Genomic DNA, 72,089 nt, shown 5'->3' on the forward strand with positions numbered 1-72,089 from the left:
CTATAAAAGAATTTAATGAAGAGGTGTTGCATTATTTCATCACTAGAGAATATATATATAAAGTGATACATGGAAAAAATAAGACACAAAACAAAAAGACACCTGAGAAGGTATGGAGTGGTGGTTCCAAACCTTGGTTGAAACACTTCAATATTCAACTTTTAAGTCATATATACATATGACTATGTGAATAATAAACTTAGTTAGAGTGTACTTAAAAAATAATGGACGAACTTAAAAAAATAATAAAAATTTTATGAATAAAATAAGTGGATAAAAGTATGTTTTTTTTTATGAATTAAAAAAATATAATTAATTTATTTAAAATATTTTAAGAAATTAAAAAATTTTGTCACATTTTTACCGTAAAAAAAACTAAATTTGTACTTAGATTCGTTTTGTATATACCTAACCAAATAAAGTGAAAAAATTGGATGATAAAGAATCAATCATAAATGTGTATTACTTACTCTAAGCAAATAGTCCAACATCTATATATCTCTATATATATAAAATCGTATTTCTAAAAAGTGATAGCAAGTAGATATGTAGTATTTGAAAAAGAATGTTGTTGGAATTGGAAAGAAGATGGGGCTAACAAAAGTCAAGAAATGAAATGTAAAGATTGTCTTGTCTAAGTGATGATAGTGGAAATAAGAAGAAACCACAATTCTAGACACTCCACATTTAGATGCATCAATACCAAACTAGCAAGAGAACGAAGAATTTAATGAATCATCTAACATCATCATCACTCTAGTAGTTAGAAGAACTAGAAGACTGAATTGAATGGTTCCTAATTGGTTGAGAGATTATACAATCACTAACATTGAAATAAATGAAGACGAGGAAGAGTATTGAACCTGTCTCGAGTAGGTAAAAGTATTGGATTTGAGAAGATTTGTAAAGGTAATGAACATGGTGACATTGAAAGTTCAATACTAGACTTGTGGTGAAAGGACATTCTCAACAATATAACAATATAGTATTGATTAGTAAAGTATTTTTTACTATAACCAGATATGACATAATTAGGATGATAATAACACTAACAACACAAAACATTTGAAAGAATTTTCAAATGGATGTTGTACGACCTAAAAATAGGTCTATACCAGACTTCAATGTTTTTTTATTGGGTTACGTTTATAAGTCGCCATCAAATTTGACTCCTTAAGAAATTCGGAAAAAAAAATTATGTCTAAGGATTTTGCTTTTCGGTTTTTATTTTTATTTTTTATAGATTATTTTTTGGTTTGGTGCTTAGTTACGTACGTGAAAATGTATCGGTGCTATGGCCTGTTTGAATGGACAATTTTACCTTTGAAGTTGCTAGTTCTTAGACATAACCACCTTTGTATCAATTTGATTTAAAGAAACCTATACCTTGAAATAAAATCAATTCATAATCTAACTCAAAGGTTTATACCTAATTCATTCTTAAATCATGCTTCTACAGTTCCTAGTACATGATAAAAAAATCATTTAAAAGCATACCTCTTAATATAAGAGGATTAAAATGACAAATCGGAAAAAATCCCAAAAATTAAAATGAGTGCACAAAAAATCATAAATAATTCAAAAATTATCTGAGAATTTTTCTCATATTACTATTTTCAGTTGGGATAGTGTTACCACAGAGCCATTGTGTCCCAGTCAAATGTAAATTTAAATTTGGTAGCTTCTAAAATTATAAATATATTTTTTTATAGAAAAATTGAAAAAGAAATAAAAAAGTTATATATATATATATATAATATTTATAAATTTCTTAATTATTTGATTTGTATAGTATGCTCGCACATAACTTATACATAATGGTTTTGTATGTCTTGATACGTATCATGAATGTATCTTTGATCAACTTATGTGAAGCATAATTAGGGTTTTAGATACAAATTATGTGTTTATAATTACTAAATATTGTGAAATTTGACCTGGTTGGTATTGATAGAATGATTCTGTATTTCGTTAATACTATTTCAGATAGTAATCACGATTTGCATCTTATGATAGTTCACATGTTGCAAGCCAATGAGTTTAACACAATTAAAGGTGAAACTTATTGACAAAAAGAACCTTAACTTGTTGAAACTTGATTTGAAAAAACTTTGTTAAATCATGATAGGTCTAGTACATTTTATTGATTAATTATTTCTTCTCTTTATTTTTGCCGAAATTATTTGATTTCTCTCTAATCTCTTAATAAGAGTTAAAAGTAATTTGTTCTTGTTCTAATAATAATAATACTGTTGTTTTTATTTCAGTATCATGGGGCCACAACTTAATAAAAACTTAAGGGGATCAGATTACTACCTCATAATTTGACTTCCTTAGTCGCACAATTAAAGAAGAACAGTACGACTACACAAATTACTTGTCCATTTGAACTCGAGCCTGACCTCCTCATATTACATTTGTCGAGGATAAGACAACTCCGGTTGCACCACAAATTAATCCTATCAAAGATTTTACAAACGAGGAAGTTATGACCACTACACCGACACGTCTAACGGATACTTTTGAATTAACAACTGAATTATTTATGTCAATACAAGTTAATTACAAGTTGTGATCATTTTTATTTGTTAATGATTTTGTATGTACATTATTTAGGATGATTTTGTAGATGGGATTATTAACTAGTTTTGTTTATAATCACAAAATATTGTTGAATTATTGACTGGATGATGTTGAAATAGTTTAGTTTAAAGGTTGAAATTTCATTTTTAAATACGCAGTCTTTATTATTTATGAATTGTTAATTAGCATTTTTTTTTTTAATCTTTTTAATTCTAACCCTATCTGCGATTAAAAAGAACAATTGCTCTTAGGCCGGTTTCTATTACGAAAAAATAATTGCTCTTAAGCCGGTTTTTGTTGAGGAAATGCATGGTCCAGGCCAGATTCCCGATCAATTATCGATGGGCTTACTCCTGTAAACTCTGATTGCTGACTTGGGCTTAGGTCCATTATATTTCTCATAATTTATGTGAAATAAAATCACATTAATATAAAAAAAAAAAAAAAAGTTACTGTATATGGCCTTGGTCAAGGCGGTCAAAATCGAGAGTTTACTTAAAATTTTTATATCATTATAAACTCGTAAAATCTAGAATTTACATGAAATTGTAAAAATTTAATTTGAAAAAATAATACTTGTATATATTATATATATATATATATATATATATATTATATATATATATATATATATATATATATATATATATATATATAATTCAATATTTTATACTTAGTCAATTTTAAAAAATTATATATTTTAATATAAAATTAATTAAAAAAATCATAAATAAATAACACTATAAAAAATTATACTTACAAAATTAAAATTATATTAATTAATTAATTTAAATAAATAATAAATTTAAATTTTAAATATAAATATTTAAGAAAATAAAATAGTATAGAATGGTAAGTATAAAATCGTAAAATCGAAATTATTTATAAACTCATAAAATTTTATTATCTTAAATTTAAAATTGTAGGAGTTTATTTAAAATCATACTCGTTAACCTAATGTGAAATTAAAAATCGTAAAATTTTAAGAGTCAAACTCGAGATTTTAACAACTTTAGTTTGGTCAATGTGCAAATGTTGAATTAATTCGAAAACCGGTTAGAATTAACTATTTCATTATAATTTCGATTTAGAAAGTTGTTTTATGAAAATCATATTGACTTATAATTATTAAAAATTGTAAATTAGAATGTCAAAATTGAGTGTCTCCATAGATCTATATACGTCACTGGCTCATATGGTCTGGGCTTTAGTTGATGGAGGGGGACTGGGGTCTCAGGTTCGAATTATGCTGCGAGGCTAAGGGCAGTGGGTGAGGGATACATTGACTAAGTTTAGAAGTTAATTTTTTTTTTTATCTTGAATTAGTATATATATATATATATATATATATATATATATATATATATATATATATTTATTTATTTGAATTAGGGAGAAATAGCATAGATCTGAGTAAATGATACACTGACTAAGTTTAGAAGTTAAATTTCCTTTTTTACCTTGAATTATATATATATATATATATATATATATATATATATATATATATATATATATATATATATATATATATTTGAATTAATGAGAAATAACATAATATTCATTCACTGTAATTCACTCCAATTCAAAGTATTTTATAAAATTATAAATATAAATAATTGTGATTTATTATAGAAGTTTTCAACCAGATATAAATAAAAATTTAATAGAGAGAATTTTTATTGTATATATGCGAAGATAATAAGGAGTATAAGTGTAATATACATATTCCGAACTAAGAATAGTGTGAGAAATTGAAATGAAAAAAATAAAAAATTATACATATTAGAGGATAAAAAATTGGTTGGTTTAATTAATACTTAATTGATATATATAACAATATTATTTGTCTTTTTTTTAATTGTAGTAATATGAAGTAACGTTTATAAGAAAACTTCAATGTATAAAGTTATCTTTAATTGGATATTGCTTATTAGATAATTAAATGACTATTTGTGTAAATATGAATTATTTTAATACATTTTTGTTATAAGAAGATATTGAAGGATATAGTTAATCCAAATAATAAATTTGTGCCTTCATTCTTACTAACCAAGAAGGTTAATTAGTTATCAACCAATTTTTTATTTTTAAACAATTATTTATTTATGATATTATAAGATGCATATGAAATTCTTTACAGTAATTCCTTCAAAACGAGCTTGCATTATCAAGATAATTTTAAGAAGATATATTAAAAATAATTTTGAGATTTTGAGATTTTATATTTTAAATGTTCTCTAGATTTCAATTGTCTGATTTTTACAAATCTAAAATTATTGAATCAACTAAAATAAAATGCTAGATTTTTTTTTTTTATTGGATACTAACACCTTTCAACTTAAATGTTCTAAATATGAACTAAAATGTTCTAAGTATGAACTAAATTCGTAACTTGAAATTTCTTAAAAATTATTTTTACTATATATATAGTACAATTAAATTCAAATATATAGTTTGAAAGAAACGTGGGTCCAATAAACAATCAATCAATCACTTATTTCCTATTTATTGTAAATGTAAATATTAAATCCTATCCATCAATTCTACCTACTCATAAATCTCCACCGTTCAACTATCTGCATCCAAATATTATATATATATATTATATCATAAAGTGTATTTCATCATTTCATTTTAGCAATTGCCAACCCCCAAAATGTAGTAGGAGAGAAATAAATAAAAATAAATATTTACATAATTATACACCAACCACCGGCGCCGCTCCTTTCCCAGGTCAGTCAAACCAATAATTTTTTTTTCTATTTTTTTTTTTACTTTTAAATTGTTGGGCAAAACAAATAAGTCCAACCCCCTCGTGACAACCCCCTACTTACCATTTTTCTTAGTTTTATTTACATCTCTTATTAATATTCTAAAAGCATTAAAACATCTAATTTGTTTCATAATAACAACTTGTTAATTAATATAACTATATAATGCAATAGTTTACATCTTTCTCATGGTCATTAGAAATATAATTAATTTATTAATATGAAGATAGATTCATATGGATTTGAGTTATTTAATTAATTTAATTTAATTTTTCTAATTAATGAATAATATAGGAATTACATTGATTGTGATGAAAAAAAAAAACAAAAGAAAAGACAATTAATAATAAGAGAAATGATATATATAACACATTTATACAGAGAAAAATATTTTATCATTTTATCAAATGAGTTAGGTGTTGTATGAATGTTTGTATGAATGTGTGAAGGTGCTGTATGTATCATTTCTCTAATAATAAATTTAAGTTTATAATGACTTTTTATAATTACTATGTGAATATGTTATTGGGTTTGATTTTTTTTATTCAATTTTATAGGAATTATAATCATTTTAAAAATCAAATTATATATTTTTTTAATTAAATTATTTTTATTTTATTAAAATATAGTAAAATACTAAGAATTAGATTAGAACAAATATAATAAATAAATAAATAACAAGGTCATCCATCGAATGGCTATGTTAACAACAGAAAGAAAGCTTGAAGAATATAATAAATTAAACGTATGAATTGTGAAGCTATTATTATTATTTTTATTCATAAAACTATATTTTTATTTATTAATTTTTATTTATTTTTTTTTAAAAAAAAATTAAGGGTTTAAACAGTCCAGTTTGGTTGAAAGATTATACCATTAAAGATATCGACGAGGTAGATGGAGTTGTTCTCACTCAAGTATACGAGGAGATGGTTGAAATGAATTCAAATCCAATTGTTCTTAACTTGATAAACACCAACAACGATCAAAATAAAAATTAAGGTATGAATTTACATTCTGGTAATTCTTTTGTTGATGTTGGCTTTACTAGTGAAGCTATAATACTATAAAAAAAATATTAATGAGACAATTTCTTCTAATGAACCAAGACGGTCCATTCGAGAGAAACGTCCTTTAGTTAGATACCCAATGAATGAGTATGTATTTTTTTTTATTAATTGAGGAGAACTTGAGAGTTTTCAAGAAGCATTGAAAAATGAAAATAAAAATAAAAATAAAAAGGAATTGATGGATGACATTGAAGATGAGATTCAATATCTTCGTATGAATAACATTTTTGAGCTAACAAAGCTGCCTAAGGGCAATAAAGTTTTGAAAAATCGATGGTTTTATCGGTTGAAGCAATATGAGCATAATTCACAACCTAAATATAAGGCTCGGTGGGTTGTAAAAGACTTTTTGCAAAGAAAATATATATAATAATGAATCAAATATGATGACAAATGTGTTGTCACGAAACAATTTTGAGTTTTGTCATTCAGTTGCCGGGTTGAAATTGCCCTCCAACTAGTCGGTCGGGGGAGTTTTTGTCCTCCTAGTTGAAGAGATCCAACTTGATGTGAGCTTTATTTAGGCCCAGAGTATATAATGTGAAATAACATTATTTTTCATTGAGAAAGCAGAGCAAAAATAGATATAGGAGTTTGAGGTAACAGTTGGAGAAGATTTTCGTTTGTCGAAGTTTTACACACCGTTTGATTGACTTCAAACGTTCTGATGGTGAATTGTTAAGCAATTGCATATATATAGGTCCCGCGAAAGAAGTTTTTCTACGCTAAAACTTATATTGTATTATCGATTCAATTTCATTATGTTTTTACTAATCTCCTATATTCAATTAATTAGAAAATGTTATATCTTTTGAAAATACATTTTTCCATTCTACATCATTATATATTATATCTATCATAAAGAGTATTTCATCATTTCATTTCATCGATCCAACCCCCATAATGTAGGAGATAAATAAATAAATAAATAAATAAATAAATAAATAAATAAATAAATAAATAAATAATATTTACATAATTACACACGCCAACCATTCCTCCCACACCAGCCACGAGCGCCGCTCCGGTCAACGGTGGGTATATCCCTCACCAGTCCAGGTCAGTCAAACCAATAATTTATTTATTTTTATTTTTAATTTGTTGGCCAAGATAAACAAGTCCCCCTCGTGACAACCCCCTTGCTTACCATTTTACTTAGTTTTATTTATGTCTAAAAGCTTTAGAATCCATCTAATTTGTTTCATATTAATTAGCTTGTTAATTGATATACTATATCATTAGAAATATAATTACTTTGTTAATTAATATGTAGCTTGTTTTGAATTTGATTTTTTTTTTTCTAATTATAATGAATAAAAAAGACAATTAATAATAAATCTAAGTATATAATACTTTTTATAACTATTATGTGAATATGTTAACGAGTATGATTTTTTTTTTAATTTTATTCATTATTTTAAAAAATATATCTATCATATTATTATCGTTCTAATAATTAAATTACATATTTTATCAATTAAATATTAAATTAATTTTATTTTATTAAAACTAAATTTTAAGTATAGTAAAAATACTAAAAATTAAATTAGAACAAATATAATAAATAAATAAATAAATAAGGTCATCATCGAATGACTATATATGTCAACAATAAAAAAAAAGGGTGAAGGATAAAAGAAATGAAACGGATGAATTGTGAAGCTCTTTATTATTATTTTTATTTAATAAATTATATTTTTGATTATTATTCTTTTTTAAAGATTAAAGGCTTAAGCGATTTAATTTTGTCGGTTTTTACCGAAATATACATCTAAATAGTTGACGTCGGTTCACTAATTTTTAAATTGTTGGTTTTTGGGTTTGATAGATTCGGTTTGAACGGTTATTAAATTGATTTGGTCGACTTTATTAAAGTATATTAATTATATATCAATAACTGTCTATACATATTTTTATTTATATAAAAAAATATAATATTAAAAATAAATTTCAGTTATATATATATATATATAATGCTTAATTTTTAAAGTATCCGGATTGCTGGGTCGAAAGTTGTGGTTAATTTGGATATTTATGTGAGAGTAAATGGATATTTGGGTCGGATTGTGGGTTGACCCGCTCATAAACTTAAAACGGTTAAAAATAAATTTAAAAATGTTATTTGTAGGTTTCGAACTTGCAACCTAACAAAACAAGTACACCTTTAACCAAATGTGATTGAGATGTGGTTTGTCGATGGATAATAGACTGGTATCATTTGAAAGTGGTTAAAGAAATATGAATCAAATATTTAATTGACCAAAGTGTGAGGTCACGATGCTAATTATTAAAAAATATGAATCAAATATTTGATTGACAAAGTGAAAGTGTAAAGTCACGAAATGAGAGATTCATTCGAAAAAAATATGTGATGAAATATGTGAGAAAATAAATTGTTTTATCGAAGTGAATAAAATGTGAAATGAGAGCGTTATATTAAAATGTGAAATGAGAGCGTTATATTTTTCATTTTAATAATTTTAAACATTGAATAAATATTATTATAATTTTTTAAATTTATTTTATTTTTATCCTTATCCGTGTGTTCATCGCACGAAAATTTTCCTAGTATAATTAATAGATATCTTGTATAATTTTCAAAATACAGATATATTATACTATGAATTATTTTTGAAGACGTTACATAAAAATGAATTAACAAATTTAAAATTAAATTTATCTACAACTAATAATATTTAATATCTTTGATAATCTAATAACAAAACTTGATGTTCATGATATTCTCTAATTATTATTACTTTAAAATTTGTTATTACCTAATATTTATAATACATTTTTTAAAAAAGGTTCATATATATTAAAAATGATAAAAATCATTTGAATACAACGACAAAAGCATAACATGAAAATAAAATAAATAAAAATAAAAAACGTTTACTCAATAGGTAATGACAAGGGCGGAGCCAGGATTTGAAATCTATCCAAGCTAATTTTTTATCAAAAAATTTATCCGGTGTAGTTTGATAATAATAATATCAAGTAAACAAACAAAATAAACCAAGTTTACTGTCACCAGTACCTTTTAGCGACGGGAAATCGTCAATAACGACAATGATTGTGCATATAAGTAATGAATATTTAGTAAACCAAGTTGTTCGCTAAAATATTTTGGACTACCCGAGCTACATCCCGGACAATCTTGTACTTGGATCTGCCCCTGGTTATTGAGCATATAAGTCGTCGAAAAGAATGATTAACTCCCCGATGAACTCTATCAATTTTTCGTAATGAATCTCAGAAAATATCATAATAATAACATTATGAATGATACGCATCGGACGACTATGATCAGTGAAATTTTGACAATTTCTATCCAACCAGATAGTACACCAAAAAATATTTGGATGGTAACCATTTATGTAGGTCTGTCATATTAGTTGCATCAATTAAAATTTGCTAACAACTACCCAAAGACTGGGACATCACCTAATAAATCTCAGGTTTTCAGTGATACTCCACAAAAGACTCTAGATACTAGCCACCACTCAACAATGCAAAAGTAAGTGAGTTGTCGATTCAACCTCCTCGTGACACATACGACTAATCATAATACAACATTTTTTCTTGCACGTATCATTCGTAATAATTTCACCGTGAATAACGCTCCATCCAAAGAACGATATCTTAGATGAAATCTTTAACTCCTAAAGTTTCTTTCGGTAAAAATTATATGAACTCATCTTAGCGAACAATTTGTAGTAATACCCCACATGGAAACTATTCATGTTGGGCCAATGCATAACGTCTTGTTTAGACGGGGATACTTTTTTGCGCCCTACTAAAAGTAAAACTCTATTATAGGACGAACTCTCAATAATATTTAATCTTTTTCTATATCTAATTCGGTTAGCGAAACCACTAGATTGAGGATCAAACATGTCCTTAATTGTGGCATTTCTACATATATCAATGGAAGTAAACTCAAGATACGTCACAGCTAGACTTTTGACACTATAACAATTGTCATCCCAAAAATTAATCGAAGAACCATCCCTCACAATGAATCTAGATTGCTCACGAAAACTTTTTCACATATAATAAATTCTCCTCCAAATGTTATACCTCACTAGATAATTAGACATTTTTGTGAACTAACCAGACCAATCGTAACCATACTTACATTTGATCATCGTTGTCCAAAGACTATTCAGTTTCATTGCAAATCTATAACATCATTTTGATAGAAGACCTTATTAAAGAAAATAAGCTCTCGAATATCAAACCTCATTGATCTTTAAAACAATTAACATTATTTCAACTAACCTTATCTTTAAAACTTGGTGTTTCTATCTCTGAATTTTAACCATCTAGCTCTACTTCATCGGTGTGCCCCAATTTCTTCATCCTTACACATATTGAGCAACTTATTAATAATATATATCTGAGAATTATCCTCCTCAATGGAGAGTTCACAAATCTCCTCAACTCCATCAATGACATTAATTTCATTACACAAGTCATTGATTTTAGCACAAAATAAAGCACGATCTCCCACAAACCAACTTTTGAGAAGCTTACGTAAATTCCTTAAGTTCACAAAGAGTTTACTAAACGGAGAACCAACTAATGTCTGACTCACCCACCATGATTGCACACGCGATACAAAGTCTTCCTTGATCAACCATTTATTTTCGAATCTAAATGGTCTACATGTTATATCCAATATATGGCGTTCCATCAAAATCGGTCGGTGATCTGAACAACTTCATGGAATGACCTTTTGAAATATATTACAAACCACTCGAAAAATAGATTCACTAATTAGAAATATATCGATACGAGAATGAACTTGACCCCCATTTTCATTATCTCTCCTAAAGGTGAATTGACCGCCTTTTAAAGGCAAGTCGATAAGTTCAAGATCTACAATTGTCTCTAAGAACTTGTGCATTAAGCTACTAAGCCTATTGGTACTTTTCCTTTTAAATGGGGATCTAACTCCGTTCATGTCACACGCAAAAATAATTGGTAAGTCCTAAAGACTCGCCACGTTCTTCATTTCATTAAAGAACTCTGTTTTAAATTATGATAGAATCATTACATAGACTGCATAAATTACCCATTGAAAATTATCCTCCAGATTTCTTAATTGAACGTTAATCGAGTATCTACCAATATTAACATCTATTTTCTCATACATGTGCTCATTCTTTGCCACACGAATTTCATTTGATGCTCCTATAGAATCAGGAGCCTCCCAACCACACAACCTTCAATTACATTATCATTAACGATCTATTGATCCATCTTCCGAATTTAGTCTCACTAAAACATTATATGTCACAAACCAAGAGTTCTCATTAGCGACTTAATGATATCTCTCTTCACACCATCATTTAATCCATAAAAATTTTAAGCAATAATTTTTCCAATCATTGATAATATCTAAAAAGAATAACCATTTTCTCAGCTTCGAGACACACTTTCCTACTTGCATATAACCTTGTGGTGTGTCATTTAGCTTCTTCAGCTAGAAATGTTGGTAGTTTTTCGATGAAGAATTACTTGGATGAAAAATATGGGGCACACTTCAGTCTATAATTAAAGTACCTCCTTCATGGGGATTCATTTTCATCCATCGTCATATTATGTGTCGAGAATTTTATTTGGATATTCTCGTTGACATCATAACTGGCCCAGAAACCACCAATTCCTCATCATACATATCATGAATAAAAACTGGCGATTTAAGAATATTAATCTCAAGATAAAAAGATATAATAGGATTGGTCATGATTATATCTTTTACAGGTGACCATAACTTATTTTATACCTCGTTAATAGTTTTTTTCTTGGACATCAAATCTGAAATAGGACGATGAGTTATTGAACTCAGCTTTTGATATACCATCATCTGTCTACTCTCCCTTTTTTCGACATACGAGGAGACATCACAATTCGAGGGGTGTAAATACGGATACTCTATCTCATTCTCACGAGAATTTATCGGCTCACTTAATCCAGCCTCATCCTACTCAATCACCCTCCCGATCATATCAAATCCCCCGAATTGGTCATCTCAATAACTAGTGTTTTAACACTTGCAAGGCTAACCATACAGATTTGATCGACGTAAAATGGGGTTATCACTAACTCTCATGTTAGCCCAAACGAAGTTGACACCTTCGACACATGAAGATTTGATCACGGTGAAGGAGACATGACAATAGGACGTTCATGCGACACCATCACTTTATATACTTGTGTCTCGTTATCAATACAAATAGATTTAGTGTAACGATTGTGAATCAGATTGACGCACCTTAATCCTTTCTCTTATACTGTTTGGGTTTCCTCGTCAAGTTTAATAAATCTCCAAGATCATTACTAGTCTTACTAAGAAGATCACGATTCCACATATTTGTTATCATTCCAAACAATCGAATTCATGTACCCTCCCTATCTAAGGGCGGTCTTATGTTGTGTGCGGGCACTTTATCATGTTGGTTTTCAATATTAACTAATCGACTAAGAGTCTAATACATTTATCAATTGGCATGATAAATGTTGTTTTAAATTCTTTTCATAAAGCAATATATCTTCCATGACAATTGAATTCATACTAAAAGATGTCATCATTAGATCTGAGCCCCAAATGCCCTCGGTTTCAAGTCGACGTATGAAGGGCCCAACATAACAACTTTAATTGAATCAAATCAACCACAATTACTCTTTTTTCCCGTTCTTAATTTCCAAAATAGCCACAACTCTAAGATGTGTCTCCAAACTTTGAAATTCAAATGATTTAGTTCTGACATGAATCGTCTTAGTTCAGTTAACCAAACAATCTGTTTCTTATCGCCTATCATTGCTGCATAGGTCTGAGCTTCAGCCTTACGAGGATCTGGTTGTACCGCTCCAAACTTAGTTTGCTGCATATGTTGAATTCTAATTGGAGACATCTTCTTTCTTTTATTGTGGACTCGGAGTCTAGTCGATTACCGACCATTTCTAGGACCCTCCCTCTACCACCTATGCCATTCATGTTACAATGCATAGCCTCCCCAAACACAAATGCCCGATGCATCTTTAGAGGTGGTTGGGAAGCCGATTGAAAACCGATATCTAATTTGACCTTTAGATTTCTCTTGACCCTTTCACTATGTTCTGTGTCAATTTATCTTGAACACTCATATAAGGTTATCAGTCTACCAAGCGACCGCACGACCTCGCCTACTAACCAAGATCTATTCTTCCCGAAAGACATTAGTTATATTGGATATAGGCTTACAATAACTATGGTTATTCATAATAACTTTTTATTTTGGAGTGGGAAAGATAAAAAAACTCCAAAAACCCAGATATCAAGAGCGTTTTATCGCAATCTCGATCGTTTCAGATCATCGATCTAGATTTATACTCGGTCATAATATATTCGGTCTCCTTAACCATCTGTTGAATATATATTATCCAATTTAATATTCATGCTCTCTTTGATTGCTATCAAATTCGAAGGAAACAATGTCCGATAAAAATCCTAAAAAGAAAATAGAGTAATATTTATAATAAATTATTCATTATTATCGGTTTAAAGTTTTATTTTTGTTTCGGTCTTATTTAAATATTATTTTTTAAAGATTTGAACGGTTTTATTAGTGTCGACTGCCGAACCCAGCAAACCGAACCTTTAGAATCAATTTGATAGAAAGTTCATTTTGACCCGTTGGATTTGATGGATTTGATATGGATATATTTTAAACGTTTTTATTCCGTTTAGGATTTAGGGTTTTAGAAAAGCTAGCAATAATAGTGATAGGTGCCCGTAACAATAACGATTAGAAGACTTTATGTCTCATTTCAAAGACACTTTCAAAGGCAAAGAAAGACTAATTACGTGGACAAAACCAGACCACATTCTCGTCCATCTATATATCTTATATATACGTCAAGGATCAAAGATTACAATCCTACCATTACATCATTATAAAATGGACCCGGCGTTTCACGTGGCCGCTCTAGCGTTCCCGTTCGGCACCCACGCCGCTCCCCTCCTATCGCTTGTCCGGCGACTGGCCGAGGCTGCGCCAAACGTGACCTTCTCCTTCCTCAGCACCGCCACTTCAAACGCGACCATATTCTCGGGATCAAAATCGGAACCCAATAACAGAATCAAGCCGTTTGATGTCTCTGATGGAGTACCGAAAGATTACGTTTTTTCCGGGTTCAGACAGGAGGGCATAAACCTGTTCCTTTCCGCGGCCTCCACAAGCTTCTCGGAAGCGATTACGGCTGCGGAAAAAGAAACAGGGATTAAAGTAAGTTGCTTGATAACCGATGCTTTTTTGTGGTTTTCTGCCGATTTAGCGGCGGAAATTGGCGTTCCATGGGTTCCTTATTGGACGGCGGCGGCGTGTGCTCTCTCGACACATTTTCGTACGGATTTGATTAGGGAAAGGATTGGTAAAGAAGTGGGTAATGTTGAAGAACCGTTGAAATTCATCCCTGGAATGTCGAAAGTGAAGATTGATGATTTACAAGAAGGGATTTTATCAGGTGACTTGACCTCTCCGTTTGCAGAATTACTTCGGAAAATGGGTTTGAAGCTCCCTAAAGCAGCCGCAGTCGTTGTGAATTCCTTCGAAGAGTTGGAACCCGATGTCACGCTTGATCTCAAATCCAACCTAAAAAAATTCCTCTGCGTCGGGCCGGCCAACCTCATCCAACCCATCGCCAATTTATCCGACGAGAGTGGATGTCTTCAATGGTTGGACGGTTTTGGGCCGGAGTCAGTCTCCTATGTAGCGTTTGGTTCCGTAGCTATGCTCTCGCCGGAGGAAATACTCGCATTGGCAGAGGCGTTGGAGGAAACCCAATTCCCGTTCCTCTGGTCAATCAAGGACGAAGCGAAAAGGTTGTTACCAAACGGGTTTCTTGAAAGGACAAAAGGGAAAGGAAAGTTAGTTGCTTGGGCGCCGCAAGTGCAAGTTCTCAATCACGCGTCGGTAGGAGCGTTCTTGACTCATTGTGGGTGGAACTCGATAAGTGAGGGGATTGTTGGTGGGGTGCCCTTAATTTGTAGGCCATTCTTTGGGGACCAGAATTTGAACAGCAGGATGGTAGAGAGTGTGTGGGAGATCGGATTGAAGATTCCGACCGGAAAGATTACAAAGGGTGGTGCGGTCGCCGCGTTGAAGAGGGTTTTGTCGTCGGAAGATGGCGTTCAAATGCGAGAGAACGCTCGACGCCTGAGGGAAGAGGCTATTAAGGCTGTTGAGCCAGATGGGAGTTCAATTGCAAATTTCAAAAGTTTGGTGGAGATTATCACTAATAATGATAATTAGAGGACATGTTTGATTAAATCATTATTTCCATAAATGTTGAGTGTGTGGGATCTAAAGTATAATGCTAGTTTGTATTGGCTGCAAATTACTTGAGATGTTTTCTATATGTAATTTTGTTGAAAGAATGTTTTCTATATGTTTAGTGAACTATCATTAACTCCTTATTATCATCTATTGAAATATATATAATTTAAAGATGTGTGAATAAAAAAAACCTTGTAAATATTGTAACTCTATGATAAAATACTTCTAACTAGCTAAAGTCATTTTGTTGTATAGTCTCGAATTTATAATGTTTAAAAATTATGAAAAGGGATTTTGTTGTAATAGAGTGATTTTATATTATAAGAATCTCAAAAGAAAAGGAAAAACATTAATCTTCATAGTTCTTGAAAATAAAGTTTTTATTTTATTAGATCTTATTTTAAATGTTGATTGATTTGATATATGATGCCAATTCGGGAAAAGTTTGGGTTAACGGGTCTGATAGGTTAACGAGGTGAGTGCTATTAATTTGAATCTGACTTGGTTAGTAATTTTGGTAAAATCTAATATGAACATGACTTGTTTATTTGTAATTGATCTAAATCCGACCAGATTGATATGATATACCTAACACAATTCGAACCCAACCCAATTTAGCCCGATATAATTAATTCATATATTTTTATTTCAGTTTAAAATAATATAATTTAAATTACAAATCCGCTTACAAGAAATCATACAAAAGAAAATGTGTGTAGGTAAGAAAGAAAAACACAAAACTCAAAAAATAAAAATTGTTTACGGGTTGACAGATCTACTTTGGGTAATTTCAAGTTGACCCGATTTTAACATGTTTATTAATCAGGTTAAACGGGTCAACCTTATTTTGACCCGAACCCAAAATTACATGACACTTACCTAGGGTTGCAAATGAGTCAAGTTGTTCGTAAGTCGCTCGGTCAAAACTCATCTTGAGTTTAACTTTGACCAAGTTTGAGTTGAGTTCGAGCCGACTCGTTTAATATTCGAGTCGAGCTCAAACTCATATAATACTTGCTCGATGGCTTGTCGAATTTTTTCGAGCCTGATAATAAATAATTTTTATTTTTATTTTTTTTAATATTAAAATCTAAAATTTAAAATAAATATGTTTTCTTTTCAAATATTTGAAATTTTAATTCAAATTTTTCGAGTCGAGCCGAGCTTATAGTCGAGTTCGAGCTCAAATTTATAAACTCGTTTGAGCTCAAGTCGAACTAATAAATACTAGCTTGAGTTCGGCTTGACTCATTTGCCGCTCTACTACCTTAAACTATTTTTTTTATGTTCATTTCAGGTCGTATTTTATGTCGTATTCAAAATTTATGGCCATAGAATTATCAATCATTCTTGATGATAGATAATAGATGTTAATGTAGTCATATATATATATATATAATATTTTTATTTATTATTTTATTTGAATTTAGATAAAAAAAAGTTTTAAGTAAGTTTAATTTATAAATATTTATTTGTCATAAGTCAAAGCAACCTAACTTTTATTTTTTTTCAAATTCATTTTATCCACTTTAATTTAAGATATTTTAATGAGAATCAAATTCGTGATTTTTTATATTTTTTAATTATTCTGGTTAGTTGAGTTAACTTAGTGATTTTTTTAATGATATTCATTTAACAAAAGAAAAAAAAAAGCATACATCATTACAACAAATTAAAAAATGAAAGTATAAGATTATATATATAAATTCAGATATTTTTATCAAAATATTACATGATCGATCTCACCGGAATCGTTTCGAATAGAAGTGGAGACATGAACTTAGGAATATTATACTAGTTCTTCATAATTAAAAAAAATCATACATCATTACAACAAATTAAAAATGAAGGGTATAAGATTATATATATAAATTCAGATATTTTTATCAAAATATCACATGATTGATCCTCACCGGAAGCGTTTCGAATAGAAGTAGGTATATGAAATTAGGAATATGATGATAGTTCTTCATAATTCAAACAAAATAAATAATCAAATATCTAAAATATATGTTCAGATTTAAAGAATATACATAGAACTATAAATGAAGGTACTGCATAGGTGTTGCATTATATAAAATGCCCTAAAGTATTTTATTTGAGTATATTTTTTTTTTCCTGATAAATAAAATTTTAAATTTCTTTTGAATACATCAATAAAAGAACTTATAAAATAATATAATATATGTAACCACAATAATAAAATGTTCAAGGGTAAGAATCGGCTTAAGAGATAAAAATAACACGGGTTCGTTTTCATGTGTAAGCGTTTTGAATTTAAGCGATCAGTCATATAGATGTCATAGTCATATAGATGTCATGCTAGTTCTCTTTCAATTCAAAAAAAATGAAATACTCATAAACTATTTTTTTTCCAGATATATCATAATATATGGTGTTAAACTTTTAATTTTTTTTTTTATTAATTTCAACTATCTAATTAAGTCATCAGCACATTATATAAATCTCGATAAAAATAATTTTGTGTAGATAATAAGAAATATGCAAAAATAACATCTTTCAATAACATTACCCTAGATTATGCAATCAAACACTATTCTTATAATAAAGTAAAGTTGTATGAACTAAAAGACAAGCTGCAAAATTGTAATGATATTTCATTGTCTGTAATAACTTTTTTCGTCTTCATTTTCTTGAATCTGGCACCACATGGGCGGGCCATCCAGACCTCATTGTCATAAACTAGAGTCATCTCCATTGAATGAAAAATACAAATGTACAGTTTGAAAAGTATACGACAGCAATTTGTTTTTCGAGTATTACCGACACCGAATCGATACAAAAATCTCTTCACTTGAAGAGAAACAAGTGACGATTATATTTCCAAAATTGCCTTAATTTCTTCTCTATGTTTATAGAGTTAAAGATACTGAGTCAACTGAAACTATTTAACTAATTTGACTTGTAACAAATTAGCTAGGAAGATTGACACTATTATTAGTTGTTATATATTATAATAATTAGTTATTAATTTTCATAGCCAACAGACTATGTATTATAATCTAATAAAAATAAAAGAAAGTCATTATATTATATTTGCTGAATCAATAAATAAGTTTAGTATCAGAGCTAACAATAAAGTGAAAATCTTCCTGATTATCTGTCTAACTCACTACTTCACTGACCGACTTACTTCCAAGAAAAATAAACACAATCGATTGCACAAATGCATATTCAATTTCATTCAAGAAGAAAGAGAAGAAAATATAGTAGTTGTCCAAAAAGATCTCTAATTTCATTCAAGAATTCTTTAAAAGAATGGAGAATTTTTTTCAGCTTTCTAACCATAGTCAAATTAGATGACAACAACTATGTTACCCGAATAAATCAGGTCGTTCTAATTCTAAAATGTTATGATTTGTGGCATGTAAAAAGTCACTTTTCCCTTAATTATAAAAAATATTTTATTTTTAATATTAATAAAATTGAGTATCGAGTTTGAGTTTCACATACTCCTCATCTCCGAACCCAATCGGGTACCTTCTATTCCTTCTTATGCCCGATTCCGACCGCGAACCTGAACTAAAATATTCTAACATGGCCATCGAGAACCCACGGGTATCGAGTATACGGATACACCTTGGGTCCACCCTAAACTCATTCATAATTTTTTTTATATAGTTAATTTAGAGTGAGGTGTTAGATTGAGTATGTGAGGTGTTAAATTGAATATGTAATTTGAGGTTTTAATTTTTAAGCATTGTTTGGAAGAGATAGAAAGTAAAAAAAAGGTTGAATAGGTTTATTTTATTTTTATTTGATTTGAATGATTATTCAAATTTTTGCTATCTTTTAGAATTTGTTTAATATGATTTTTAATATTTTTATAATTTATGAATATTTTTATTTTTTAAATTTATTTATTTTCTTTATATTCAAATCATATTTTATAATAAATAATTATTTTATTTAAATAATTAATATTTCAAAAATAATAATATTATTATTATTCACATGATAACTGCTTTCACATTTTTTTTATACATGAATTCGACTTTCAATATAAATATATATAAGAATGTATTTTAAATAATCTTATTTGTTTAGACAAATTTTATTATTATTATTTTATTGTTACAAATTAAATTTGAAATATTTTTATTATATTTAATTGTATAAAAACTTAATTAAAATTTATTTTATTAAATTTATTTTGGTTTCATATCATATATTTTTTTAATATTCCCTAAAATTGACTCTCAAGTAGATCTAAGTTTGGGCTAAGAAAAGTTTTAACAAAAATAAATAAAAATTATTGTAGAAAAGGGATAAGGTTCCTTATTTTTTTTCATTTTTATTTACTATTTTCTTTTATAAATCTAAAAAAAAGTTTAAACTCACGTTAATTATTCGCTAAATTTATAGTTTTCTCATTATTTTATTCAATCCCACCCAATTTTTTTTCAAGCACACCCTAAGTATAATTTCTTGTTCTAGGTTTGTCCTTGCATTCACTCATTTTTTTTTATAATTTTTTTTAAAAGTGAATTTATTATAACTTTATTTTTATTTTGTATTGATGTCATTTTAATTTGAAATAGATATGTCAATTAATTATATCGGATTTGGTTCGAGACGAGTCAGGTTCAGATCAAACACAAATAAATAGGTCAGATTTAATGTTTAAAATTTTTGATCGAATTATTAAATAGGTTAGGTTAAACCAACTTGTGAACCTGAAATTTATCTAAATTGTCACCCTTAGAGAAAATAGTATTTTTTCAATTTTTTTTAATAATTTTGTTTGGAGTCCTCAAACTCCAAACCAATTAGATGGGAATGATCACAAGATCATTAAGAACTGAAAGATGATCTTCCAAGATTATCATTCAACCGATTAAGGCTCGAATATAAAACTAAAACATTTTGACAAAAAACTGAGACTTTCCGTTTAAGAGTCCTAATTGACAAACTAGGCTTATCAAAAGTTTCAGTAAAATCAATAGAATCGACTATTTGACTAACACTAATAGTGTGCGGCTATGACTTTTGACCAATTCAATAAATGAAATTTTCAAGTTTTTAAATTTATTTATTTAGTTAGTTTGAATATACATTAAATTAATCAAGATTGGTTTAAAAATACTCTTAAAATCATTTCCAAATGATCTAGAAGCTTTTGCAATTACAGTTGGTGAGTTATTGGCCATTAACATAAACTCGATTTTTTAAGATTTTAAAATCAAATTTGTTTGTTTTTTTATTTAGGTTGGATGATTTAGTTTGGTTTCAATACAAAATTCTTAAATGTTCTTATGATTAAATTCAAATCAAGAAATCAAAGGATTGCATAATATTGAAGAACACATTAATTTATGTATATAAATTTTAATTTTGATTTATAACATTAATTGTAACATTAATGATATCTTATAATGAATTGCAGAACACTTTTAGACTCTCGTTAGAACTTTTAGAAAGTTTAGAATTGGAACTTTTGGCTATGCGCGCAAAAGGTTTTCAAAAAGAAAACTTAAAGCGCGAAATATTTTAACGGCCGAATGATGACTTGGGGTTGGATCCTTTTCATTTGTCTTGGCCCAGAGATCCTATTTATTGGCCTCGTAAGTCAATTATTTCTTGGAGATTATACTATGCAAAATGATCTAGTGTATTATTTATTTCAAATAATTATTTAAATTTTTGTTTAGTTATTTTAGATTTATGAATATAACATTAGTTTAAAATAATTATTTTATTAGAAGAGTCTTTAAATAAAATATTATTTTAAATTTTTAATTTTTTTTTTATAAATTTAGTGAACCAAATTTTAATGTCTATGTTTATTTATATATATTATTTTTTCATCTTATAATTATAAATTAACACATGTGTTAATAAAAATTGTGAGGGTAGTTTAGATGAAACAACAAATTTATGAAAATTTTATCATATGAACTGTTACTTTTTTCTTGTTTCTAAATCTATAATAAAAGGAAGTCACTTTTAACTTTTTATACTATGGCCTTGTGTGATATAGGGGTTATTTGAGAAAATTTGATATAATTTATTAAAAAAAAATATTTATAATTTTGTAAACCAAGTATTTAATAAAAAAAAGTATTCTTTTCAAAACTTACCTTTTCTTATCTTTATTTAATTTATTTTAAACAATTAATTTATTTTATTAATTTAATTTAAATATTAATAAATTGCTTAAATAAAAAAATTATATTAAAAAAAATTATATGAATATTATTTTTTCATGTATTATTTTTTGACTGTCTATTTTTAATTTATTTATTGTTATAAAAAATTTTAAATTTAATCTATTAATCTTTTCTAACCGTTATAAAAAGAAAAAATATAATATTATTAATTTCTTTTTTTTGTTGATACCTCTAAAGTCAACACATATATTTCTATTTTATTCTTGTTAATAATTTTTAATATTTCATATCTTAAAAGTTATAATTTTATTTTATTTATTTTTTAAAAATTTTATACATATTAAAAATGAAAAAAATTGTATAAGAATAAGAACAAAACATTACATTACAATAACAAATAAAAAGTAAAAAAATATTTAAAAAGTTATTCAACTCGTAAATTCTCAAGAAGAACGATTAACTTCCTCGGCAAACTCTATTGATTTTTCTGAACGAATCTCAGAAAGTATCATAATAATAGTATTATGAATGATACACATCGAACGACTACGATCATTGGAAGTTTGACGATTTCTATCCAAACATATATATAGTCTACCAAATAATAATTGGGATGATAACTCAAATATGTTGGTTTGCCATATCATCCGCATCAAGTCAAACTTTTCATCAACTACCTAAAGACTAACGTCTTTTTTCAATTGATTAAATAGACTCTGACCTGTTCTAAAAAAGTCGAGTTATTTCGAATTCTTTGTTGACACAAAGGGCATCACCCAATGAATCTCATTAATACTTTATAAAAAAACTCCAAATAATAGTCACCCATCGACAATGCAAAAGTAAGTGAGTTGTCAATTCAACATTTTTCTTGACAAATACGACAAGGACTAGCCACAATACAAATTTTTTTCATGCACATATCATCTCTGTTAGAATTCTGCCATGAATAACGCTTCATCCAAATAACAAGATTTTGGATGGAATCTTTGACTCCTAAAGTTTTTTCCAATAAAAATTATATGAAATCATTTTAGCGAACAACTTGTAACAATGTCCTACATAAAAATTATCCATATCTTGTCAACGCATAATATCTTGTTGAGGCGGTGACCCTTGTTTGCGTTCTATCAAAAGTAAAACTCTATTATGGGACAAAATCTTCATAATATTTAATCTCCTTTTATATCTAGCTCGGTTATTAAAACCACTACACCGAGGATCAAATATGTCATTAACTGTGACATTTCTACATATAGCAATGGAAACAAGATCATGATATGTCGTAGCTAGACTTTTGACACTACACAAAATGTTGTTCCAAAATCTAATCGAAGATTTATCTTCCACAATGAATATAGACTGCTCACGAACACTTTTCTACATAAATTCCCCTCCAAATATTACACTCCACTGGTTAATTAGATATTTTGGTGAACCAACTAAACAATTATTAACATACTTATATCTTAAAAGTTATAATTAATCATATAATTAATTAGTTTTAAAAATAAATAAAATAATATTATATTATTTTAAAAACAAATATAAATAGGGTAAAGAGATATATATTTAAATTTGTATAGTTAAATAAATTTTTTTGTGTATGAAAATAACGAAAAAAAGATATACATGTTTAAATTTATATTTTTTTATTATAATAATTTTATATAATTAATTAAAATTATATAAAAAAAAAAGAAATAATAAAAAATTGAAATGAGGAAATTAAAAAAAATGAATAAAAAAAGAAGAGATGATTAATTATAAGCTTAAACATTAGTGGAATATGGTAAACAAAATTTCTGAACTTAAAATGTATTTATTTATAATTTTTTACCTAACTTATTAATTAAAATTAGTGTAACAAATTGTTAAATTTATAATTAGTTTATAAAAATAAAGAAACACAACATATACATTATAGTCAACATCATCTTGAGTTTTTTCCAAAAAAAAAACATCATCTTGACTTGCAAGACATAAAGTACATTTAAATCATATCCATTAATTAATCCTAGCTATCAATAACTTGAATCTCCACCGTTCAATACTCATACCTACCCATATATGGTACTTTATTCAACTTTTTTTTAGCAACTTTTAAGTTTATTTTAATTGTTAATACTAAGTTTGTTTATTAAGCATATGCTCAATTTATTTATTTTTTATATTTTTAATAATAGTTAATAATTAATATTATTTATATATAATGTAATATATATATATATATTTAATATTAATCATTTAATTTTTTAATTATATTTTTTTATATAAATTATCAATAATATGTAACTTATTATTTAATTACATATTTATAAACTTAATGTTATTTTATTTTAAAAAACTTGAATTTTTTATTAATTTAATTTTAAATATTAATAAATTATTTAAATTTAAAATAAATTATATAAATATATTAGTTTTATATTATTTTTTACTTTTAGTTAGTATAAATATTTTTTTCTTATGTATTATTTTGTTGAGGAGTGATAGAGTAAAAATTGAAAAAAATAAAAAGTGAGTAAGGAGAGAATAGAGAGAAATTATTTTATTTTTCAGTTAATTTTACGTTATTCTTTCTCTTCTTCTCTCACTCAAATTTTCTCTCAATCATTTCAACTTTTTTTTATTATCTAATTTCTATCTTGTTTAATTTTTTTATTAAAATTTTAAAATTTTATTTATTATTCTTTTTTAACTATAAGACTATATATATATATATATATATATATATATATATATATATATATATATATATATATATATATATATATTATTAAAAAAAATATTGTTGGTGATACTTTTAAGTTCTGAAATCTCTAAATTCTAATATATTTTTATAATATTTCATAACAAAATATGTGTCCTAATTAGATAAATGTTTTTTTTAAAACAAATATATATATATATATATATTAGTATTATTATATATAAATTAATTTAATAATTATATATAATTAAATAAAGTTATTTAAATAATAATGAAAAATAAGAAAAAGTAAAAAATAAGAAAAATAATGAATACGTATTTAAAAAGATTATAAGAGGGAATAAAATAATAATTACAAATTTAAGCGTTAATGTTATAAAATTAAACGTTATAGTAAGTAATCGAGAGAAAATTGTATTTAAACGATAATATATTATTTCTTGAACACACGAATTAAATATTAATTAATATATATTGTACTAATGTGTCATTTTCACTTGTAACATGTAAGGCATGCAATACATATTCATATCCATTAATCATATCTGTCTATTAACTTAAATCTCCACCGTTGAATACTCATACCTACCATCATTTAATACATCAATATATATATGAACTTGCACTTCAGTACAAGAAGCCCAACCTCGTGTCACGGCAAGAATCTTGTGAAGGAGACGATTAGCCTCACCGGCAGCCACCCATCGCCGGGAAACATTCTCCGTCGGTTATTCCAGTCCAGGTCCGTATTGATCGTGTTTTTGATAAACTTTAATTTATATATATATATATATATATATATATATATATATATATATATATATTCTTGAAAAAATTCGATGATGTTTTGAAATCTAATATTAGTTGTCCTTAATTTAAAATAAAAAAATATATATATTATTATTATTTTTGTTTTGTCTATAAGGTAGACGATGTTGAAATAAGGTTGGATTTTAAAAAAATAATACTAATCAAACAAATTATCTTTAAGCCTTGTTCGGTTTTAGTGGTGACGTGGAAGAAATGACATTTCTTTTGGGTAAAATGTTATAAAAAAATAATAATATATAATGATAAAATAAAATATATTTTTAATATTTTAGTTAACAAATTAAATGATGTTTTTAATAAGAGGATAGTGAAATAATATTTAAATAAGTTGAAATTATTTGAAAATTTTAATCAAACAATATCTTAGATTATTTAAAAAATAAATAAAAATAAGTTATTTGATTGTTTGAATTAAATCATTAAAATTTTTGTAAAAATAAAATAAAATAATTTTTAGTATTTCAGTACTTAAATTATTTAATTTTGTAAAAAATATATGATATATTAATGATTATTTAAAAACAACTAAATAACCAATCCAAGATCAAACAAGTTTTTAGTGATAATAGTCATTGGTCAAGAAGGAAGTTAGGCCTGGTTTGGTATAAGGTTATTGAAATAGTTTGTTGAATTATTTTATTTGGTATAAAATTTAGAAAGTGGATTTTTTTAGTAAAATATTTAAAAGTAAAAATATAAAATATAAAATAAATTTTAAAAATTAAAAAAGAAAATATTGTTGTACTTTGTTATTGAATTGATTGATAAAATTAATTAAAAGTGAAAGTAAAATAATAGATTTTAAAAATATAACCAAACAGACCAGTCCTAGGATGTCTTTGTCTTATCAAACAATACATGAATTCATTCTTATTCAATAAGATTTGTACGAGGTATTTTTAATAAAATTATTTATTTTATTAATTAAAATATAAAAATAATTTCAATAAATATATATATATATATATATATATATATATATATATATATATAATGCTTTAAAATAACTAAGACTCCACATTTTTTAAAAATAAATTAAAACCTAAGAAATTCTAAGTCCATCTCTAACCGAAAAACTCATTTTCAAACTCATTTTGGTGTAAATGTCATATTAAACAGTAATTCTTCTCTAACCGAAAAACCTATTCTCAAACCCAAAAGAATACTTATAATATTCTTTTTTACATCAACTTTTATAACTTTTTAATATTACCCCATATATTCTACAAATTTATAAATTACACCACAATATTATAATATCATCCTATTATTTTAAAATTACATCACAGTATTTTGATAATTTTGATAATTATATTTATAATATATATATATATATATATATATATTTTAAAGTAACTTGTTTTCTAATATTATTATGAAATTTTTTTGAACATTATTATAAAAAATATTATATAAATGAATTAAATTATATAAATAAATTAAATTAATAATTATATAATTAAGCTCAATGTAAAATATAGAATAAAAATAAAAATATAAACAAATAAAACATATAAATAAATAAAACATATAAACAAATTAAAATATAAATAACTTATATAAATTAATTATACAAGTAAGTTTAATATATAAAATTAATTAAGTAAAAGTTAAAGGATTAAAATGTAAAAAAATAAAAATATATGCGATTGTGTACTGTAATAACGCATATTTGCGTTTTTTAGGAGTAAAAATGAGAAATCTCTCTCATTTTTAGGTTTCCATTTGCAGTAAGTTAAATTTGCAACCATTTAAATTGCTCTAATATTGGTTTATTATATATATAGTTTCTTTAACTACTTGTCAGTTATCACTAATTCTTTACATGATATTTATTAACTAATAATTTGAATTTTATGAAATAAAATGCATATAAACTTTTATTATTTTATTAATGAAATATATAGTAATATAGTTGTGCTAGCCTAATGTTTTTTTTTTAAAAAAATAGTGATCATTTTACATAATTGGATTCTCATGGAATCGGGACAATCTCCATCCGCGTTTCACGTGGCCGCTCTAGCGTTCCCGTTCGGAAGTCATGCCACTCCCCTCCTAGCACTTGTTAAGCGATTATCCGAGGCTGCGCCGAACGTGACCTTCTCATTTCTCAGTACCGCCGCGTCTAACTCTACACTCTTTTCGGGATCATCGCATTCTAATATAAAGCCCTTCAACGTTTCCGACGGAATAAAGAATGGGAACGCGTTTCCTCGGGATTTTATGGAAGGCATAAACATGTTCCTATCTGCCTCCCCCGGGAACTTCTCGGAAGCGATTAGGGCTGCAGAGGCGGAGACAGGAATTAGAGTAAGTTGCTTGATAACCGATGCTTTTTTGTGGTTTTCTAGTGATTTGGCTTTAGAATTTGGTGTCGATTGGATTGCATATTGGACTTCGGCTGCGTGTTCCCTTTCAACTCATCTTCAAACGGATCTTATAAGAACAACCGTTGGGAATAAATGTGAGTGCTAGTGTTAATTATTTTTAATATTAATTTTGTTTAGTTTTAAAAATTCGGTTCAAATTTATTATATTTTTTTTCTAACAAAAATAAGTTCCTTTGAATTAATCGGGCGTAGGTACTCATCCGTTCGGAACCGATAATTTCGAATAGCTTAGATACCTAATTGTTTTTCGTGATAGGTCCCGGTTGTCACCAAGAGACCCCAAAATGTTAAGATGCCTAATTGTCATGACCCTAGTGTCCCCTAACTAGCTTTTAATTAGAATATTGAGACCTTATAAAGTAACATAAAGTAAAATATATATTTTTCTTCGATAAAGTAACATTTTGTTTCATGATCATATAGGTAAAGGAGTGGAAAAAGAATTAGAACATCTTGAGTTCATACCGGGGCTGGCTAAAGTGGAGATTGATGACTTACAACCCGAGATCCTCTCGGGTGACTTGAACTCGCCATTTTCGGAATTACTCCGAAAAATGGGATTGAAGCTCCCAAACGCAACCGCAGTCGTAGTAAACTCCTTTGAAGCCTTGGAGCCCACCATCATACAGGATTTCAAATCCAAACTTAAGAAAAGCCTCTGCATTGGGCCGGCAAGCCTCGCCACGTTCTCCGACGAAAGTGGTTCCCTTAGTTGGTTGGACAGTTGTGCGGCCGCATCAGTCGTGTACATTGCGTTTGGATCCGTAGCTATGCTGTCCCCAGACGAGATTCTTGCCTTGGCGGAGGCATTGGAAGAAGCCCAATTCCCATTCCTTTGGTCAATTAAGGACGACGCGAAACGGTTCTTACCAAATGGTTTTCTTGAGAGGACAAAGGTCAAGGGAAAGTTTGTATCTTGGGCACCGCAAGTGCAAGTTCTCAAGCACGCGTCGGTTGGCGTGTTTGTGATGCATGGTGGGTGGAACTCCGTTTGTGAGGGCATAATTGGCGGGGTGCCCATGATTTGTAGGCCATTCTTTGGGGATCATAGTCTCAATAGTAGGATGGTTGAGAGCGTGTGGGAAATTGGCGTCAAGATTCCGAGAGGCAAATTCACAAAAAGTGAGGTTAGCGGCGCCTTAAAGAGGGTTTTGTCGTCGGAAAAGGGGGATAAAATGAAGGTGAACGTTCAACGTCTCAAGGATGAGGGTTTAAAGGCTGTTGAGCCACATGGAAGTTCAACTGCAAATTTCAAAACTTTGGTGAAGATTATCACAAATAACGATAATTAGAGGATTTAATTTCTAATAATTAAATAAATGGTTAGTTAAGCTTGTATTAGCTACATATGGCTTAAGTTATTTTCACCATGTAATTGTAATTTGGGAGCTTATTTAATGTAATAATAAGGCATTTTGGAAAAATATGTGAGATATTTGAAAAAAGTTGGTTTGCTTAAAACTCTTATTATTGAAGTAAATGATATTATTATATTTGTAACGTGTTCAATCGAGATGTATAATTTATATTGGTTAAAAAGTTATATCGTCCTTTTTAGGACTTTTTTTGCTCGTAATTTTTATTAATGACCTTATTAGTGAATGAGGCTTTCTAAATATGTTAGCAGATTATTTTTAAGCCAAACAAGATTTACCTTGAAATAGTTGATTGTAAAACTTTAATTATAAGTAGTTTGATTCATTATAAAATACTAGAATTTTATACAGTACATTTGGAAACTGTCGCTAAACGTCCCCACTCGTCTTTAGTGACGGAACAACAATTCCGCCTCTGATTTGTAGAATAATTATCGACCGTCGTTAATACAGTAAGGAGTTGAATCTATATACCATCTCATTAAATTTTTTATCTATATTATTTTCCAATTTTTTTTTTTTTTTTGAAGGCTAGTCAATTTTAAATTGAATTACAACTAAATTTTCAATTTTTTAAATTAATATTTTATAATATTCAAACTAGGGTTGCAAATAAGTGAAGACTGACTTCAGGTCGACTTGATTAAGTATTTATTAACTCGACTCAATTAAGTATTTATTAGCTCGACTCGAAATCGAGTTTGAACGAGTTTATAAATTTGAGCTCAACTCGATTATTTACCTACAAACTTAACTCGAAAAACTTGAACAAAAATTAAATTTTCAAATAATTGTAAAGAAAAATTATTTATTTTAAATTTTAATATTAAAATAAATAAATATATATATTATTTATTATAAACTCGCAAAAGCACGACAAGTCATTCAACAGTATTATATGAGTTCGAGCTCGACTCGAATATTAAGCGAGTTGTCTCGAGCACGACTCGAACTTTGTCAAATTAGTCAAACTCAAATTAAACTTTAACCGACCGAACAACTTGACTTATTTGTTGCCCTACTGCAAACTAGTTAAACCATTTAGAACATAGTCCATTCTATGAAATAGAATCATCTAAAAAATTGATACCAATGATTTTATTGTATAATTAGTATTATTTTAGTTTATTTTAAAGAATGAGAAAAAAAATTGATACCAATGATTTTATTGTATAATTAGTATTATTTTAGTTTATTTTAAAGAATGAGAAAAAAGCTTTGAAGAGAGAAAAAGTTTCTACTAAATCTACTAATTATTTTCCAAAACATTATATCATTTCTTTCTTTTCAAACTTATTAATATAGCAAATCAATATTTATAAAGATTAGAAGCAAAATTTTGACCTAATGACATCTATAATCAAATATGACTACTTTTAGGGTAATAAATAACTCTGTTATTTAATTTGTAGCTCCTTTTTAGCTGTGGAATTTTGTATCTCAGCTTTTTCCTCAATCTTGTTCGAAGATCTCAAATTATATTTTATATTAAAATCAAAACTCAATATATGGGGAAAGTAAACCAAACTTATGAAGTTGAAAAAACTAAATGAATAAGCAAATATTTATCTAGCTACAACACTTCTTCCTTTCTCTTCTTAATTAACATGGAATTAAGTTCTTGAGAATATATATCATTCTAGGTTGTATCCCAACACATTATAATCCGGATAATCAATCTTCCCATGTTGAATGATAGGATGATCATTAGACTCCCAAGAACTCGAGGAAACTGATTTTGCAGCCAATTCATTATAAGCCCACCAAGTTGAATTGTCCATAAAACCACTCATTTCCTCGGAACTATCAAATCCAACAAGTGAATAATCCTCCCCCGATTTCCCGTTGTTTATAAGGTTTTCCATCTCCGAGGCTCGCTGAATCTCTTCATTGGCTCGCGTGATCCCATCCAATGGTTGGAAAACATTACAATCTCCCCCGTTGATGCCCATAGAACTATCCGAAGATGTTGGCAACATTAGCCCATTGCTTATAATTCCTAGATAATCTTGTCCCATTGTAGGAGGATTGGGATGATTAATGAATAAGCTATCAAACCCTGGGGTTTTGCTAACATTCTCTTGGAAAGGATGCAACTTGGGCCATAAGGAAGGGTGGTTGAAGTAATTGGTCATTAGAGGGTTTTGAAGTTGCATGTGGAGTTGAAGCCTCTCTAGAGCCGAGCTACTTAGGACGTCATGAGTTGTAGTTGTCGCCAACTCCCCCGGGTTTCGGGCAGATGTAGAGATCTGTTGGTTGAGATTGTTAGACTGCTTGCGCCTTCCGAGAAGCTTCTTCTTCAGCTTGGTGTTCCAGTAGTTCTTAATATCGTTATCAGTTCTTCCAGGTAACTGAGCAGCAATTATTGACCACCTAAAAACAAAGTACATAACTTTCAAATCAAAACCAAAAGAGACTCATTTAAGTACATCTAATTTATCCAAATTTTAGTTGAGATTCAAGAACAAACAAGATAGGACAATATATATGTGTAATGTCATGATATATATAGATGAAAGAGAAAGAGTGGGGAAAGGATATTAACCTGCTCCCAATACTGATATAGAGGTTACATATGATGTTGTCTTCTTCCTCAGAGAATCCTCCATGCTTGATATTAGGTCTTAAGTAATTCAACCATCTCAATCTACAACTTTTTCCACATCTCTTGATACCTAAACAAATTATAGATATTACTACATATGAATCTAAAGATAATATTTTCTTTTTGGAAATGATAAACCAATAAACTCAAAAAGTAAACCGATGTCAACGCAGATCTTGATAAGAACTAAGAGGAGAGAAAGATAATATACCAATCTTTTGAGGAAGAGCAATCCAATTGCCACCAGTTCCATAGTTATCTATATAGGACTTGAGCTTTGAATCTTCTTCAGGAGACCATGGACCCCTCTTCACGTTCGTTTTGTCACAACATGGGGCTCTTCCCATCTTGAATAATATCCTTCTCTCTTGTTTCTTCTCGATCTGGTTCTGTAATAGCAGATGGGAATGTTTGATCCAAGGAGAGGACTAGGTTTTATAATGGACAACAAGACTTGAGAAAGGGTTTAATATATAAAAATAAAAAAGTGGCCAAAATTTCCAATCCAACTTGCTTTTATCTTTTTAGGGTTTCTCTCTCTCATACACAGATGCATCCATTGGTAAAACTTCTAATGTTGGTAATATAAAAATGAATAGCTTCTTTTATTTGCTTTTAGTTGTTTCGTATGTGCATGATCGAAGGTTAAAGTCATAAAAGCAAATAAGAAGGAAATTTCTATCCTTTTAGCTTGTTTCCATTCTACCATCTCTCTTCTAAAGATTATGCTCCTCATAAGATGCACATGCAATAATGTGGATTAATTTGTTAAAACTTTTTCTTAAAAATAACTTTACTAATAAGTACTATACTCTCCTAATTGTCCCTATGTAGTCTTTATGTAGCTGTTTGACCTAGAGACTATATGGTTGTTAATTGGGAGGAGACTTTTGAATAAAATCGAATGTATATATTGTGTTTAGTTTTATGACAATAAGAGCATTGGATTACAAGTTTAGGTGAACTTTCCTAAGGGAAAGAACTTCAACTATGGGTGGTTCTAAGCTCTTTTGAGAATTTCGATTGATTTAGAGGGACGCTGTTTTTGTGACGATTTTTGTCATAATTTAATTTGTGATTGTTTGTCTTTCTCCATATAAACATGATTTACTTGTTATAAATAATAATATGATTCTCACTTAAAAAATAATGGTAAGATGATTTACATCCATTCACATAAGATAAGAAATCCATGATTTCCCTGGAAAGAAGTTAATCAAAAACTCTAATTTGTGATCAGTTTTTTTCCAGAAAATGATTTATCATCACTTCATTAAAATAAATAAAAAAAGCCTGAGAGAAAAACAAAAATTTACCCTAATTTTTCGTAATATTAAACGAGAAACATAAGTTACAACAAGTTAATCCGAAAAAGATATATGTTTGAAGAACATTGGTAGAGAATAAAAAACATCTTAAACTACATAGGCCAACATCAATGAATCATCAATGTGAGTTAATAAATGAGTCGAGGTTCTCCACGCTTGGAAGTCTTCAAGAGTTTTCTCTTTTTCAGAACATGTAATCCATTTCCCGCAACATAAGCCTTGAAACTAGATCGGATGTTTTAATTTGACGATGTTAGCAAGATATATCTACGCACCGCCCATGTCTAGAGGTCTTGCATCAGTGTCCATCGATGTCTGATCGGATATATGATCACGATGCTATGCTTTATTTGAAAATAACTTTTAACTTGTTTTGGTTATAACTTATTAGTTTCAAATTCGATTGTGATGATTTTTTATCGCGTTGCTGCGTTGGTAATCTAAAGTTCTTCATTCCATTTTTTGTTTGTAATTCCTCACTTATTAAATATGTAGTCTACCATTAGAAATTCAACATCGGAAGTCGATAACAGAAAAGATGTGTCTTAAGAAGATATTTGTTAAGTAGCTTGAGTACTCCTCGGAATTAAATTTGAGTGTTATAATTTACATGATCTAAGAATTATTTGTTGAGAAATATAGAAAAAGAGAAGATAACATCATGTTTACATTTATTCTACACTATTTCTAGACCAATTTTTTTCCTTCTTACTTTTTAACGAAAAGTAAAAATGCCTTATACACGATAATTGAATTTCCTTAATTTACTTGAATGCAACGTTATAATATTTTTGGATTGTAACAAAACCGCGTTAAGACCAGACATAAAGTCATTTTTTAGTAGGTCATGTTTCATAAAGGCAATAATCTGTTTGGTAAGCCTAAGAGATCAATTCAAAGGATGTAAACTGGTGGATGGGGTTTAATAATAAATGTATGAAAAAGTGGGAAATATTTGACATTTTATTAAACAAAATAAAAGGAAAACTAGTAAGAACAAGGAGATGAGGCCTTATGAAATAAAGGGTCTATAGGGATATAATAATTTTATAATTAATAATGGTTTTAAATTGGAAGAATGGAAAAGAAAAGGTGCAAGAACCAAACTTTGATAGAAATAACAAGAAGAAGCAATCAAATTTTGAAAAAGCAGATCATTAATATAATATTATAAACTTAAATTATTGATCAAATGGAAGAACTGATCTTAGGGAGAAAGATAACACCCTTCTGTTTGTCTTTTTTCTTGCCATTAAGAATATCTCAATTTTCTTATCTCTCTCCATTGACACTAGTTGTTGTAATTAATACATCATCAAGAAGACTATCTTTTATTATGAGTATTTAAGGGAGCTGGTGATGGGTTTTGAACTTGATAAGCTTTTGGGGGGTTAGATAAGAACCAAAATAATTTGGAATAATTGAGGTTTAAAGGCTAACTTGATTGACTTTCATTCAATCATTTGGGGATAATCCTTTGAAAATGTATGTGTATTGGGTGGGAAAGTTTTTCATTTTTTTCTCATTTTGTTTTTCAATTTATAAGATATATTATTTCGTTTTATGAGGGAATTTGTATAGGAATAAATGAAAAAAAAAAATCAATTTATAAGATATATTATTTATGTATTAACAAGGTAGTCACTTTGTGAGGTAATTTGTATATGAGAATAAATAGAAAAATTGTTGCATTCTAAATATAAAAGAAAAAAAAAAACTAGTTCAAATAAAATAATCAAAATGTTCAATAAGATGTAATTATGCATATGGTAGGTGTCTAGGTCAATTCATCTTTTTTTTTAATTCACTATCCAAGATGCATGATTATCCTTAAAAATACGTTTATTAAGAGTTCCATATAAATACATTGCTTAAAACACAATTATAGGGAGCTCTCTTAGGGATTTGGGCAAAGGATTTGGGCAAAGGATTTGAAACAAATGATTGAAATTATACAAATAACAAATGTTTAGTTAATGAATTGAGAAGAAAAATATTAATATCATTTCTATATATATTAGAAAATGAAAAACCCACCGCAAAAGTTGAGTTTAGAAATTTTTTCTAACTTTAAAATATTTTTCTTTTTTAATAATTAAAATTAATTAAGCAAGTTATTCATTATCTGTATTCAATCAAAGTCAAATTCTCGTCCATTTCTTTTTTTTTAAATATTTTCATATATAATAAATGCTTGTGAGATGTTATTTTGAATATTATGATAAGATCATTATTATATCGAATAATCTAATATCTATAAATTACACATAAAATATGTAATTTTATATAACATTCAATACAATTTTTATCTCTATTCTAACCGAAGAATTAAAGGAAAACACGCTCAAGCTCAGATCCCACCATCTACAACAGAAAAGGTGTTCACCATTATTTCACAGTTTTTCTTATCTTTCTGTAACAATTCATTTTGTGTTGTTTAAATTCAGCTAGTTCATTTTTTATTGTCTATCATTCAACCACCGAAACGCGAACTATTCATACAAATACAATTGTTCAACATAGTAAGGTATTTTCAAAGGTATCTTCTAATGGTTCAATCTCATAAATTTGTGATTTTATTTTTCAATTGCGCATTATCTTAGTATGCTGTTTTTTTACCTAATTATAATCTGATTCGAAAATACATGAGTTTTGATGCTCAAGAGTTGGAACAATTTGAAAAAAATGACATTGAGAATGATTTTGAAAATAATGAATATGTGTCAAATATCACCAATAAAAAAATGTACCAACTTTATAAATAAATTGACTCTTAAAATGTTTAATCATTGAAAGAAAAGGTCATAGTTTTCTTCACCAAACACAATTCAAATGACTAAAAAATTTGCATTCCAGCCTAAAGCTTTTGATGCTGATATCAGAATTGGAAATGAGTTTGATAGTATGCTAGAATGGGATATGAGTTTTAACCATTCCAATATATATTGTTATTTGGTTTACAAGACTATGATCTTTTTCTCCAGTGCCTAAACATTTTTAGAGTCAAGTTATTTCTAAAGTTTGTTCATTTTTTTTAGTGCTATATTTGACACATGTTCATTATTTTCAAAAGTTCATTCTCGATTTCATGTTCTTCAAGTGGTTCCAGCTCTTGAGATTATGTATATATATGCATTTTCGAATTAATTAAATTGTGTAAAAGGCAACCCACTAAGATAAGGCACACACACGAGAAATAAAATCGCACTTTTATCGGATTGAACCACTCAAAAAATATCTTGATGTTGAATAGTTGAATCTGAATAGCTCGCGCTTTAGTGGTTGAAGAATGAACAATCGAGAATGAACATGCTAGATTTGAATAACGCAGAAGAATTGTTGAAGCAAAGAAGAGGGACTATGGAATAATGATAACAGTTATTTGTCATCAATGTCTAGATTTGAGCCTGAACTATTCCTTTTTTTATTTTCTTTTTTGAAAAAGGTAATATTATATTGAATAGATATAATAATAATATTTTAATAATATTGCGATAATATTTTACAATAATGTTTTAATAATATTGCGATAATAAAACATTATTGTATACGATAACATCTTCAATTCGTTGAGCAACGAGGAATGAACTAATGATGTAATTAAAATACAAGAAAAAAAAAATAATAACTTAGTTAATGAGTTTTTATTATTAAAAAGAATGACAATTTTTTTCTTTAGAGTTAAAGAATGAATTATTAAACCAAACTCATTTGGTGAGTTAATCAAAAATTTGTTACTTTTATCAATCATTCCGTTCCTTTATTTTCAAATCCCTCAACTAAACAAGTATTATAATAAATAAAAGAATGAGAATAAAGAAATAGAAAAATAAAAAAAAATAAAAACCCTTAGATCTACTCCCACTAATAAGTCAGTGAACTTGAAAAAAAAAAATAGACTAAAACAAAATATAATAAGAAAATTACTATTTCTCTTTTATTTGACTAGTTAAAAGTTTTAAAAAATCCTAAGAAAAACCTATTTATTCAATATTTAAAAAGTGAGTTACAATAAAAACACAACAAAAGAGAATAATCAATCTTTTTTATATAATTTCTAAATCAAATTGAAAGTGTTTACACGTACATTACTTACGATCCAATTGAAATTTAAATTAACATATGTTAATTATAAAATAATAATTAATATATTTCATTTTTATCCCATGATTTAAATCATGTGAGAATCACGTGACTTCTTCATTTTTATACCATGATTTAAAATCATGTGAGAATCACGTGACTTTTCAAAATGTGAATCTCTTTTTTTTTAATGGGTTAAAAAAAGGAGAACCCATATATAGTGGCCCAAACCAAAATTGACATTAAACATAGGTTTAGTTTTGAACCTTCTAAAAATTAAATTAATAATAATAATCATTATTTTTCTTTCAATTAATTAGTTTTTTTTTTTTGTTTCATTGATAGGATAATAAATTTTTAGTTGAAAATTTACCTTGAACAATATACAATCAATTTTTTTAGTTGAAATCCGTCTACTTAGTGAATAAATCAGCTTTATGATGAATTCTAAACTTGAAATTGTATAACAATAATAATAAGTTACACATTCATCAAGATCCCATAAATACCATTGTTAATAATTACTTTTTATTAAAAAGGCGGTAAACATTATATTATAAACCTTATTACATAAAACTATAAATTAAGTAGATAATCAATTCCTACCAATATTCTAGACCCTTGGAGGATGAGGGTGCGGAGGTGGTGACCTTCCAGATGGACCTGAGGGCGGTATAGGAACCCCCTTAGGCAACATCCCAAAATAAATTTGAGAGGGCGGAGGTGGTGACCTTCCAGATGGACCAGAAGGCGGTATAGGACCCTTAGGCAACATCCCAAAATAAATGTTAGAGGGCGGAGGTGGTGACCTTCCAGATGGACCAGAGGGCGGTATAGGAACCCCCTTAGGCAACATCCCAAAATAAATGTCGCGTTTTATTTCGGCTTGAATCTTTATAGGTTTCACTCCGATGATGACATCTCTACCCTCAATAGATTCGTACATTGCACTAAAAACAATTGCACATACCATTAAAAAATTGAAAATTTTGATACTCATTTTTATATGGATAGAAACTTAATAAGGTACAATTCCAAATATTCAAGGGATAGACCAAATATATATATAAGAATGGGAAGAGCAAATAAATGAGATAAGAATGAATAATTGACACAAGGATTATGTAAATCTCCAAGAAGATTATATTATGTAAATCAATTGACAGATGTGGTGGTGTTGACTATTATAAAAAAAAAAAAAGTGAATTTAAGAATATTATATTTATATAAAATCTTATTAATATATGAGTAACTAAATTTAAAGTAAAATACTTTATCTTATATTTATGAATCTTTTTAAAAAAAATGACATTTTGTGTGATTATTATTTCATTACAATAAATTAAAGTATGACTCATCAATAAACTTAAATAGATATAGTTTTGAGAGAAGGTAAAAAAAAAGTATATTAATATATATATATATATATAATATTAGTTTAATTAAATCTTGATACATGAGTAACTAAAATTTTAATGTAAAATATTATTAGAAAATAATATTTTTTCTTAGATAATATAGTTATTATACAAAAAAAAAATTAACATGATTATATGATTGTGTGATTATTAATCCATTAATACAAATTAAATTAGAACTAACTTAAGTAGAATCCCACTTATTTAATCTTAGGCATGAGGTAGAGTCTTATTATAACTCTCATAAACAACTATATTAATATAATTTATGTGATTATGCATGTGATAATTTAATATTTATTATATTTATCTTGATTAAATCTATATTATTTTTAAGAATTTTATACAATAAATTTATGTGACATTAAATTTTAATTGACCTGAATTGAATTGAAATATACATCCATTTGTTTATTTGAAGAAATTACAGTGACAATATTATTTAAAACATTATATAATAAATAAATATATATCTATATATATATATATATATATATATATATATATTACAATTGCAGATGTATTTATTTTAACTTTGTAATAGTCAATAAAATATTACATAGTGAGAATAATTTAAAAACAATAAAACAAAGATAACATAAATTTTTTTTTAAAACATAAAGAGAGAAAACAAATAATATAAATCATGGACATCAAAAAATTAATATGCGCGAATGTGTTTAACGATGTTTCCGAAATGAATCTCAGACAAGTGTCGATCTCGAGAATTGGGTTGCTCTATCCCACGTGGAAAAACGAGAAAAAAAAAAATTAACTGCCATAATTTTAATTAAAAAATTGCTTTTAGTAAGATTGAAATTCATAACCAAATAAAAATTATAAATTGTGATCATAAAACACTAAAGTACACGTTAAAAAACTTAATAAATTTTTTATTATTTTTATTAGATGGATTGTCTTCGGTGTGAACTGCATTAACCCGTGTGCTTGTTGAGCTTAATTACTTAGAGCCGACTCTATCTACCCTGATATCAGGTAATATAATAATAATAATAGCGTTATGCATTATGTGTAGGATAGATGTATTATATATACATTTGAAACTATGACTTTAATTTCTTTTGAGAATCGATTTATTTTCATACTAAGATGACATTTTTTAAATTTGAGCATTTTCATTGGAAATTGAAACTCAATACTATAATTTTTTTTTATGTAAAACTTTTAACACTCCAGTTCCCTAATCATAAAACTCATAAGAGCCAAAATTATGATTAAGAATTATCCTAATTTATGGTATAAAATGAAGTAAATCTCAAATAAAACATTTAGTGAAATTAGGAAGTTGGCTTCAATGATTTGAAGGTAAAGATGATGTTAAGCCATAAATTCAAAGTCTTAATTACGATTTCAAAATTTTTCGATGTAAAAATATTTATTTTAATCAATCTTATTAATATAGATGATCAACTAAACTTTAACTTTTTTAAAAAATCTTAAATAATATAGTTATTATTATTAATAAATTGTAGCATTACAACATTTGTGAGATAATTATTTTTTTCAAGAAGAATAAAAATTATTTTAATTTTAATTATTATTTTATTAACTTGTCAAACTATAGGACAGAGATAAAATTATAACTAAGAAATGTTTTTAAAAAATCACATAAGAATTATGAATCACTAATAAAATATTTATTGAATCTAGAAAAGAAATTGTGTAAATCTCCACAAAAATGATTTAGTGAATCTATTAACAAGAAATTGAATAAATCTCTATTGAAGATTTAATGCATCTACAAATAGAAATTGGGTAAGTCTCTATACAAAGATTTAGTGAATCTATTAACAAGAAATTGAATAAATCTCTATTGAAGATTTAATGTATCTACAGAAATTGGGTAAGTCTATACAAGATTTAGTGAATCTATTAACAAGAAATTGAATAAATCTCTATTGAAGATTTAATGTATCTACAAATAGAAATAAATTGGGTAAGTCTCTATACAAGATTTAGTGAATTTTATGAATGTTCAGATTAAGTGTTCAAATAAATGATGTGTGGATTTTAGTCTTATCCATATTTTAAAAGAAAGATAATAATGAATCTACAAATATTAACTATATAAAAGATATTTTATTTTAATCAAATCTTATTAATACATATGAATAACTAAAATTTTATGTAAAATATTATTAAAAAATAATATTTTTTCTTTTATAAAATATATATATATATATATTCTTAGATAATATAGTCATTATGAATACTAAATTATAACTTTTTCTTCACACGAATAAAAATATAAACAAAATAAAATAAATATAAAAATATAATAATATGTATTCAATATTTAAAATTCTTAATAAATCACGAATAATATATTAAAATAAAAAATAAAACACACTCATTTCATATTTTATTCGGTAAAATAACTTATCTTCTCACATATTTTTTCAATGTACCTCTCATCTCGTGACTTTACACTTTGGTCAATCAAATATTTGATTAATACTTTTTAACATTTAACATTATGACTTCACACTTTGGTCAATCAAATATTTAATTCATATATTTTAACAACTTTCAATTGTTATCATTCTATTATATATCGGCAAACAACGCCCCAATCACACTTGATTAAATGGTTGTACTTGTTTTTGTTATGTTGTAAGTTCGAAATATACATATAACAATTTTTATTTTAACCGTTTTAAGTTTATGAACGGGTTAACCCACCATCCGACCCAAGTATTCATTTTTATATATATATATATATATATTATATATATATATATATATATATATATATATATATATATATATATATATATATCCAAATTAACCACAAATCTCGACCCAACTATTCAGACACTTTCAAACACTTTGAAATTAAGTATTATTATATATACATATTAGTTAGTTAAAAAGTTGAACTTATATTGTTAAGAATGTCTCACGTTCATCAAATATTATGTTAAATTTAAAATATAAAGTTTTATTAACTTAGTTGGTTAAATAGTTGTATTTATTTTGTAAGGTTGCAAGTTTGAAACATATATATATCATTTTTAATTTTATTTTTAACCGTTTTAAATTTATGTGCGAGTCAACCCACAATTCGACCCAAATATCAATTTACTCCCACATATATATTCAAATTAACCATAGCTCTCGACTTGACAATTCGAACACTTTGAAATTAAACATTATTATATATATAGATAATGACGCTTAAAATATAACATCTTCATAATCATCCATGTTATCAAGTAATTTCTCTTTACTCATTTATCTATCTTAATTATTTTTTCTCTCCTATAATATTTCAGAATTGATTCATTTAAATATAAACCTAGTCATAAGTGAATGGGTGAGTATAAGTTATATCAAATATATATATTTTTTTTAATTATATACTTAAAATAATAACTAATACATATTAATTATTAAATATATATATAATAACATATTTAAAAAATAATTTATGATATCTTTAAATAAAAATAAATTCTCTTTTTATATATACCATAAATATATATATAAAATTATAAAATAATTTCAAAAATCATAGTGTTTATATTTAGATATATTATTTTAGTTTTTTTATTCATGTTGAATATATTTAAATATTAATTTGTAATATATTTAAATAAAAATAAATTAATTTATTTGATTATTTGTCTCCTTTTTATATTAATTTTTTTTATTTATTTTTAATTATTTTCTACTGTTTTCTTCATATTTATTAGATATGTTACCCTATTATTAATTTTTAATTTTTAATCTTATATTTTTTATTTATTTGAATTTTTTTAATAAATAATTAAATATATATCAATTGTTTTATTTTATTATTTATTTTATACTATATAATTAAATATTAAAAATATTTTGACCATCTTTAATTAAAATTTTCAAATAATTTATTAATAATATATATATATATAATATTATATATTATATATTTGAGTGTATATACAAAATATATACATACACGCAATTATAAATTGAATTCAATAATCACAAGTGGTGTATTTACTATTAGAGAAATTTTAGATGAGATTAGGGTGGTCAAAAAATCCGATTCGAAAGACCCGATCCGTTGATCCGGACGATCCGTTCCAAGAAAATCCGTATCCGATGGATCGGATTCGAATATCGATCCGATATTTTTACCGAATTTCCGGATCGGATACGGATCGGGCAAAAAAGATTTCGGATATCCGAAGCCGATCCGGTCATTTTTAAAATTTATTAAATAAACAAACCCAAACAAAAATATAATTAAATAAATAAAACCCAACCAAAAATCTCTCTCTTCCAATATTTCCCTTCATGTTTCTCTTTACAAACCCAAATAAAAATATTATTAAACAATTACAAACTAAACAAAAATATATCTCTTCCTTTCTTTTATTTACAAACCCAAACAAAAATACAAAATCTCCCTTTTTCTTATGTTTTCTCCCATTTTCCTTTACAAACCCAAACAAAAATATGTCTCTTTCATTTGTTTTTCTTCCCATTTCCCTTTAGATCTGTTCTCAAATCGTCATTATTCATAAGTGAAATCCTTAATAGAACAATTTCAATTTTCTAGCATATGAAAAAATTTAAATATGAAAAAAAAATCGGATCAACGGGTATCCGGCTGGCCGATCTGATCCGATCCGGTATTTTCGGATCGGATAGTGGTCGGATACCGGATCGGATACGGATCGCAATTTTTGAAAAAAAATAAAAGCGGATATCCGATCCGAAATACCGGATCGTATCCGATCCGTAGGTTTGGCCACCTCTAGATGAGATGGTACGAAATTGAGAGATTATGAAAATGGTGGTTCGAATTGAATCAAATGCACAAAATGAGGATATAATGTTATCGATAATGACAAATTAGTTGGAGAAAAATGCCCAAAGTAAAAATAAATGTTGGTTGATAATAAGATTTAACAAAATGTCAGTATTTTGTGTTCAAAATTTTTATTATTTGTTAATTTTTATATATGTTTTATAGTTACAATTACACTATATTTAAATGTTTATTTAATAGTTTCTCTTATTTTATAATGATTCTTTATTTTGTAAATAATCTTACTTTAAAAAATAATTTATTTTTATTTTTTTGTCAAAATTATTATTATTATTTAAATATTTTATTTCAATTTAATTAAAATGATGATCTAAAATATATTTTAATTATATATAAATTTAATAATAATTTTTTGTTTAAACACAATTTTAATTCTATTTATATCTAAATAGATTCATATAAAATTAATCAATTTAATTAAAAATTTATCTATACATTTAATTTGAATTTGTTTGAAATTTATAAATTAATTCTGAAAACATATAATCTTAATTATTAATTCTAAAATATTTTTTAAAATTATAATATAATTTTTTTAAACTTTATTATAAATAATTAGTGTTTATAATAACGATTATTTCTTATTGTTTAATTCTTTAATTTAATATATTTGATTAATCTTTATAAATTTTAACATACTGAATTAATTTTTAGAAAAAAAAATAATAATATTCATTCAACTAACTATTCAATATTTTAGTTTTTTTTGTTTTATTGATATGATGATAACTTTTAAATCAAATTGATGAGTGTTTACAAATTGCATCTTGAAATTAAAATTAAGATGTTAATTATAAAATAATAATTTTTGTATATTTTATTTTTATCCCATGATTTAAAAGACCACGTGAGAAGCAAGTGACTTTTCAAAATATGAATTTTGTAATATTTTTTGTTGGGTTAGAAAAAAAAATCATAGTGGCCCAGACCAAGATTGACATTAAACCTAGGTTTATGTTTAACCTGTCATCAACGGCTGAAATCATCTCCTATATCATAAATTTCTCGCCTTTACTACTAGGGTTTTGTAGCAAGCCTTGTCTGTGTCCGGAAAGAGCGTCAAGATGGGCAGAAGTATCTATCTCTCTTTCTCTGTTTTCATGCATATATTTCTTATTTCTGGGTTCTTAATTTTGTTTGAAAGTCAGGATTTTTCGAATTTTCAGAAATGTTTGAGGCATTGATGATTTATAGTCGCAATTGGGTTATCAGTATTTTCTTATGGTTTTGTCTACTGAATCAATTGCATCCAGTATCGTGAAATTTGAGTGCGTTTTCATTGTTATCTGATTCTTAACAGTGAATGTCTTTGAGATTTCAATTGTTTTCAGATTGTTAATAATTATCTTTTGACAGACCTGCAATTGCCTTACGAATCTGTTTACTAATACTGTTATACTCTGTTTTTAGTTCTTACACACAAACAGCAGTCCTTTACTAGTAATTTGTCTTTTTTATGTGTTTGTTGAATCTGATTTCTGGAGATGTTGTGATGATTTGTATGTGTAAAGATTTAGCCTTTTAAACAAGAGTTATGGATGAGTAATATGAATGAATTCTGTATCTTGATAATATATGTAAACTAGTAGACTAAGTTTCTAAACAGTATTTCTTCTCTAACACTATGCAGGACCAGCAAGGTGCTATCGACAAATTAAAAACAAACCTTATCCCAAATCAAGGTTCTGTCGTGGTGTCCCAGATCCAAAGATCAGGATTTACGATGTTGGGATGAAGAAAAAGGGAGTTGATGAATTCCCATTCTGTGTTCATCTAGTCAGTTGGGAAAAGGAAAATGTTTCGAGCGAGGCATTGGAAGCTGCACGTATTGCTTGTAACAAATACATGACTAAGTTTGCTGGAAAGGATGCTTTTCATTTGCGTGTTAGGGTTCATCCTTTCCATGTCCTTCGTATTAACAAGATGTTGTCGTGTGCTGGAGCTGATAGGCTCCAGACTGGTATGCGTGGAGCTTTTGGTAAGCCTCAAGGTGTTTGTGCTCGAGTTGCTATTGGGCAGGTGTTGCTTTCTGTTCGTTGTAAAGATTCGAACAGTAATAATGCTCAAGAGGCTCTTCGTCGTGCTAAGTTCAAGTTCCCTGGTCGTCAAAAGATCATTGTCAGCAGGAAATGGTATGTGATTGTAGGATTTTTCTAGAATAAACCGATTATTTGGATGAGAAAGTGAACTATTTGATGAGATAAGGGGTTGGTCACTTGTTTGGATTACATTTAAGATAATATTTACATACTCACAATTGCTTCTTTCATTTGAGTTTGCAATGAGCTTTTCTTTGTTGACTATTTCTCGACAGGGGTTTTACCAAGTACAACCGGACAGATTACGTGAGGTGGAAGTCTGAGAACCGTATTGTCCCAGATGGTGTCAATGCCAAGGTGAATGAATATTTGTGTAAAAAATGATTTGGTTTTTATTCTACCTTTAGAATGTATCCATGTATGTATATACACTCATGGTGTTTGATTTATTTTGTTTTCAGCTTCTTGGATGCCATGGTCGTTTAGCTTTACGCAAACCTGGGGGTGCTTTTATTGATGCAACAACTTAGGATTTAGTCTAAAGCGACACACCTGGAGGGTTGATGTTGTATTGGGATTGAGGTTTTTCTATGAAACTAGAACTTTAAAATTTTGTTTTGTTTTGTTTTGTTTTGATGCAATTTGGTGACTAGTTCATTTGCTATCTTGTGGCATTTGAAGCTATTTGTTACCTTTTGTTTTCACATGAGTATTCCAATTTATCTTATTTTGTTTCCTTTTGACACTTGGTTAATCTTGATTGCATTTTCATCTTTTCTAATTGGATCTTAACAAAGTTTTTTGTTTAAATGGGTTTTCTTTAAAAACCTAATTTTGGTAAGATTTATAATTCAGGTATTGTGGAAGGATAGACTAGATAGATGGCCTTTTCTTAATATGACATTTTAAGTTCAAACTTTGTCTTGAAAACATGAAGCCTATGCTCTAATGGTTGCGTTATTATTAGGGGGTAAACGAGTGAACTTGCTTGTGAGTAGCTCGGCTCGAAGTTTCTATTATTTGATAATAAACAATCTTGGTTTGTTTGAGTTCGAATAGCTCGAGCTTTATATTTGTTGTTCGAGTAACTCGTTATATATATAACCAAAAAAATTTCCACGACTTCCATTCTCAAACTCTTAATTTTTCTCTTCCTTCCATTCTCAAAAATAATCAAACTCATATCTCTATTCTCCTTTCATTCTCGTCTTTTCCTCTTTCCATTCTTAAACAGTCAAACTCATATTTATTTCTTTTCGTTTTCTCCCCCTTTTATTCTCAAATAGTTAAATTTATCTCTCTTTCTTCCATTTCCAAATGGTCAAACCTCTCTCTCTTCTCCTTACATTTCAAATAGTGAACACTTGTTTTTTACTTTTCTTTTATGTCCATCTTTCAGATTATTTCTCCATCAAAAGATCTTAAAATATCTATGTTTTGAATTCTACTATTAACGAAGTAATTTGTTCATATATGATCAATGCATCATATTATCATATTTGTGATTAATATCTTTTAAATATTTAATTTTTTTTTTATTTTTAAATGAGATGTTTGTGATTGAAGGATTATTTTTAAATTATGTGAAGATATTTATATTTTATTCTTAAATAATGTTGTGATTATATATGTGTAGTTTGTGAAATATATATTATGTTTGAGATATTATTTAGTGATAAATATAATTTTAATTAATAAAATTTAATTTTTGAGTTTTCGAGTTCTAGCTCGAGTACCTCGAATTGTAATCGAGCCAAGTTCGAGTATAAATTTTGATACTCGATCGAGTTTGAGTATTTACAATGCTAATTCGAGTCGAGTTCGAGTAGTATGGTACTCGACTCGTTTACACCCTTAGTTGTTATTCTCCAATAGTCTAGTCCCTTTTAGGGGTGTAAATGAATCGAGTCGAGTACCATACTACTCGACTCGAAATTATAATTGAACTCAGCTCGATTACAATTTGAACTTCTCGAGTTCGAACTCAAAAATTCAAAAATTAAATTTTATTAATTAAAATTAATTTTATGACTAAATAATATCTCAAATATAATATAATGTATTTTTCACAAACTACACATATATAATCACAACATTATTTAAAAACAAAATATAAATAAAATCACATAATTTAATGATAATTATTCAATCACAAAAACATTTCACACTAGTAGAAAAAGGGGTATCAGTAAATATTTAAAAATGATCATTTAGAAATATAAATAAAATGATCATTTAGAAATTACAAACGAAATTAAATATTTAAAAATGTTCATCACAAATATTACAAGTTTGGCAATATGATGCACGGGTTATATAGTGATCTTCAAATTTTACAAAATTTAAAATATAAAATAGTAAAAGCAAACAAGTTGCTTCGTTAATAGTAGAATCCAAAAAATAGATGTTTCAATGTCTATTGATGGAGAAAAAAATCTGAAAGATAGACAAATGAGAAAAAGAGAGGAGATTGGCTATTTGAAAATGGAAGGAGGTGAGTTTGACCTTTTGAGAAAGGAATGAGAAGAAAGAGATGAGTTTGACTGTTTGGAAATAGAAGAATGAGAAAACAAGAATGGAAGAGAAGATAAATGAGTTTGGTTGTTTGGGAATGGAAAAAGAGAAAGTTTGAGGGTTTGAGAATGAAAGTTGTGGACAGCGGCGCAAGAAATTAGGGTTTTTTGGTTAAATATTTATATATATAACGAGCTACTCATGAGTTATTCGAACAAAAAATATAAAGTTCGAGTTTAATTATTTAATCTAGCTACTCAACTTGAGCTCGGTCAAACTAAGATTTGACCTAGTTTGACCGAACTACTCACCAGCAGTTTGACTCGTTTACACCCCTAGTCTCTTTTATTAAATTGCTTTTAAGTTTTAACCACACCCAAAAGTTTTTTTTGTAAGTTAATTTAAAATACATCAATTATTGTCCTGTTTTTATTGTTTGGGTAGATTCTGTTAGACCGGGATTTTTTCCCTTTGGGACTGTTATGAGTTTATAAATTTTACTACACTACTTTAGTATGTCATTTAGAGAGAATTTCAATACATTATTAAATGTTAAAAATCTAAGCCATGTAAGAGCGTGTTTGATCTTTGGTTTTTGATATTTTATTTAAAAATTATTGTTTGATTAAAAGTTGTTATTTGAGATTTGTTTGAAATAACATATTAAAATGTCCTTTGTATTTAAAATTAAACTAAATAAAAGTAAAATGACAATAATAGGATAAAGAGAGAATTTTTATAAGTCCTAAAAAAACAAAATAAGCCGAAATCAAATGAGCTCTAAGTGTCTTAAACAAGTATAGTTTAGCCTCATCCAAACTTAACCATATCTATTTCCTTAATTCTTCCAAAAGTTTAGAGCTTGTTTGGTATTGTGACCTCCTGTTCTAAAAATCCTTATATTAAAAAAATATTAATTTAAGGTTGAAATTGGTTTTGTTTAGAATTTTATTATTATTATTTTTTTAATTTCTCTTTCATGTATTAAATATACAAGATCAAATATGTGATTCATAAACAAAGTTCTCATATCGATCTAGATTAAAAAAATATATATTCATAGACAAAGTTTTCATGTAGATCTAGATTCTGAAACAAAAATGTTTGTTTTACAAAAGCGCTAGTAAAACTCGGATTTTGTTCAAAGTTCTCATATGGATCTAGTTTCATAAACAAAAGTTTTTGTTTTCAGTTCCTTACCTTCAATTTTCAACCACATGTTACTTTAAAACTAGTCAGTTGTTGTCTTATTTTAGGGTTTGGATGGATTTATGCTGATATTACCTTTATTATTTAGAGAGAATTTGATGTTAAAAATCTAAACCATGTAAGTATCATAAACAAGTATATTTTTAGTCACATCCAAACTCAACCAAATGTCTATTTCCATAATTCTTCCAAAAAATTTGAAGAACTTGTTTGGTTTTGAGACTTCTTCTAACAAAAACCTTCACAAATTACTGTCAAAGTCTTACCCACAACTGTATTTCAATCGAGGCCTAAGAATGCAAATGTAAAGTAGTTTTTCTTCACACATAAAAGAAAAGAAGATCTCGAGCCGGACCATATACTCAACCTAGGGAATGTATTAGCAATGGTTGTAGATATGATCCTCTCATGAAACAATGTTAAGTCGACATAGATTAAACGAAATAGAATATCTCTAGTTTAGTCTAAAAAGGCGATATCTTACTTAAAATGGAAGAGAGATTAGTGTAGCCAAGGACAGACTTGCCGATATAGATCGAGTCTAACTCTCCTACCGGCAAGTCATCCTTGGCTGCATCGATCTCTCTATCTATTCAAGCCAGACCATTTCCCTTTCATTTTTGATCCATGCATGCATCATTGCCAGCCTAGTTATGCTACATTTATAGGCCTCAAAAGGTAAATAATTGACAATGACTAGTGATCAAATCTCTATCACAAAAACAACATTTATGTTATCCTTACAATATACAAATATAGCAATATTTCCCAAATTGTTTTTTTTCCTTTTTCTTTTTAAGTCACTTAAAATATAATTGTTATTTATTTAGTTATGATGTTTTTACCTATAAAAAAATACACCTAAACTTGTCTTCTAATGAAAAACAAGTCTTGTAAAATTGTATCTTTAAACTTTAAGGGACAATTTGATATTATGTTATCAAGAAAATAGGTTAGAATTTCGGGACCTAAATATCATCATCGAGGAGATTGAGGTAGTTTACCATGCAAATAAACGATTAAGTCCCGTTTTGAATATCTCATGATAGTTTAGGTCTAGTTTTGAATTTGACACAAAGTAAAATATATAAGTAAATCTCAATATGGTCCCCAAAAGTCCTTATTATAGCAAGTTGGGCTGTGTGTTTGCTGTCCTTATTGACCCCACTTAGTGCAGAATCAAATCTATGATAGATATGTGTGTGCCCATCCTTATAAAGGCAAATTTTCATGTCCCTTTTTTGAATGATTTTTATATTAAATGAAAAAAATAAAATACAAAATCGAACAATAATAGGTTCTATAAACAAAATGAAACTAAATCAATCAAACCAAAAAAAAAAAATCAACTCGAAATTGAATTCACAATTTGAATATTTTCTAAGCAAAAGTCAATTACTTTCTCTTGATTTTCTTCTTTAACCTGATATAGACACCAAATTTTTTTATTTGAATGTTATTTTGTATTAATAAGTACTAGTTTGTCTTTTCTAGGAGAGAAATTTAAGAGACCTAATCAATGGTCATATTGGTTAATTGATTTTTTTTTTTTTTTTATCAGTCGAGTCATTTGCCCCTTTGCCTGTCTACATACAATAATTGTCCTGACATTTAAGAGCTGGTTTGGTGTGGTTTTTTTTTTTTTTTTAATTTTTATATGGTATTTATAAATTATTCATATATCATATCACTATAAATCACTCATTTTATTAATTAAAATATATTTATATTATAATTATTTTTATAAAATTTAAATTTTACTTACTAAAAAATAGTAATTTAACAAACTAAAAACCTAAATATATATATATTTTTTTATCAAATATATATTTTTTTTAATAAAACCATCAAAATCGTCAAAAAAAAAAAAAAAAAAAAATAACTCATATGGAACAAGCCCTTAAGGTATGTAAGTCTTTTTATATTTTTTAATATATTTTACTTTCTAACAAAATTTGAAATATATAATGTTTGTGTTTTCAGTTGAACGATTGAACGATTAAATGTTAATAAATTTGTTATTATATATACTTAAATTTGGTTCAAACTAAAGAACATCTCAACTCATATGTACAATGCAGAAACACTTAGTCATTTTTCTAGTCTCCTAGAAAAAATATTGTATATGGACCAAATTACAGAAGAAAGTAAACACATCACATATGTTAGGATAAGCATTGAAGTGCATCATAGAAGTACTTTACCAGCAAAAATAACAGTGATTGACAGAAGAGGTAAGCCCACAATCATGGATATTTTATATGAATGGATGACAAACAGATGTGCGTTCTACAATACTTTTGAACATGTCAGTAATAAATGTGCAAAAGCAATTGAAGAACAACAAGAAATCTTAAAAGTTCAGAATATAAAGAAAGACTAAAAGTTCAGGAACAGAATGAGAAAGCCCATGAAAATGAAACTAAAGAATTATGAATTGGAAGACATCTAGAGGAAACTAAAGATGGAGAAATAGAAGATAAAAATATTGAAGATTCAGAGGAAGGAGATGATGAAAAATCAGAGGAATGAGAAGATAAAGAATTTATGGATGAAAATGAAGAAGAATTAGAGTAAGAAAAAGTAAAAAATCAAGGGATGAAATTAATGTAAAATTAGAAGATGGAAGTGATAGAAAAATAGTATAGAAAAGTGAAGAAGAGACTATGAAAGTAGATCGAAACAACTCACGCGAAGTTGAAGTCAATGAATGTGCAGGTAATTATAAAGTTTCTCAAATACTGAAACAAAACTATTTTTATCAGATAAGTGTTGGCTCAACTAAATCAAATCTAACCTAAGAGAAGAATGTAAACACAGTTCACAAACAAACATGATCATCATATGCAACAGTTCAATCACCAATAGTAAAGCTTATAGCCAAACATGTGAGGATGCGACGTGAATATAATTGCTGGAATTCGAGGAATACAGACTGAGTTTTGAGGAATGCATATTGGGATTCTAAAGCAGAGTAAGAGTAGTCAAAGAGGAAGCTCAAAATAGAATTAGAATTTTAAAACTGTAGGTCTCGTATGCTTTTGTTGTTTGTTACTATAATCTTTGTTTGTTTGTTTTCAATCAGATACTCTAGGGTCGTTTGTCATCCTTTAATCAACATTAGAAATTGTCTAATTTTGATTTTGACCCTCTCTCTCACTTTTGGACTTTTTAATGAAATATCCCTAAACACTTTTTCCAAAAAAATAAAAGACATTATTTCATTTAAATTAATGCCCAATAAAATATTAAATTAATTTTAAATAAATAAATAAAATTGTTCAAACCCAGCTCAAATTCCGAAACGGTTCCAAACAGCCCAAATTTTAATTTTAAAAATGAGTATTAAATTTTAATTTTAAAAATGACAAAGAATAGTTTATTTAACTAACTTACTAAGACCATGTGTTTAAACTATGTAATTATTATATATTTTAAAAATAATCTCTAAAAGGGTTTGGGTGACCCGAAGAGGAGGGAATTGACCGCATCACCTTAATTAGGTCGGGCCCTGTCGAATAAAAAATGAAAAAAAAAGATAATTATAAGAATTTTTGTAATACATATAATATGGCAACCTATAATTAAACAAAAATAATATATATATATATAGATAACAAAGGAACTTCTTAAAATACAGCAGAAAAAAATAACAATAATTTTTTAGGAGATAATAATTATTTTATATATATATATTACGGATATACAACGGATTTCAGTTTTATTTTAAAAGTTAAAAGTATGAAAAAAAAACGATAATTTTTAGGAAATAATAATTATATTTTGGTAAGAAAATATATATAAATAAAATAAATAATAATAATTTAAAATAAATAATATTTTGTTTAATAATTTAAATGAAGTGATAAATGAGAAGAGAATGAAATAATTATTAGTTTTGATTATATTATTATTTTCTCATAATTTAAAATAAATCATAATCATATAATTTGTTGTTCTATTTTGACCATGTTATTTGTTCCCACAAGGCCTTGTTTGTTGTTCTATTTTGACAATGTAATTTGTTATCAAGATCTTGTTTGGTGTTTAGTTATTTAGAATTTTTATTGGATATATTTTTTTTTAAATATCTTATTTAATAATAATAATAATAAAAGTTATTATAGTTTTAATTGATTAAGTTTTTATTTATATATTTTTTAAATAAAATAAAAAATAATTTAGTATTTTGATTCATAAATTAAATAATAATATCCAATCTTATATTTTCAATTGTTTTTTATAAAGAAACTAATAAATATTTAAGATGAATTTACAATATCAAATAAATTATTGACTCTTAACTTCACAATTATAATCAATTATAATCCTGCACTTTTAATTTAAGTATTCTTTTTTATTTTTATCGAGAATTAAGCTGAACTTTGTTCTTTTAGGCAGGAGTTATTGCATGTCGGATTAAGTCGATTTTTTTTTTTATAATTTTAAATTCAATCATACTAGGTAGGTTACACTCATAATTGGATATATTTTCGGACAACTTTATACAGATATTCAATCTTGTATCTAATTTTAATAAATTTTGATATTAATCAAACAAAACGTTAACATAAAAACAATTTTGAACAAATTTTTTTATTAGACGAAGACAGAAATATCAAGATTATATATTCATAAAATTTATTAGTATATACTAACTTTAATTAGGATATTGTTAGTCTGAATCAAATTAATTCGGTTATTTGAGTAAACCGTATATTCAACCTTATAATACCGATTTTATTATATCAAAACTCTATATTCTACCTATCATATATTTCACATTTCAATTGAGATCGATAAAGCAGTCAAATGATCGACCCTAAAGGTAATTTTAGTTACCTGAAATTTTAATTGTTTGATTCAATTTTACATCAACTATGTTTTAACCGACATTTTTATAATTTAATATATTTTGTAACATTTAATAATAGGAAAGAAGTATAAAATATAGAATATAAGTCCTGATAAAAAAATATATAAACTTTGATTAAATATACAAATAGGTCTTCAAACAAATAAATAAAAGTATTAAACAATTAAAACCTTTTAAAATAACACAATTGACCCACCGACCGTTATAAAACTGCTATTTGTTTTTATTAAATGAAGTTTGCTCTATTATATAATGGTCGGTGACTCACTGCACCTATTTTTGTTTAATATTTATTACTCCCCTTCTCCATGTAAATATTTGAATATTTTTACCAATTTTATTTACCGAAGATACTAATTGTTAGGTAAAACTATCTTTCTTTGAAAATGGACACAATGCTACATGTGGTTGGAATTCTATAATTTGTTTTAAAGATGATTAACATAGTCCAAAGATGAAGCTCAGTGAAACTAAGTGGAGGTTCGGGCTTGAGTAAAACTAAGTTAATTAATGTGGAAGAATCAGCAAACAAATGAGTTGTGATTAAGGGTAAAATGTCGCTCAAACTCAGAGCTAGCTTACTGTCCCCGAAATGCGTTGATAGAATACCAAATTCGTAACTACAAATTCTGAGTCGAATTTTGATGACTATTTAAAAAAATAAAATATCGTCACCTAAAACCGACTCAAGTTTAGTTTAATTATTTTTTAGATACCTTTTATTTATATATATATAATTCTAAATAGGGGTGAACAAATAGGTAAACCCAATAATTATTATCCAACATATATTCAACCATGCCGAAGAAAGGTAAGACAACCAATGCAATTGCATAGGGGCCCCACTTTTCAGGGGCCCCAAATTTTAAATTCTTAGTGTATTATATTATTAATTATATATTATAAAATATCGTATAATATTATATTTTTTTTTATAATAAGTTAACTTTTTTCCTTATATATATATAATATTATATTTATTTTTTTATAATACGTTAACTTTTTTCCTTATATATATATAATATTATATTTATTTTTTTATAATACGTTAACTTTTTCCTCAATTCTTACTCAATATTATATAATAGTATATATTATTTATTTTTCTATATTATATATAATATATTAATATATTAATTTTTTCTCTCTCCATATTATATGGAATATAATAATATATTAAAATAATTTATCTCTTATTAACTATAATTATATTGTAGTCGCTTTTCCATCTCTAATATTTATTTTATTTTATTATAAATTCAATCATAACTTAACTGTGAAAATCATCTTTAAAAGTTTAATATTTTTAAATTTATTTTTTATTTGTTCTTAATCTTATATTTATCTTATAAATTTTTCTCATTTTAAAATATCTATAATTTTTTTTTTCATTATAAAAACATCATACACAATATATCACAAATATTATTAAAAGAGGTTTCAAAATCACTAAAAGCATATCAATACTTATACGACAACAAATATTTTTTTCCATTTTGTAACAAATGATCTAGTTATTATATATTTAATTTGTATATTTAATATGTTTTTGATAAAATATACTACTATTATATTTATTTTAACTTTTGGGACCCCCAAAATTTGCATTATGCCTCATAATTCTCTGAGTCGACCTAATTTAATCCACATTATTCGTTAATATAAATTAGATTGGTATGGTTGACCTAGATGTAGATTAACTCAAAATAATTTTTATTTTTAATTTGTTATCCAGTTTAACACGTATTTGATTTACTTAATACATTCTTTTACTCATTTTACACATTTTTATCTCAATTAATACGTTTTTTAAATTGTGAACATAACTTTGATTGTTATATCCTGTCTAACATAATTTCACTCATTAATTTAATATTCATTAATATGTTTTTAGAAAAGATATATATAAAATAAACATTATGTGTGGGTTTCATTTAAATATGAGTTTATTTTCACTTTTAAAATTTCTATTAATTATTATATTTAATATAAATACATTGATTTATGTAAATTTATATAAAGTTCTGATATAAAAAAAAAAAAAAAGATTGACAGCATCGCCAAGATCTTCTTCCCCTGAAAATCGATTAACCAAAAGGAAAGGAGACGGAAACGTCAAACATCAGAAAGAAAAGTTTGAAGAGAAGCGAAGGAAGGAAAGAAGAATCATCTTCTTCTTCCATGTAACCATTGGAGGAAAGATAATTGCTTCAACGTCTTTTCCTTCCTTCCTTCTTCCTTTATCTTCTTCATCTACAGTTTCGCGATCCCTCCATTGAATCTGTACCTTTCGATTCATTAAGGCGACGCCACGATATGCTACTTGCTAACAGTTTCTATCTGTGGCAAAAAGATGCCTTCTTTTCAGCTGCCGAAGAGGTTCAGCAGTCTGCCGACATGTATGCTTTTTTAACCCTTCAATTTAGTCACATAGGGCTTTATGTATCGTTCTCGATTCTGGGTAATCTTCGATTGATTCTTACACAATCATTTCTGTTTCATCTTGTTATAAATTTTGAATCTTCAATTGGTTCTTTCATTACTATAATTTGATATGACTAGGGTTTAATTGTTAATCGATCCCTAAGTGGATGAATTCAAGTTGAAGAAGGGTTAAAAGAATAAGCTGAATTCATTCTTATACAATCATTTCTGTTTCATCTTGTTATAACTTTTGAATCGTCAATTGGTTCTTTCATTACTAGAATTTGATATGACTAGGGTTTAATTGTTAATAGAGCCCTAAGTGGCTGAATTAAAGTTGAAGAAGGGTTAAAAAGAATAAGCTTAATTCATTCTTATACAGTCATTTCTGTTTCATCTTGTTATAAATTTTGAATCATCAATTGGTTCCTTCATTACTAGAATTTGATATGATTAGGGTGTATTTGTTAATAGAGCCCTAAGTGGCTGAATTCAAGTTGAAGAAGGGTTCGGCAGACTGCTGAACCTCGTGGATTGATTCTTATGAAATCATTTCTGTTTCGTCTTCTTATAACTTTTGAATCGTCAATCGGTTCCTTCATTACTAGAATTTGATATGGCTAGGGTTTAATCGTTAATAGAATATCTTGAATCAATAATGAATCCAGAATGGAGTCAGCATACAGGACCTGGTCAAGGAAGAAGATTGGAGGTCTAGAAGGAGAAGATTTGGTTGAACTCTGTAGGGAGCTTCAGACTGCCTTAGGAACAACGAAGTGGCAGGTTCTTCTTCTTCTTCTTTTTTGAATTTTCTTAGTTTGATTTCTATATCTTGCTGTTGAATTTGGATTCTTTGAATTAGTTGGAAGAATTTGAGAAGGCTGTAAGTTCCAGTTATAGAAACCAATGTGATGATAGTATTGTAAAGAGACATAAGCAATTTGTTGATGCTATTCAAGACCAGATATTTCGTGTGGAAGCGTCGTTAAGAGATTCTTTTAACGAAAATAACGAGAATCCCATTAGGTGGGTGAATTTAGATGAAGAAGATTATGATGATTTAGCTGCTTTTCTCTCTGGATCATCTTCTAGTCCATCATCGGATAAGATAGAGTTTAAGAAGGTGGAAGATACAAGTAATGGATTGATTCAAAAGGATCAATATTGCAGTTCTTCGTCTAGTGTGTATAATAAGGATGCACAATGTATTATAGATGTCGAAGAAAAAATTGATAGTACATGGAATTTACCAAATACTGGAATTGCTGATGAATATGATGAAATGAAAGATAGGGGGGCTACGATTTCAATGCAGAGATTTGGATATTCTCGGTTAAGAAGCATAAACTGGTTTAACCAGGTTAGTTATACATTGAATTTGGATAATCAAGTCTTGAAGATGAAGTTTTTTTGAAAAATTCAATGCTTATGCAGATCCTATTGCGCGTTAGTGGGAGTCGACGTCGTCATAGACAAGTGAAATCACCTTTGAATTTTCATTTCACATCAGCCCGGTTTATGTTTGTATTGATGCTGCTTGTTTTCTTTATGGGTATGTTTCAATAACATATAAAATGGTCACTGGTTTACATTCGAAAACTAACTGGAATTTGCTAATGCTTGTTGTTTTCCTTTATTTGACAGTGCCGTTCTTACTCTATTCAACCTGAGATTCGATCCTTCGAGGCGTGTACTTGCCATGTAAACAGAAGACAGAAAGGATTTCTTTTTGTTTAAGATTGAAACTCAGTTTGAATTGAATCTCTGTTCCAACTCTAGGATTGTAGTTGTAGTTTGTGACTTGCAGCTTAAATTGGTCATATGGTTTGTGCAAGAAAGAGGACTTATTCTTCTTTTATCCATGTAATGTCAAATGTGCTTATTATTATAATGTGATGTTTTCATTGGTAATTTGTTCCTATTTAGAAACACCTTTTGGAGTTGGATCTGAGCTTCGACGTTTTATCCTCTGAAAGTGTTTCCATTGAAAATTTGCGATATTTTCTAGTTAAACTCAGATATAGCTCTGAAAGTGTTTTCAAATGGGACTATGATAGAGTTGTTTAATGCAAGCATATAACCAATTCTCTATATGGTTGGAGTTTGAATCATCAGTGATCTAGGTTTGAACAAAAGATAAATTTATAAATTTATTTGAAAACAATTTGTGTTGTCAAGGATCTCATTTTAATATTAATTTATATTTATAATATTTTGAAATGTATTTTAATTCTATATTAATAAATTTAATAAAAAATTATTAAACTGACTTCACTCCAATTTGTTTTAAAAGCAAAATTAAATGCATAGGAGAATAAATGTGATGTAAGGAATAATAAAAAAAGAACTTGTGGTCAGTTTGGTTTGACTTATAAGTGTGAAAAAATTGTGATTAAATAAAATTAAACATACTTTAAACATGAACAAATAAGTTGGAGTAATTAAGTATATCATAAAAACACTTTTGGAGTAATTAAGTGTATAGTAAAAACATAAAGAAGGAAATCCTCAATTGATTACGACTTTCTCTTCTCTTAACAAACATAATTTTTTTTCTGCTACCGATCGATAAAAGACTTAGAATCTTCTACCCGTAATGTCGAATAAAAAGAATAAACGCCGTAAAGAAATCTAAACGAGATCCAAAGATGGAGTAGAACACAGGGCATACAATCTAAACAAACAAACAAACATTAATTTGTGTGGTGCTGGAAGAGATAACACATTTCAAATGCAAAGAAAAAAAAAAAAGTTGGTAATGAATGAGAGGCTCCAATTCTTTTCACTTCAATAATTTGTTATTATGTGGTGATATAACAAAGTAATATATTGTCTTATTCTTAAAGGCACATATATAGACAATACATGGCCCATCCCATTCAGCCTTCATTTCCAATCAATGTCACAATTAAATTCAACTAAGGATCTTATAAGAAAGAATATAATATTAATTATTAATAATAAGAAAGTTAGTTAAAACTATAGAGGATAGGAAAGAATCAAGTTGAGGGTGAACTTAATTTCAACCCATTTATATAATTTTAAAATGCTATCATTTAATCATTTATCATATATCATTTAAATAGGGCGTTAATTCCTGAGATGACACAAAAATACGACTCGAACCGAACCCAATACTAGAAAAACAAATTAGGGTGATGTATTTTTGTGTTCGAGTCAAAATCAAGTCGACTCAATTAACCTGATTAATAAACAATCAAAATCGGGTTGACTTGAAAATACCCAAAATAGACTCGCTAACCCGTTTACAATTTTTTTTGTAAGATTTTGTGCTCATTTTTTCCTACTCATTTTCTTTTATATAATTTTCTATAAACAAATTTGTGATTTAATTTCATTTTTTTTTAAATCTAAATTAGACTCTAAAAAGTAATTTTCCCATTCCTCCCTCCTTCATGTAAGACTAGTTAAATCAGGTTGAGTTCGAATTTAGTCGGATTAATCGGGTTGGGTTCAGACCCCGAATTACTAAACATATCAGAACTGTCAACCCGAACTCGAAATGCAACCCCTTTCTAATTTAAAGGATTTTTGGGTAAAAAATATAAAGAATAAAAAAATCCAACTAGAATTATAGTTTTATAAAATAATAAAAATATATATTAATTAGGTTTTGATTTTAGTAAAAGTCCTAAAAAAAAAAAATAATAATAATAATTTAAACAAACACATCCTAAAATAATGAAAAAATATTCAAATTGATTAAATTCCGTTGGTTAAAACAATGAATAGAGCCGAACTTCAAAATTCTGACATGAATCAGAATTGAAGATCCATTTGTTCTCAAGAATACGCCTTTCTTTGTTATCTTCCTCTCTCGCTTTCGATTCTGTACACCACAGGGGCAAGAATCAACAATGCTGGCCAATGGTAGAGATTTCGATATCCGGGTATGTCTCATTTTCTTGTAAAAGCCCTAACTTTCGTTCTTCATTTTTGAACCCTTTAACTCACCATTTCCTTTCTTCTCTGAAACCTCCGCAGTCGCCTTCCGCGTCCATATTCGGAATTGGGTAATCACATCAACCTTCCATACCTTCCAATTCTTCTCAATTGCCTGTTCTTAATTTTGTTTATGTATCTCTCTGTAGTGACTATACGTTCGCTAAAGAGGATAATTTGGATCATTGCATGAAGTATCTTAATCAGACACTTGTCACCTTCGGTTTTCCTGCGTCGCTTGATCTGTTTGCAAATGACCCAGTATGTATATATATTTACACCCTTTTAATCTTTTGATGAAATGTGTGTGTTTTTTTCATTGGAGGAGGAATTACATCTTGTAACAGGTCTCAATTGCCCGCACCTGTAACTGTATGTACGCCCTGATGCAACAGAGACAGCGTGATATTGATTTCAGAGACACCTCCAATGAACATAGACAAAGGTATCAATATAAACTGGTTTATATCTGTGAATTTCTTTATGATTGTTGTTCATCATTTACAGATTACTATCTGACATATCGAGACTAGAAGCTAAGGTAGAGAGGCTTGAATCTGATTTAGCTGCAAAAGATAGGGAGATTGGTACTCTAACTCGAAAGGTAAGAATATTGACTGTTTGATTCTAATAGTAATCTCTCAATTATGATCTGGGCTATTGTTGATCATGTTGACAATGCTGTCTGTAATAGGAAGCTAAAGCTACTGCAACTTTCAAGGCTCAGATTGAGAAGTTGCAGCAGGAAAAAGAAGAGTTTCAACGAATGGTTATTGGAAATCAGGTGTTATTCTTTCTTGTTGTGTTTACATTTCTGTTTACTGGCTTATTACTGATCAGATTCTGGTTTCTTTGTTGCAAAAGCAAGTGAAAACTCAGCAAATACATGAGATGAAGAAAAAAGAAAAGGAATATATAAAGTTACAGGTTGAAGTTGGCTTAAAATTTAATTGTTTTTATGAATTAGTCAAACTGGCCATGTTATTGAAAAAGTGAGATGAAATTGTTGCAGGAGAAGCTGAACCAAGTTGTGATGGAGAAAAAGAAGGAATCTAAATCTGGCATGGAAATAATGAATTTACTTCAGGTGCTTTATGAGCTAGTGGTTATTCTTTGTCTACATTACTTTGCAATGGGGTTCTAACTGTGCTCGTGTTATATGTGCATAGAAAGAAGGACGACAACGTGGTACGTGGAATGGAAAGAAGGCTGATACCGATTTCCACAAGAAAATTGTATGAAACGTAGTTAACTCATTACGAGCTTATTTGAAATAGTTATTTTTTCTTTCAAAATAATCCGATTTTAAAGGGGGTGAAAAGACTTGTTTCATGAAAAAATGGATTAAAATATTCTTTGTATTTAATATTTAAAATGTAATAAAAAAAAATTAAAGTAAGTAATTTGGTATTTTGGTTGATAATTTGATCGACGAGCCTAAGTTTTTCCAACCAAATTGATATATGATTGAAATGTTTTGGCAGGTAGATGCTTATGAGGCAAAGAATCAAGAACTAGTAGCAGAGAATGCAGACCTTAAAGCCTTATTACGTTCTACACAGGTATGTTGGGCTTTATGTTTGAAGCAATTAGGTTAATCTTGCCAATATATGGATCAAAAACTTGTTTTTCTTGCTCAATATGTGGGAGTGCTCGTTTTGCTTCCTAAACTTTTAAAAAATTGGTTCCTGCTGTTGTTTTTTTTGGTTAACTCTGTTAATTTCTTAATTCATTTATACACCATTTTTACAACTAATTAATAAAAGTTCCTGGCTTAAATTTTTTTTCTCTCTAAAATGCATATCAAGACATTAACAGATTTAATCAAAGAACGACGACAGCGAGAAGTGATTTTAGCCATTTGTAAGAGTTAGGAAGCAAAACTGAGCTTCTTTCCTATATATATTTTCTAAATTTAATGTTAACTTTGGAAGGCAGAGGTAAAACTAGTCAAAGATGAAATGAAAGATTTGCAATGATATATATTTTAAATTAAATAATGTATGCTTTAAGCCAGCACAATTTGTAGAGCAGAAAAATATTCAAAGGGAACAATTTCATGTACAGAATGTAAACAAAAAATCTCGATCTCTCTTTTGCAGGCGGATATGCGTGATTTCTTAAATGATCCTAATGGGTTATTATCAAAGAAGTCTCTCCCTGTCAATGAAAGATTGGGCCCTGAGCCATCAAACTCCCCAATGGGTGGAAGGACAGTATGTGAAATTCCGTATTTTGTAGGTTTCATAATTATATCTATGTCCAGAATTCTGGTTTAAGTTTTCATGTTTAATAGGATGTGTTTGATCTGCCATTTCACATGGCTCGGGATCAAATAGAAGAGAACCTTCGCGCAAAGATGGCTTCGATTAAGGTAAGATCTTGTTTCTTGTTATTGATATGTAAATAGATATCGAGATGGTTTGGTATAAGATTAGTTCTTGCAAAAAAAAAAACACTGTAGGGACGTATGGTTCAGCTACAAGATACAAATCAGGAAGCTGATGTCACTCCAGAAGCAACTGAAAAGGAGCTTGAACTTGAAGCTCAACTGGTTGAAGCAAGGAGCATAATTCAAGAGCAGGTACTTTCGGATTTCCTTTTCGATATGTCTCTACTTTCTTGATGAATACGCTGTTATTATTGAAGTTTCTATTTTCTAAAACTTGGTTGAATAATATCAGGCCTCCATAATGTCTAAACATCGGTCCAAGTCTGAGAAACCAAGGTAATCATCATTCTCATATAGAGTGAAATCTTATAAAACCAGTCTTCTTGGAAACTAGAATTTTGTGTACAATTTTTGTCACGATTTCATTAAAAAACCATCAAGCTAAAATTGTATATTGACACTAAAAAAGTTATTGAAAAAACAACCCGTTATTGTAATTTTTGTATGTAGGAGGCTGTCCTTAAGTTCGGAAAGGGAGCTAAACATGCCATAACCGGCTAACTGAATTGTTCTGAAAAACGGATTTCTGCTGGCACTGTGATAGTCATCGAAATTCAGCATATCAGGTAAGAGGTGAACATGATTCTACTAGTCATTTAATGGTAGGAAGTTAGTGCATTTGTATCTGTAAAGTGATGTGGTTAGACAACATCAAACAAAATAGATGATATTCAGGTTCTGTTTTAAAATTGTTCAATAGTTATGCTTACTGAATCTCTTAAAGATTAGTCAATGTAATTCTCATTCTCCATGATTTCCCATAGTGGGACATAGAATATGTAACAGTAACCCTAAGAACCTGATTGTTAATTTTATTCAAGATATGACTTAGTGAACTTGTTACTCACAATATCTTCTATTGAGACATAATTTTAAACCATCAAAACATCCAAAATTTTTAAATGGAAACAGTTGCAAGAAAAAAAGATTACGAGAAGAAAGAAAGAAATCCTATATCCAAATTAAGGTCAAGAATCAAAATTCATCCATAAAATACTACTACAACAACAAATTAAGAACCCTTTCAGTAAACTTGATCATGATAGTGCTGCTATTAACTAGACAACAGCTATTAAAAGCAAGCAAGTTCAACTTTGTTAGCAGACCAACCATCATTCAACTGATATTTACAAACACACGCCAAATCTCTCTTTTTTCATCTTTTTCGGATTCTCCAGTCAGCTGTCAGCCTGCAAATTCCGACTGCCCTTTCTTCTTTAGAGGCAAAAGAGCTGGCTGGTGAAGGAATTGTGTAGAATCCATCCAAGTTTATATAATAATCATATTTTTTTTTTACCTACTACCATATATAAAATCCAGCAGCAACCCATTTGAATATGATTTTTGATTTGTAAAAAGATTTACAAGCAATTTTATTCAGATATATCTCTGAATTATGCTCCCTTCTCACCACAAATCAAATTTTATCAGTCAAAATTCCATATCATCAAACAACAGAACTGGCCAGTGAAAGCTCGTGCAGCTCACTCAGCATCCACTCCTCCCCAGTTTGACCTCCCAGCACAATAGCCCTAGTTCCTCCAACCACACATGTACTATGCCCCCAAGCAAACCTAGGTGGCCGTCCAGGCACATTTAATATCCTCCAAGTTGGTTTTTCATCAGTCGGATCCAAAATATAAAGCTGCGAAGCGGAATGAAGACCAGCCACTGAACCACCGAAAACCAGAATCCTCCCACCCGGAAGGCTAACCGCAACATGGTCAAGCCTTGGAGGAGGCGCTATACCACCCGGATTACCAGCACCAGGCATCCCACTTCCAGTCACACATCTCCAGCATGGTTCTTCCTCACTTAAATCCATAGTGAACACATCGCTAGAACGAAATCTAAGGGGCCCACTTTTAGCAAGCCCACCAAACATCAGAATCTTCATTCCTCCATAGACTGATAAAGTATGACCTAATCGTGAAGGAGGTGTCCACGACATCGGTATTTCTCTCCAAATAGGCTTCTCCATAGACAAATCAAGCAGAAAAGTATCGCTAAGGAGAACACCCGAATCTGCACAGCCTCCAGAAACGATCAGTTTTGTCCCATCGAGGGTGCAGGAGCTGTGCCATGATCTGGGAAGCGGAGGAGCTAAACTCGAGATTTCTCGCCAGGTCGGCTGCTTGGCGTCCAAATCCAAAACGTAAACATCGTTTAGTAAGCCCTGACGTCCACAGCCACCGAATACAACCAAATTCGACCCGTTCATGCAAGAAAGTGTGTGGCCCCACCGACCAGGAGGCGGGGAGCTAACCTTAACGTGCTGCCATTCGGGTTTGCTCGAATTTAAATCCAATACAAAAGTATCATTCATAGGTTGCATGTTGACTCCTTCACCGCCAAAGAGAACAACACGGTTTCCAACCGCACAAGCGCTAAAGTTACAGCGAGAAGGCTCAACCGCACCTCCGACAGTTAACTTCCTCCAAGCTGCTGCTTCGAGTGTGGTTAATTCTCTCGCCAGTCTGCCCCACCCTAGACGCTTCGCCCCTGGTACTGTTTCGAGGACTCGAGTTGTTTCACTTCCCCAAGCATTCTGGCAGACCATTCTCCATAGATCTTCGTTCTGAGTTAACTCATAGAATCTTCTACAGACAGATCCGACTGATGCTATATCTCGTGGAGTTAACCGGGAGAGAATTTTCATTGACATGACTTCATCGCTTAACTGCATGATATCGCAGGCTCCGCGAGCAATGCTTCTGTTTAGGTCTAGAGTTGCTTTGTATGAGGCGACGATTGAATGGAAACGATCAGATGATCTTGTGGATTCCTTGGCAGAAGATCCTGGCAGCGGTCCTAAGTCGATGTTGGCCTCTGTAAGGAACTGGATTCCGATGTAATGAGTTATTGTTTCATCGTCCCCAAATATTGGTGTTAACCGCAGTCTGTTCATAAGTGGAGATCCATCTTTACGGAAATTTAATAAATCTCCTTGGAATTCAACCCCCTTTTCAAGGCATTTTCTTATTTCTGAGACTACCATGGAGTCCACAAGCTGATGCCTTCTTTTTGCAAATGGACCTCTGCATTGCAAAAACCGACTGCCAAAATTTGAAAGAAATTTGAATCAGGCAAAAGTTAATACACACATAAATCAAACTTGTACAAGTTGAGAATAGATAGATACTATTTCCCAAAGAAGGGAATCGGAATTCATCAATGCTGAGTCTATAACTTTAATTTAATTACGTGAAAGAATCTTATAATTGCACAAATTTGCCAAACATAAATGAAGAAAATGAATCTTCACATTGAAGAGTAAAATCATGGTACCAGCCATCTCATTTGGAGGTGGATTGAGCATAATCAGGCAGATTTAATAAATTATCTATGGTATCCCATCCAGATTCAGATCAGGAAACAAAAGTTCTAAATATGGCCATTAATGTTTAACCACAATAAATCAGTCAATATTATTTATATTGCATAGTATCATAAGGAAATGAATAGAGTTCATCAATCTTCATAGTAACCAACTTCCTTCATGTAATAAGATAACTAAATCAGTCAATACTCAATATTTAAGTAAGAAACTGTACAAAGACAATTTGCAATGCTATAAAACTCAAAACCCAATCAATAGCTTAAAATACTTTATGTGAAGGGAACCGATTTCATTAGGATCCTGGAAAATTAGTTTTTTATTGTATCATCTTATTATGTGCCATTGAGCAGAAAATATTGCAGGTTTTGAAAGATCAGTTTCAAGGGTTGATCTAATCAGTTTCTTGTTCCAAGGCCAGAGATGTTCAGATTAAGGCATTTTAAGTACTGTTTTACTGTGTATTTAGAACAACAATCAAATGCAAAATGACATTACACACAAATTGAAATAATCAATTAAACAGGTTTATCTGCATGTTCAAAGTCTAGATAGATTAGGATCTTCAATAAAATTCTACCTTGTAATGCATATGATGTGAAATTCATAAGAGTTTAGGTGCTTGCACTTCTTCAATATTGTGTAGTATTAACAAAAACAACATAGCTTTATCTTCCTGATTAAAATCTACAGAAAGCACTCTTCCCTATGTTTCAAGCTCTTAACTTGGTTAAATAGTGCAAAACCTCAACATTCTTGCCCAACCTAACTCCCTTAACTCCCATATCAGAATCTTATACCAAACCTATTATTCTGGTATACGAAATGTACATTGAGAAATGAAACACAAAAGGCCAAACCTTTAGGTGTTCCACTAGTATTAATGTATTATAGAACACACCTCTACTTTTGTTTCATAACTTACAAATCCACCATAAGCTTAGATGTTACTCATGGAAACCTATGCAGCTTCTTTTCTAGAGGAGGAAGGCAGCCAACTCTATTATAGCCAGCATCAATAGACTAACATAGATAACCACATCATAGACAAAAAAAAGTGTGAAAACAACCCTTAATAATGGTTCCATTCGAAAACACTTTTAATTTTTTTACTTTTATCTAAATCAGAAACATAAATAAAATTTTGAAACAGTCTCTAACAAATTTTAGTTTCCAAGTGTTTTTGTATATCTTATCCAGATACAAAACCAAAACAAAAACAAAAAGTATTTTCAATTGGGGCCAATATTTACATTAGCAATTGTTTTTTATATATATATTTTTTTATTTTAGGAAACTAGCACGACCCCCACTTCTACTTACTTAGAGCGTTCTTAATGAGAATAAAACTTGAGACCTTTGGTTTCTTAAGCAAAACTCTTTCCATTTGATCTACTCTAGTGGGTTATTTTCATTCGTAATTGTTATTTTACAAACACGGATTGTTTAACAGTTATAAAGCCAGATTCCCCCTGGCTTCCTCAAATACCTCAGATGCATTTCAAGAATTGCGTCTGCAAGACAAATTCCCTCGCCACATCCACTGCTCCTAAAAACAAACTACACACTCAAAATCATGCCTGAAAAGGGGATTCACTTTGTAGTGGTAATGGAACCCATATATTACTACTCTCTGATATTCCTCAAAAAGAGAGTTAACTACAAATGCTCCAATCACTAAGCTATGTTTGGTTAGGAAGAAAAAACAATCATTACAGAATTGGAAAGAAAAGAAACAGAAGGGAGAGGAATAGTAGTTCTAATCACTGTTTAGATAGTTTTAGATCATTTACTCCCTTCTTTCCCTTGTTTGAATATTTTTATAGTCAATTATCCTAAGACCTTTCATTATCCTTCCAGCTAGAGGAATAAAAGCTTCAAATAAAGCGATATTTTTTTAAAAACAATTGTTCCCCTCCCTTCCCTTCCACTCCTACTCAAACCGCAAACCAAATGAAAAGACAATGTTACTTCTACTCCAATTTATCTAACCAAATGATAAGAAGGTGTTGACTCTCCTCCAAAGTCCAATCTATTCACTTCCCCTCCCAACTCCTCAAACCAAAAGTAAGATAAGTTAATGACACTACCACTGTACCACAATTAATATTCCAGTGAGCCTTGCCACATTCAGCCAAATCAGATACTATATAAACCAAACTTGATGAGCATATTGAAGCCTCATTGATATAAGGCTCCTTTATTCATTGAATAGAGAGCAAACCAATTCCAAATATTTCAAATTGACCTTAGTTTTGATAGGTTATTTGTAACTGAGCACTAATTAACCTGTAACACATCAAATCCAACTCCAGTTACAGAAAGACGAACCATTTCCCCTTCGATTTGGTAAGAAATCACAAGAAAAGATCTAATCCCATGATCTGCTACCAAAATTCCCTAGCATGTCTTCAATCAGACATGTAAGACAGCTTAAATTGCTTCAATGTGCATAGATAGAAATGAATCTAGTTTCAGAACAAATAAACTCGTACCAGTTACGCCCAAGAACCTCTTCAGCACGATAACCAGTAACCATCTCAAATACCGAATTGACATAAATAATTGGTTGGTCAGGCTCCAAAGCATCAGATACAACAAACCCACAAGGCGCCGATTGAAGTAAACCGTCAACTGGGAAAGGAAAAGGTCCACCATCGTTCAAAAGGAACCCTTCTTCCTCGTCTCCACTCAGATCAGAGCTACTATCCCACTCCATGAGATCAACCAAGTTCAACCCATCACTTCAGATGAAAAAAAAAGACGATCGAGTATCCAAAGGAGAAGGATTGACACAAATTCAAGATCCCAGAAAGAAGGAGATGAAAAATGAACCCTTTTAAGAACGAAAAGATGTGAAAAAGATTAGGGTTTTAGATTGGGGAAATGGAGAAACAAGGGTGGTTCGAAGATAACGAGTGGTTGGCGAAAATCGGGTTTTGGGTATAACAGAGAAGAGATCGACTTATTAACGTTGCCCAATCAAATGAACAAATATCACATGACAATGGAAAAACAAAAATATCTGCTTTCTAAGATATGGGGAAGAATCTGCTACAAGTGGTTACATGGACTTTCCTGTGTTCCTTCATGCCACGCTTGGGTTTAACGCCAACTCGTTATTTCAACTTGCGTTTGCGTTTACGTTTATGAGTATCTATTTTGTCTTGTTTACATTTCATTAAAAATTAAAATTTAAAAATTTAAATATTTATTGACTTAAATTAAATTAAATTAAGAAATAGAAACATCTAAGTAAGTACTTAATATTTATATGTTTTTTAATATTTAAAACTAATATCTGAATATATATATTAATATTATTATATCTTTATATATTAGTTAATAAATTAATTTGATAATTTAATATATGAAATAAAATTTTATTTGTATATTAAATTATAACTTGTTAATATATAAATGAGAGACCAAGTTATAAAATTGTATGTTTTACAGCAATATTTAGGCCCATGCCCATAAAAGAGGCCCATCAATTATTTCAGCTACATTATTATATAGAGTTAAGACCTTAAAGGGCTAAGTTATGGGCTTCATGTTTCGTTTCAGCTTTAAGCCTTTAACCAAGAAGTCCATTTTTTTGACCTAAAATAAATAAAAATATTTGCAACACTATTTTTATTTTTTAAGCATATAATAACACACTTAAAATCTTCTGATTTTATAATTTTGAAAGAGGTTAATGTGTCTGATTTGATTGAACTCTTAATATTTATAAAATTTTATAAAAATAAAATGAATTTATATTTATAAATTAATATATATATATATATACTAAAAAAAATAAATGAACTTAAATAATTGATTTTGTAACTATAATTATTTTTAAACATTACTAATTCATTATTAATTTTAAAATTAATAATATATAACTAATTATTTAAAATAAACTCTCCATTTTTATTCTCTTATTAATAATTAAGTTTTGTGAGCCCAACCAAATTTATATGAAATTGAACTCAAATCATCTATATGAATTTGAATGCCCAACTAAATTTATTAAAAAAACATAAAAGCTAATTATTATTCTAATCGATTTTATGTTTGTCATGTAATAATTATTTTTTATTTGACCCAAACAAAAATCTAAAAGAAGATTTCCTTTTGCAGACAAAACAACAAACATCCTTGGGACTCAACTAACTTTTATGGCCACTAACAAAAATCATGAATGATAGCATTTCCTTTTATTGAGCATACTTATTTTTTTTCTTTCTATTTCTAAATAGATATTAACATACATAAAATAGAAATACAAAAACAATAAACTTCCCAAGCATGTCTCAAATTAAAGAAATAATGTTTCATTATTCTACAAGTGTATATTGGAATAGGGATAGAACCATGAAATATAAAAGAATGTCACAATCTATAATGAATTTCATCAATTTTGTGGTGTTATCTATTAAAACTGGTCAATTGATATTTTTTTTCTTCTAAATATAAGAGGTTAACATGACCCTAATCAAAGTCGTCCGAGTAAGCCCGATAAATTTTTGGGCTAGGAAAACCCCAGTAAAAATAATTATTTATAAAGCCCAAATTTATTCATTATTAAAGGCCATTTCTATTATGAAGAATATATTTTTTTTATAATATTATTATCTACTTTATTAATTTATATGTATTAAAGTGAAAAAACCTTACCAATGTAGGATACTAGTCAAGTTAAAAAAATATAAGTATGATTAGGGCAACCCAAAACTTATGATCGACTCTGCCCACAACCATGACACTTACTTCAATTTACGTGTAATTCTAAATATAAATTGAACTCGGGATTTTTAATTTTTTAAAACAACTCTTACCATTCAAATTATGTTAGTGAATTTATGTGAAGTGATAAACCTTAATTTTTGATTAACCTTGTTTCTTTTGTAATAGTTTTTTTATCAAAACAGTTAAGAAAAAACTTACATATTTAGTTTTATGAAGTGGAGCACTACCTAGTAGTGTTATTAGTGTTGTAGGGTCACATTCTATTAGGTCTCAAATGAAAGATTGAATTTGAAGACAGATCCACATAGATATCCAAGTAGAGATGTCCAAGTAAAATGAACACAAATATCAACCCATTAACTTCTCCTTCTTTACACTATTATTAGTCTCTTAAATAACTTCTCATTCTTTACACTATTATTAGTCTCTTAAAAACAATTGGTGTCATTTTTTTGGTAATGTTTTGTTCGGTGTCTTTATAATGCTTGTTTTGTATTTTTTATAGCGTTTTTTGTTAACTTATAATAACTCATGTCATAATTTGATTTACAATTATGCTTAAATTACTCAAAACAACGCTATCTTTCGTGACACTATCTATTAATGAAAAAGAATATAATTTCTTCATCAAAATAAAATAGTTTGATCAAGAATTCATTGGCATTATCAAAGGGGGTGGCATTGGGGACTGACTCGACCGAAAACTAGGCACGACATTTTTTTTCTTTGTTATTTGGATGGTGTGTCTTGAACTTAACAAGTGTGCAATGTGTCTTTAATATGGGTAAATGCTAAAGCCTAGGCTTGAGAATTTTGGTGGTTTGAATTTGTTTTGAGCACTTTGGTTAAGTGGATTTATTATTGTATCTAGACCAAAAGAATTGACCATAAGGTGAAAAATCTCATGTTTGAGCTATGTAGTGAATAAAAATGACATATTTGTTTATTTTCCACTATTACCCCAAAAAACCAAACTATGCCTTATGCAAAGTTTCTATAATACAATTAACTTCTACATTTGAAATCACTACTTATTATACTTGATATTGATTATAATTCACAAGAATATT

General features: G+C 28.3%; 7 protein-coding genes across 7 annotated transcripts; 5 read left to right on the forward strand and 2 right to left on the reverse strand.

Annotated features, from left to right (window-relative positions):
- Positions 1-14,341: 14,341 nt before the first annotated feature.
- On the forward strand, positions 14,342-15,891 carry LOC124937028 (anthocyanidin 3-O-glucosyltransferase UFGT-like). The gene has a single exon (XM_047477543.1). The coding sequence runs from the start codon at positions 14,377-14,379 to the stop codon at positions 15,727-15,729; it is 1,353 nt and encodes a 450-aa protein (XP_047333499.1). The 5' UTR covers positions 14,342-14,376; the 3' UTR covers positions 15,730-15,891.
- An 11,469-nt stretch (positions 15,892-27,360) lies between these two features.
- On the forward strand, positions 27,361-29,236 carry LOC124933572 (flavonol 3-O-glucosyltransferase F3GT2-like). The gene is made up of 2 exons (XM_047473992.1): positions 27,361-27,892; positions 28,242-29,236. The coding sequence occupies exons 1-2, from the start codon at positions 27,406-27,408 to the stop codon at positions 29,108-29,110; spliced, it is 1,356 nt and encodes a 451-aa protein (XP_047329948.1). The 5' UTR covers positions 27,361-27,405; the 3' UTR covers positions 29,111-29,236.
- A 1,592-nt stretch (positions 29,237-30,828) lies between these two features.
- On the reverse strand, positions 30,829-32,146 carry LOC124935481 (transcription factor MYB36-like). The gene is made up of 3 exons (XM_047475912.1): positions 32,011-32,146; positions 31,740-31,869; positions 30,829-31,567 (listed from the first exon to the last, which is right to left on the reverse strand). The coding sequence occupies exons 1-3, from the start codon at positions 32,144-32,146 to the stop codon at positions 30,829-30,831; spliced, it is 1,005 nt and encodes a 334-aa protein (XP_047331868.1).
- Positions 32,147-44,424: 12,278 nt separating this feature from the next.
- On the forward strand, positions 44,425-46,252 carry LOC124934353 (60S ribosomal protein L10-like). Its single transcript, XM_047474875.1, has 4 exons — positions 44,425-44,542; positions 45,099-45,600; positions 45,783-45,864; positions 45,969-46,252. Exons 1-4 carry the CDS (start codon positions 44,533-44,535, stop codon positions 46,035-46,037), a joined length of 663 nt encoding a protein of 220 aa, XP_047330831.1. The 5' UTR covers positions 44,425-44,532; the 3' UTR covers positions 46,038-46,252.
- Positions 46,253-56,172: 9,920 nt separating this feature from the next.
- LOC124935815 lies at positions 56,173-58,441 on the forward strand. The gene is made up of 5 exons (XM_047476243.1): positions 56,173-56,505; positions 57,199-57,313; positions 57,393-57,890; positions 57,965-58,082; positions 58,175-58,441. The coding sequence occupies exons 1-5, from the start codon at positions 56,423-56,425 to the stop codon at positions 58,198-58,200; spliced, it is 840 nt and encodes a 279-aa protein (XP_047332199.1). The 5' UTR covers positions 56,173-56,422; the 3' UTR covers positions 58,201-58,441.
- A 1,852-nt stretch (positions 58,442-60,293) lies between these two features.
- LOC124936344 (afadin- and alpha-actinin-binding protein-like) lies at positions 60,294-63,649 on the forward strand. The gene is made up of 15 exons (XM_047476838.1): positions 60,294-60,441; positions 60,536-60,564; positions 60,643-60,754; positions 60,841-60,938; positions 61,001-61,097; positions 61,188-61,277; positions 61,358-61,420; positions 61,506-61,580; positions 61,663-61,728; positions 61,978-62,055; positions 62,596-62,709; positions 62,790-62,867; positions 62,958-63,077; positions 63,178-63,221; positions 63,396-63,649. The coding sequence occupies exons 1-15, from the start codon at positions 60,409-60,411 to the stop codon at positions 63,436-63,438; spliced, it is 1,140 nt and encodes a 379-aa protein (XP_047332794.1). The 5' UTR covers positions 60,294-60,408; the 3' UTR covers positions 63,439-63,649.
- A 229-nt stretch (positions 63,650-63,878) lies between these two features.
- Positions 63,879-69,271, reverse strand: LOC124936343 (adagio protein 1). Its single transcript, XM_047476837.1, has 2 exons — positions 68,778-69,271; positions 63,879-66,001 (listed from the first exon to the last, which is right to left on the reverse strand). Exons 1-2 carry the CDS (start codon positions 68,999-69,001, stop codon positions 64,393-64,395), a joined length of 1,833 nt encoding a protein of 610 aa, XP_047332793.1. The 5' UTR covers positions 69,002-69,271; the 3' UTR covers positions 63,879-64,392.
- Between the last annotated feature and the right edge of the window lie 2,818 nt (positions 69,272-72,089).

The sequence above is a fragment of the Impatiens glandulifera genome, chromosome 4, assembly GCF_907164915.1.
Source record: "Impatiens glandulifera chromosome 4, dImpGla2.1, whole genome shotgun sequence".
Taxonomy (NCBI): domain Eukaryota; kingdom Viridiplantae; phylum Streptophyta; class Magnoliopsida; order Ericales; family Balsaminaceae; genus Impatiens; species Impatiens glandulifera.

Coding starts and splice junctions, on each gene's coding strand:
- LOC124933572 (XM_047473992.1), top strand. CDS start 27,406: ATGGAATCGGGACAATCTCCATCCGCGTTTCACGTGGCCGCTCTAGCG. Junction 27,893..28,241: donor AACAACCGTTGGGAATAAAT/GTGAGTGCTAGT, acceptor ATGATCATATAG/GTAAAGGAGTGGAAAAAGAA.
- LOC124935481 (XM_047475912.1), bottom strand. CDS start 32,146: ATGGGAAGAGCCCCATGTTGTGACAAAACGAACGTGAAGAGGGGTCCA. Junction 31,870..32,010: donor TGCTCTTCCTCAAAAGATTG/GTATATTATCTT, acceptor TAATTTGTTTAG/GTATCAAGAGATGTGGAAAA. Junction 31,568..31,739: donor TATATCAGTATTGGGAGCAG/GTTAATATCCTT, acceptor CTTTGTTTTTAG/GTGGTCAATAATTGCTGCTC.
- LOC124934353 (XM_047474875.1), top strand. Junction 45,601..45,782: donor ATCATTGTCAGCAGGAAATG/GTATGTGATTGT, acceptor ATTTCTCGACAG/GGGTTTTACCAAGTACAACC. Junction 45,865..45,968: donor CAGATGGTGTCAATGCCAAG/GTGAATGAATAT, acceptor TTTTGTTTTCAG/CTTCTTGGATGCCATGGTCG.
- LOC124936343 (XM_047476837.1), bottom strand. CDS start 69,001: ATGGAGTGGGATAGTAGCTCTGATCTGAGTGGAGACGAGGAAGAAGGG. Junction 66,002..68,777: donor GAGGTTCTTGGGCGTAACTG/GTACGAGTTTAT, acceptor AAATTTTGGCAG/TCGGTTTTTGCAATGCAGAG.
- LOC124936344 (XM_047476838.1), top strand. CDS start 60,409: ATGCTGGCCAATGGTAGAGATTTCGATATCCGG. Junction 60,442..60,535: donor GTAGAGATTTCGATATCCGG/GTATGTCTCATT, acceptor AAACCTCCGCAG/TCGCCTTCCGCGTCCATATT. Junction 63,078..63,177: donor GGAGCATAATTCAAGAGCAG/GTACTTTCGGAT, acceptor GAATAATATCAG/GCCTCCATAATGTCTAAACA.
- LOC124935815 (XM_047476243.1), top strand. CDS start 56,423: ATGCTACTTGCTAACAGTTTCTATCTGTGGCAAAAAGATGCCTTCTTT. Junction 56,506..57,198: donor GTTCAGCAGTCTGCCGACAT/GTATGCTTTTTT, acceptor TAATGAATCCAG/AATGGAGTCAGCATACAGGA. Junction 58,083..58,174: donor GCTGCTTGTTTTCTTTATGG/GTATGTTTCAAT, acceptor TTTATTTGACAG/TGCCGTTCTTACTCTATTCA.
- LOC124937028 (XM_047477543.1), top strand. CDS start 14,377: ATGGACCCGGCGTTTCACGTGGCCGCTCTAGCGTTCCCGTTCGGCACC.